Source organism: Pelodiscus sinensis, chromosome 4 (assembly GCF_052426305.1).
Source record: "Pelodiscus sinensis isolate ZL-2025 chromosome 4, ASM5242630v1, whole genome shotgun sequence".
Lineage (NCBI taxonomy): Eukaryota > Metazoa > Chordata > Testudines > Trionychidae > Pelodiscus > Pelodiscus sinensis.
Window position 1 is genome coordinate 40,034,351 of NC_143055.1, and position 72,089 is coordinate 40,106,439.

The following is a 72,089-nucleotide window of genomic DNA, read 5'->3' on the forward strand; positions in this document are numbered from 1 at the left end:
CACAGTTCTCAGATCCTTTGTTTGGCACCATACTGCTCCCGGATAACAAATCATTTATTTTAATAGTTGGCAAAGTGGAGAGAAGAAATTACTCCATAGCATTACATAAAATATCCTGTTTCTATAGATGGTGTGTGAGTGAGTGTGTGTGTGTGTGTGTGTGTGTGTGTTTGTTTCAACAAATGTATCAATAGAACGAATGCTCAGGAGAACACTAAATCCATTATATCTAATTAAGGCTGAGCTCTTCTAATATATTCTTGTAGTCAACTGTCCTCTTTTTTTATATGAACATTAAATAAAGTGAATACTTGAACAATGATAAAGAAAATACTCAGTTTAATTAATTATATATCTACAGCTTTTGAGAGGGAAGAAAAAACATGCCACAGAAAGAGGCAGTCAGAACAAAGAAAGGAAGAAAAAGAAAAAAGTAGATGTGCTATGGAAGGCTGGCTCTTCATCTGAAAGTTGCAAGAAAGCAGAACATTCTTTGAAAGACATATTTTTACATAACAGAAAAAATATATCCAGTGTTTGATTCAAAACTGAAAGACTGTGTAGCAGTGCTTGATGGTAGCTAAAAAAAATGCTACCAAATATATAAATTCATTCATTTAAAGTTTGAAAAGATTAATATTTTGTCACTTGGAAAAAAAGAGCTCCTTTTTAGTTTTTCCTGATTGCTTGCAAGTTTCTGAAAGAGACTTTTAAAAATGTGATTCATTCATATAAAACTGAAACACCAAATAATGTTTATAAAGACTAGATTTTCCCCTTCAAGCAGCCGGCATTACTGTAACATACAATAACTTTCTATTGAAGGTTTCGGAGACTTTCCCTTCTGATATAAAAACATGGGTTTTTTTATGCTATGCTTTCTTTCAATTTTTGTAACAAATAAATACACTCTTTTGACAGAGTCTCTCATCTGAGCAGCCTGCAAAAATTACTCAAATTATTGAACAAAGGAATAAGGAGTGGGGCTGTGCTTAAACTTCCCAACCCACTGTATTTTAAATATAACTTGAATTTCTGATGTTACCTGAATAATCTTTTTATCCTGATACAGAGAGAGAAAGAGGGAAAGAGACAGAGAGATGGATGGGGGGGGGGGGGGTGGAGAGGGCTAAAAATTATAATCTTAGTGTAAACTTAATTGAAGTCCATTGAAATCAGTTGAATTTTTCTGGATTTTTTTTTTTTGAAATCTGAATGTTTTTAAAAGATAAGAAGGCCATAGTAGACCAAAGTAGAGTAACCAGATAGCAAGCTGCAAGGAAGGCAGAGGGGGGGGGTGGGCAACACCACTCGAGGCAGCCTCCTTACAGCGGGGGACCCATAGATGCCAGAGAATGCAGGAGCAACTGCTCCAAGAACACATCTCTGTGCTCCAGGCCATGAGACACTTGACCAGAGGCTCCAGGAAGTCATGCAACTTCAAAGAGAGACCTGGAATGTGTTTTCTTCCCTCTCTGCAGGAGAGGATGGAAAGGGAGCAGTGAGGGAGGAAATGCAAAGAGGGGCAAGGCACTGGCCCCTAGTGGGGAAGCCCAGGGGAGAATGTCACTGGGGTTCTTGTGAGAAACTATTCCTCAGCGTCTCTCAGATGTGCACATTCCCTTGATGGGCCTGCTGGATGGTAGCTGTGCGTAGCTGCTCAAATGCCCCATTGACCCAGCCAGACTCTGCCTCCAACCCAGTGAGAAATGTTTCCCCCTTCCTCTCACAAATATTGTGAAGTACACAGCATGTGGCCTCTGCTTGTGGGATGGTCCACTCCCCAATGCTCATCTGGGTGAAGACGCATCAGAATCTTATTTTGAGATGCCCGAAGGTGCCCTTCATCACCATGTGGGTACTGCAGAGCCTGGCATTGAAGCGTTCTGTTGACCGGTCAAGGTGGCCAGTGCAGGGCTTCATGAGCCAGGGCAACAGAGGGTTGACCATATTCCCCACGATACAGAGTGACATGTCCCTGTCCCCAACCCTGATGGTGCAGTCATTGAAGAAAGTACTGAGTGTTAGCTTCTGGAAAACGCTGCAGTTTCAGTACATGCGGGCGTCATGCACCTTTCCCGACCACCCAATGTAGATGTTGGTGAACTGCTCACTGTGGTCAATGAGGGCCTGTCAAACCATGGAGAAGTCCCCCTTCTGGTTGATGTAGACAGATGCCTGGTGGTCAGGGGCCCAGATGAGGATGTAGGTGCCATCAATAGTCCCCCCCCAAAATTGGGGAAGCCCATGTCAGCAAAGCCAGTGATGATGGGGTCCATGTCGCTGAGGTTAGTGACCCTGCACAGCAGGATGGTGTCAATGGGCCTCACCACCTGTAGAAGGAGACAAACAAACAGAATCACAGGGGTGTCATAGCCCTTGGGAAATCTCCAACTCATCCCCCCTTCCACCACACATACCAGGAGCAAACCCCTATAGAGACCATCCCCTGGCAGGGCTGTATTAGGGTGGTACTTAAAAACAGCCCGGGGAAGGGAGCTTTCTCCACCAATATCAACACCCCCAACCTTCCCTTTCCATAGGGTACCCCATTCCAACTGTTCACACCTCTCCTGGGATTATAGCCTGAGAGTGCCATACCTGCATGACAAGGACCCCAACAGTCAACTTCCCCAGACCGAACTGGTTGAGAACTGGTTTCTCATACTGAACCAGTAGCTGTCTGGGGTGGCAAGCTTCCACACAGCGATGGCGACCCAAGGGGATGGCGGGTCGCATGGGTGTGTCCCATCATGTGAGGGCAGGGGTGAGCCAACACACAGCTCCAGAAAGGTCTCCTTCTGAATGTGGAAATTTTGGAGCCACTGCTGGTTGTTCCAGTGCTCCATGATGAGTTGGTCCCACCAGTCGGAAATGGTGTCCAGCTGCCAGAAGTGTCAGTGCACAGTGGGGTGCAGTTGGAAGAATTGTACTCCCAGGGTATGTCTACACTACAAAGTTAGTTCGAACTAACGGACGTTAGTTCGAAATAACTTTCATAGGTGCTACACTAGCGCTCTGTTAGTTCGAATTTAATTCGAACTAATGGAGCGCTTAGTTTGAACTAGGTAATCCTCATTCCACAAGGATTAAGCCTAGTTCGAACTAGCTAGTTCGAATTAAGGGGTGTGTAGCCCCTTAATTCAAACTAGTGGGAGGCTAGCCCTCCCCAGCTTGCCCTGGTGGCCACTCTGGCCAACACCAGGGAAACTCGTCTGCCCCCCTCCTAGCCCTGGACCCCTTAAAGGGGCACGGGCTGGCTACGGTGCCCGTGCCAGGTGCAAGCCTGCCAGCACCCAGCTAGCAGACCCTGCACCTGACACGGCTCGAGCCAGCCACCCGATGCCCCTCAGCCCTCCCCCTCTTCCCAGGACCAGGCTGGCGGCTCCCGGGAGCTTGCCCGGGACTGCAAGAGGTGGGCACCCATCTGGGTTAGTGCGGACATCGTGGACCTCGTCCACGACCTACGCACTAGGCACAGGAAAGTGGCCATCTAGGGCAGGAGAGCTGCCAGCCTGGCCACCCAGGAGCAGGTGTGCATAAAAATCAAGGTGGTCCACTGAGACCCCCAACCCTGAGCCCTGAGCTTACAATGGCCGTCCTGGGTCAGACCAAAGGTCCATCTAGCCCAGTAGCCTGTCTGCTGACAGCGGCCAACGCTAGGGACCCTGGAGTCTGCAAGGGCAACTACAGCAGTCCGAGCAAAGGCTTTGCTGTCCCTCAAAGAGGTAGGCAAAGGAGAAGAACCTGAAAAGGGCCTGCAGAACCAAGCGGGGGTGGGGCCTTTAAGCATGAGCCTCAGCTAGCCTCAGGCAGAAGCTCTTGGAAGTAACTGCTGTCCTGATATCTTACCTGAGTGGTTCCGGGTGGTCTTAAATGTGATTCAGCATCCAATCAGTGTGGACACTCTATTTTGAAATAGCTAAGCCCTATCTCAATGAGCATTTTGTGTGTCTATTTCAAAATAAGCTATTTCTGAATATTTCTTCCAGAGTAGCGTATTCCAAAAAAACTGTGCAGTGTAGATATACCCTCTGTGTCCATGCATCTCTCTCTGTTCAAAAACTCCCCCAAAATGAAAAGAGCTAGAACCACCAAATTCAGTATGCAGCTTCCTCTTATGATTATTTAAATCAAGGGAGAGCATCTGTCTATGCCAGGAAACTGAGTTGTACCCAACATTGAATTACTTCTCATAAAACTGTATAGAAAAGAGACAGAATAACCAGGCAGATGAAAGGAGCTGGCTGGTGGCACTCATTTCCCATCTAGGACTGCCTGAACCCTGAGCTTTCCACACCTCAAATGCCCTTTAGCAATAACAGGTGTGCTGAAGCTCCCTCCTTTTATGGGAACATTGCTGGCTATTCCCCTTCATCAGGGAGTGTAGGGAAAGTGCACCATTTAGCTGCATTCCTCAATCTGGCTGGAGAGCAAAGGACATGTACCCTTTACTTGCATGAGCTGTACTTGCATGAGCTACAGTGGCCATGGAGAAGCACTTCTCATCTCACCTGGCCCCAAGCTGTCCTCTCTCCGTGGGACAGCCTGCATACTGGACCCCTCATCACCAGCCCCACTCTAGAGTAATGATTTAAATGAAGAAAAACAAAAAATGATCAACATTATGGGTTTGGGTTTGAATAAAGATATTTAGGGATGTCTACCCAGCCATTATTTTGAAATAACTTTCCTAGTGTCTACGCAAGCCAACTACTATTTTGAAATTAATTTGAAATAGCTGAGGGTTTATTCTACGAGGAACAGCACCAATTTGAAATTGCTATTTTGAATAAGTGTTGTGTAAATGCTTATTTCGAAATAGGGGGCCTCCAGCCCTTCCCAGGGTGCCCTGCTGGCTACCCTGGCAACAAGGTAATTTCTGACCTGATGCTCTGCTGGAACCAGTTCAGTATCCAATCAGTGAGTACGCGCTATTTTGAAATAGCAAAAAGCTATGTCGAAATGCATTTTGTGTGTAGACGCATTATTTCAAAATAACTATTTCGAAATTTGATATTTCAAAATAATGTTATAGTTTAGACATACCCTGATTAATGCACTATAAAGCAATTTCCCCCACCTTTGATATTTGCATTTACACATCGAAAGCTATGAATAGGACATATTGAGCCTGACTCAATTAGCTTAATTAACACTGGTCCTACAATTGACAAATAACTGCTTGTGCTGTTATATATACCCTGCATCTGTAATTTACACTCCAGCTCATTGAATGAAGTGGGTTTTACCCAGGAAAGCTCATGATATAATACATCAGTTAGTTTTTAAGGTGCCACAGAACTGCGTGTTGTTTTAAAAATTAATTGACTTAAGGACAGTGGGTAAATCTTCTAATATATATATATATGTACATATGGTAGAAGATAATAAACCAAGCCATAATTGATTTCATAGAGGAAATCCAAAGAAACGCTAATGATTTCAGTTAAATTTACTTGAGAATTGCTTTGATATACATGAGATCAAAATCTGATACCCTTTAGCTACAATAAAATCAGTAAGAACTTTTTTAGACATTACCATGGATATACATAGGTCTTTACTTTTATATTGTATGCAGTACATATCTACAGGTTACGGCCCTACTCAGCAAGAGACATGAATATATGCTAAAGTACTATACTAAGGGTATTAACTTAACAAAGTTAACATTTGAAGGAGTCTTTGTATAAGGCAGACCTACAACTGCCCCACCGTGTCGTAATCTTATGGACAGATTCACAAAGGAGACTTAGGGAATTTTAAGACAGCCCATGACAGTAAGCCTACCAACCCAGGCTAGTAACATTGTACACACTGAACCTATATACTCTGTACTTCCACACCTGGCAACATCTGGCATCTGTGGGTGCTCCCAAGCTAGAGCAATCACAGAAAAAAGCCAGGACCCCCATTCTCAGCAATTCCTTCCCCTCTTCCCAGAAATTCTGAGATATAACAAATAGCTTATTTGTGGCATTCAAGCTTAGTTTGGGAGGAAGGAGTAGAGCCCAGTGGCCAGAGGTTGAAAAAAATGCCCCTTCCTCTGAGTGTGTCCCCATTTCTTCTCCATCAAAGTTGGATCTTCTCTGCTCTCAGGGTAGAACTCATCAGCCAATAACAGCAGATGGGTCAGCAAATTTCCTGGTATAGCAAATTCCCTGGTTCAGCAGAGATCAGTCTCAAGCATGTCAAACTACAACTTGTGACCTGCATGCGTCTCTTTAACAGGTCTGCTGTGCCTTGCTATTCTCATAGCTTCAACCTGTGAGTGTAGGGACAACCTGGTATTCATAGCTCCAACCCCACAGGGGGCACTTTAGTCCATCTGGGGGCAAGCCATCGCTCATGGCTTCAGCATTGAGGGCACCAAGAATCAGGGTTTCAAAACCACCAGGGTGAGCTAGTGCTCACAATTTCAGATCCATGAGGGGTAAAGAAAGGAGGTTAAGGCTTTCACACTACTGCAAGAGGAAGAAGTCAGTTCCCAAACAACCTATGTCTTAAAGTGATCATGATATCTGGCAGTGGGAGGTGCATCCAACTTTGTTTTCTCTTGGGAGGTGTAGGGGTTCATTGTGGAAGAACTCTGTATGTGTGAAGTATAGGGTGGTGAGACATGCATTCCACCCTGCCTTCCTTCCCCTATATCTGATGAGCCAGAAGCAAACTTCTAGGAACACACGATCAGCAACTGTTTGCTTGGTTCACTGATGGGTCTGCCCGATACATGGGGGCTACGTCTACACTGGCCCCTCTTCCGGAAGGGGCATGTAAATTTCACGAGTCGTCGTAGGGAAATCCGCGGGGGATTTAAATATCCCCCGCGGCATTTAAATAAAAATGTCCGCCGCTTTTTTCCGTCTTTTAAAAAAGCCGGAAAAGAGCGTCTAGACTGGCCCCGATCCTCCGGAAAAAGTGCCCTTTTCCGGAGGGTCTTCTTCCTACCTTGACATTTTTATTTAAATCCCCCGCGGATTTCCCTACGACGACTCGTGAAATTTACATGCCCCTTCCGGAAGAGGGGCCAGTGTAGACGTAGCCAGGGGGTGCTCAGAAGTGGTGAGCTGCTGCCCTACAGCAAACTCGGAACATATATATATATATACACATAAAAAAAGAAGGCACAAGAGGGTGCAGTCAGCTGGTGGAACTGGTGGCCATACACCTGACATGCAAGCAGACAATAGAGTTGGGGGACGAAACATGCCTCCTTTACACAGATTTCTGGGCAGTGGCTAATGGTTTAGCAGTTTGGTCAGGACACTGGGCTCAGAACAATTTGCAAATCCATGGAAGGCTGGTTTGGGGTGTCACTATTGGGCAGGAATTGTTGTTATCTGAGGGCAAACTCATCAATGCATCCATTTCCCAATGCCTCCCACAATGTGACTTTCCACTACCAAGTTGTTGTATAACCTAACATCATGAGGAAGCCCTTGCTAATGAAAAAACATCTAGTCTCCACATAATACACAAGAAGAGGAAACTCCTTAAACTAACAGCAGAGCTAGAGTCAGTGTCAGGGCATCACTGGTATGATATTTTTCTGGGATATAGCCCCTCCTGGACTGGCGTATTTAATTTAATCCTCCATCCCATTATTCTAGTATTTTTAGGTTTTATAGTACTTTGCATTATAATTAGCATGTTGGCATGTTATGTGCATCATCTGGCCCACTGCACTGCACTACTGGCTCAACAGATGGAACACCAAGCCATCCTCAAATGACAGGCACCCTAATTAAAGAGCATACCGGGGTGAGGTGCGGTGCCAAACCACCCAGGGGTGGAATATAGGAGTTAATTGCAGAAGAACTCTGTATGTGTGAAGTATGGAGTGGTGAGGCATGCATTTCCCTGCCCCCCCATATCTGATGAGCCAGAAGCAAGCCTCTAGGAACACAAGCCATTTAAGATAAGCGGTGATGCCATTGTAGCAAGAACAAGTTATAGATAAGAGCAGGAACATATGACAATCTTGTTTACCCAGATGTACTGATCATGTAAACAAGGTCAAAGGACAAGTAGCAGGAATGTGGCAGCTGCGGCAGCCCCAGTAGAGGGGCCAGGGCTGCCGGGCTCACAGCAGTCCGTGTAGTAGGGCCAGGGCAGGGGACAGGGCTGAGGCCACAGCAGCATGCCAGCAAGAGAGGTGAGTTGTGGCAGCCTGATGAAGGGACAGCTGGGGCTGGCAGTGGGGAAGAGTGGTGGACTGGAGGACAGCAAATTCCCTCGTTCTGGACTGGTCAGGTCCCGAGGCTAATGGACCACAGAGGTCCAACCTATAGTAGTTTTGATGGGTTGTCCTGTATCTGCTACTGCTGATTGGAGTGAAGAAGGAGAAAATAAAAAATTGCAGGGCCTACACAGAGCCCCTTAAACTTTCTTCATTCTGTAGCAACTGTTTTTACCAGTTCTTTCCTACTCATAGTCCAGAATAAGTAAAACTTTATTATTTGTACACATACAATACCATAGTGACAATTTTTAGACCTGCATAGGTAGCAATTACCCACAGTGAGGAATTAAACAAAATAGATGGCAAGTGAATGTCATGTGATTTTTTTTAAATCACTGCTATGTATTTTTATCTGAAAAGATTTGTCCATATTTGTAATATGACACTAAGTATGACTAAAATATTTTTGATTATTTGGGGAAGGAGAGTGAGGTAATTTTATCCAACTCACTATTCCAGAAACTTTAAATTATTACTTTTTTATAATTTTTTTTAAAATATTTGATAAAATGTGTTAAATTAGCATCAATAATTGTTATATTGTTGAAATAATCTTCAATGGAAATGCATTTTTGTAGTGTATCTTCTCTCTTATTTACTATGAATACCCATAATAGTGATCACAAATAACCAAAACTTACCACCCTTTTTAATTTTTATATGCTCAATATTAAACTCTAACTTTTCCATTTCAAAAATAGGTTCCTTTCTCTGACTCATGTTTTCCTTGTACAATAATTAGGGGAAAATATGATTATCTGATAAACTTTTAAGTAGTATTATTCATCATTATTATTGAAACTTAATTAAGAATTTGAATGAGTTGGTAAAGTTACAGGTGAATTGATGGCAGAATATTTCAGTATCCATTTTGTAATAAGATAATCATGCGCATGATTTCTAAGAGCACAAAAATTAAAATGTACTGGAAAATTGTTTTATTTCTTATTGTTATTGCTTCCTTCCATTTATGGTAATTGCATAACCATTATATCGTGTAAAGCAGTTACTGGCAATCATTACAACATGAGTAGCAATAACTGTTTTACTCATTAATTAAATGGTTATTTAAGGCACTTTATCTCAAGTGTTACAAATATTTACTAATTCCCTACTATCAAAACCATGTTTATAACTTAGGAGAACAACCAAGCATTTGTCTCTCAAGGATAAGCAAAGAGCTGGAAATAATACTTTATTTGCAAAAGTTAAATAAGCTAGGGAAAACATTTCATGTAAAAATTGTTAATTAAGATATGGTATGACACACAACTTTTTTATAGTAATTTAAAACAACCTTTAGCTACCCAATCATCATTCTGGTGCATATTCGAACTGCATGCTAATTAAATTATTTTAAAGATGGTTTTCATATGTATGCAACAACATTTATATCAGTATAATTTGTAAATCCAAGTGCTGTTTTCAGAACTCCAGCAGTATTTATTAAATTTGCTAAGTAATTATATTTACTCATGATAATTTCAATTCAACAGTGCAAATCAGCAGCACAGGTGTGACTAGCAGTTATATTTCTTCATTCTCTCATTCCCTGCAGTGTATCAAGCTTCCACTATTAATTTCTTTTAATTCTGGTAATTGTCTGAGCCTCTCTTTTCACCTAATTTGCTGGTTTCAGATACTATTCACATTGAAGCTAAAAGTCTGAAGAGAGGCCACTTATAATTGCATGAATTGAAATATATCCATATTTTCAAGTAATGTAAATTAACATTAGGTCTTTTGTGTGTCTAATGAATTCTATAGATACCTAAGAAAAAGAGAAAATTAAAGAAAGCATTTTACTGATCTACAGTGGATGAACTAAGGCTAAAATTCTCTGACTTTGCTGTCTAAGGTTAGATTACTCACTTTGGTCTGGATAGCATCTGTTGTGTTTCGAATTCATGCTAAGATTATTTGGCTAAATCCACTTGGATTTTTTTCTCCACAAATACGTTTGAAAACAATATATAGATATATAGATAGATAGATAGATATATATCTATATATATATATATAGAGATATTTGTCAACATTGAAATGAAAAACGAAATGTGAATAATTTCAACCTGCTCTTTTTGAAACCAGTTAAAGTCTTCTTTTTAATAAAACAAAGAACTTTGAAATACATGTTTGTAGTCAGGAAATACATATTTGCTCTCATCCATTTCAATGATAAAATATATTATTACTGGATTCAACCAAGTCAATGGATGATCCATAGATTTACCATGCAAAAATAATTTCTGACTAAAATTTCACTGGCAGGTTGTCATTGAGTTAGTCAAGGTTTGACCTTTGGGACTACCACTTTTCTACAAGAAAAGAGCTCATTCACCTTTCTCAGTTTATTTCCACCAGAGTTGGTACAAGCAGACTACACAATTGCATAGGTCTCATGCAGTTCAAGGAGGCTACCTTTGACTTTTTTTCACATATAATTTGGAAGGGGAAGAATGGGAAAAATATTCCTGCTTAGGGCTTCCAATGGATTAGCACTGCCTCTGATTTTCACTATCCAATCAATTCTGAATATGTGCACAGGATTGGTGACTCCAAAAGTATCATTGGAGCACAACGGGGCAGAGAGCTAACTATAGCTAAACTCTCCCCATTCACTAATCGATGGATGAGGAGATTTAGTTATACCATATCTACCACCTTCCCTCCTATCCAAAGGGCTTGCTAGCCTATCAAAGAAAGCTGTCAGATTGGTTTGAATTGATTTGTTCTTCACAAATCCATGCTGTTACTTATCACCTTATTATATTCTAGATATTTATAGTTGGATTTCTTAATTATTTGGTTCATTATCTTACCTGGCACAGAAGTAAAGCTGATCAGTCTGTAGTTTTCAAGGTTGTCCTTATTTCCCTTTTTATAAATGGGCACTATATTTGCCCTTTTCCAGTCTTCTGGAATCTCACCCATCTTCTGTGTCTTTTCAAAGATGATAGCTAATGGCTCAGATATCTCCTCAATCAGTTCTTTGAGTATTCTAGAATGCATTTAATCAAGTTCTGGTGACTTAAAGACATTTAACTTTAACTTACTGCCTACTAATACTTTCTCACTGACTGTCCTATCTATTCACTGTTAATGGTGCCCTTTTCTTTTTGTGCCTGACCTTAATTTTATGACTGCTCAATTCCAACAGCACAAAATTTATGGAAATTTTCTGCTAATATTCAATACATCTTATTAAAGGAATTAAATTCAAGAAATGTGAAACCCATTTCTCTACCATTTTTAGCCACTTTTAATCACTCTCGTGATTTCAAGGATTCAGAAACTGGCCAGTTTTAATGAAATGAGAAGTTTCCTGCCACTGTGTATGCTTGTTTCCTCTGGTATATATTTAGTAGCGTGGACACGTATGCTATCGCACTCATTCTGACAGTTTAGGGACTTGGCTAAAGAGAATCATGTGCCTTGGCTACTGCTGTGTTCCAGTTAATTCCAGCCTATAAGCAGACATTTGAGCTACAATAGTTTGGAAAGGAGTGAGCCCCTGTCCATCAGTAAGAGTTTGTGGTGAAAGGTTAGTAGTAGGGGAGTTGGCACCTCCCACTCCACAAGGTTCCCACCCAAGACTCTCTTGATCACTGTAAGAGGTATCATGGTTTGTAGCTATCCCTGGCAATCCAACATGTAGGCATCCACAAGCTAGGAAATCCCTGCTTTGGGCTGCAGTCCTCTTCCTGGAGATGTACCCTTCTGTGTTCCCTCTGTATTACTACAGGTTTGCCCCCTCTGCCGACTACTTTGCTATTCTGATGTGTCTCCATCTTAAACTTCCCTTCCAACTGGAGCATGCTCAACATACCTACCAGGATAGGGCTTTCCAGGCCCAGAGTTGTTCCTTTCATTTAGCCAGTATGAGGTTTATCTAGTCCATCACAGCTGCTATAAATTAACCTTTGTTAAGCAGAGAACCAACATGAAAATCAGGGACAAATATTCTGCTCCTCTTACCCCTCAACGTACCTAGAGAAACTATATGCAGAAAATAATCTTGGGCTGTGTCTACACTGGCATGAATTTCTGGAAATGCTTAAAACGGAACAGTTTTCCATTATAAGAATTTCTGGAAAAAGAGCGTCTACACTGGCAGGCTGCTTTTTCGGAAAAGCCCTTTTTCCAGAAAAGCGTCTGTGGCCAATGTAGATGTGCTTTTCCGGAAAAAAGCCCCGATCATCATTTTCGCGATCGGGGCTTTTTTCCGGAAAAGACTACTGTGCTGTCTACACTGGCCCTTTTCCGGAACAGTTTTCCGGAAAAAGGACTTTTGCCCGTGTGGGAACAGCATAGTTTTTCCGGAAAAGCAGCGGATTTCTTACAGTAAATCGTCATTGCTTTTCTGGAAATTCAAGGGGCCAGTGTAGACAGCTCGCAGCTTATTCCGGAAAAGCGGCTGCTTTTCCGGAATAAGTGGCCCAGTGTAGACACAGCCTTGGTGTTTGTTTAAATGGGAAAAATCCTTCCCTCTGTTTTTCTACAATATTCTGAAAAGAGAAAGCACCATTATTTAGTTATGAAAGAATAAGCTGCCATTTTACCACCAGTTGCATTGAAGGTGCCACATTCAACTCTCCAGAGGAAAGTTGGGCAAAATCTACCTGTCTGGCATACTGTACACCAGATTTATATATATGCTGCATTCCTTGTAGTGGGATACATGCCATGGGGAAATAGGATTACTGGAAGAGCATACATATTTATGTTAACTGGATGCAGTATGTGTGTATGTACCTCTGATAGAAACTTTTCTTCTAAGACTGCTTGAAAATGGTCACACTGGTGCCTGATCTGGTTCTTTTGAAGCCTCCATTTGGGGGTGATCTTAATTTTCATTGTGGATCAAATGAGTCCAGCAGTCATCAGCACTTGTCCTTGCTCTTGTGAGAAGAACATCACTGTGCTCTTGAGCACAAACTATGACATAGTTGAGAAGATGCTAGTGCTTTGAATGTGGGTGTCTCCGAGATGTTTTGAACTTATCCTTTTGTCAAAAAAGAGTGTTCATAATGATAAGTTCATGTTCAACACACTTAGTCAGGAGCAGGGTTTAATTTGAGTTGTTTTTGCCAACTCCTTCTTTCCTGGCTGTTTCTTTCCGTAGGTCCGAGTCTCATCCAACACGTGCATTGAAATCCCCCAGCAGAATGACCTTATCTTCTTTAGGAGTCTCTGATAAAATGGTTTCCATATCAGAGTAGGAATCTTCCTTTATATCCTCATCGGTGTCCACTGTTGGTGCATAGGTGCTCACAATAATTACCTGTTGGTTTTTGGTGAATCACAAGCAGCGTGTCATAAATTGCTCATTAATGCCAACTGACAGCTCAGAGAGGCACCTTACAAACGTATTCTTAATAGTGAAGCCTACTCCATGCCATCAAGGTTCATCTAAAGATTTTCCCTTCAAAAGGTAGGTGTATTCTCCTTTCTCCACCCTCATCTGTTCATCATCAGCTCTTCTAGCTTCAGATAAGCCAGCAATGTCCATTTTAAACTGATTGAATTCACAAGCAATGATAGCTGTATGTCACTCTGGTCGGTCGCTGAGTTGTCCGTCAGAGTACATACGTTCCAGATTCCAAAGCTGGAAAAGTTTCCTATATTTTCAACTGCTGGGGTGGTGATCCTGCTGGATGTGGCTATGCAGCAAGGAGGAAAAGAGGCAAGACTATTTTTAGGGCACTTTTTCTAGTCCCCTCCCCATGTGGGGAGAGCAGAGTGGGTTCTAAAGAGGTCTGCTCAGTCATGGTTTCAGCAGCTGAGATGCTTGACCTGCCTCAGTCCTCAAGCAAAATGACTGAATCACATGCTCACTGCCTATGTGTCGATCTGTGATTAGGAACTTCCAGATCTCATTGTCTTGTTCCTGTTACCACTCGTCGATCACCACCAAACTTTCAACTTGTTCAGGTGCTGTTTTCCCAAAAACTGGAAGATGCCTGTGCAGGACTTCCCTTAAAGTGCAGAGACTGGTGTACAACAGTTACTGCACTGACCTCGACAACTAGAGCGCTTGAAACCAATGGCATGAACACCACAACTGGAGGACCTCTATGTGCTGCAGCCTTCACCCGCCTTCACAGTCGCTGTCACATTACATAGCAGTTTCAACTTCATTGTGCAGTTATCCATCTGCTCTGCTGTTGAAGACTTCTTGGATCACACTTTGTCTGGAACCTCGCTCTTGACTGTTCTGCCATGGATGACTCTAAGGAAGTACATGACTCCAGGAAGCATCACTCTCAGGGGTTATTGGAACACGCAAGCATCTCCACCACTATCCATGGAGAGGATACTATAAATATGACTAGATGAAATGCATATCTCTGAAACATACCTGATGTGTAAGGTGATCAGGCTGTGAGAATTTACTTTCCAAAAGAAAGGAAGAGCACTTTTTTGTGTTGTATTGTACCGCTTTGTCTTTAGACAATAAATTTGGCTAAATTTAGTTATTCATTTTCTTGAACATTTTTAAGAATTAACTGTTTAAACAATAGGAAGCTTGTGGAAGTGGCCCTATGTACTTCATGACTGCATAGACTGTCCACCTACAGGTTGGTGTAGTCCATTTCATGTTTCTCACTGGGTTTGCTGTGGGAAAGGGGTCATGGTTGGGTAGGTACAGAGCGGGTAGCGTAGTGATCCTTCTGTCCCTTGTGGGCATTGCCCTGTCTCTTCAACAAATGTCCAAGAAAGCTAGTCACTATCTGACCCATCATAATCAAATTAATATTTGTATGTATAAAGTGATAATGTAAAAATAACCCTTGCTTGCTGTGAGTTTTGATGGAAACGGTGGCTTTAAAGGAGAAAAATTAAAGTAAACCCTCTGACAGATGTTCATGTGTGAACTAGCCACAAAAAATGCATAATATATGATATAATATAGGGTGTAAATGAATCAAAGAGGTATTTCATAGCAAACATTTCTTAGATTTTAATGACTTCTGCTGAGACAGCTGCTGCATTAAGTGATAAAAACATAGCCAGAGTGTAATGATGTATCACTTGTGTAAAGGTCTTTAGTACATATATTGTACATGCATATCCTTCCCCACTCAATTAACCAAAGACTTGCTTTCCAGAAATCTATGGGTACAGTGTGTTCCAGTGCAAAATGTTGCCCCGAAACGCTAGAAGGAAATATAGGAGTGTCACTGGAAACTGTTACAGAAGAAATCTTAAAGAGATTTCTTTTACTCTCCTTTTATCTCAAGCCATTCTTTTTTCTTTTTGCCTAATTTTCCAGACAAAGTTCGGATTTAAACCAATATATTCTCACAGACTATGCCTCCAACAAATAGACAATTATACAGTATTAATAAATTATAATGAAGAAGCTTCAAATCAGTCACAGATGGATGATTTTGCCAGTGAGTACCAGGGGAGCAGGGTCAGGCCTTGAGTCAACAATCAAATTGCTTTGGCATATGCTGACTGAAAAGCATCCATATTGTTCTGAAAGTGTCTTTTTCTTCGCTCATATAGATCCACCTACAGGCAGATTGTTGATGTTAGCAACTCCTATTGATTGCTCTTGCATACATCATTCACTGAAAGAAAACAAAAGGTTGCATCTGAAGTCTGTGAATTCAAGAGACTTATTATTTTACTATAAGTTTCATAAGAAGTCAGCATTCTTAAGTGTTTATATGATCAGTGAATGAACTTTGAGGGCTGGAGCACAGAGGACATTCAGAGAGTATATGTTACTGAGGAAGGTAGACATTAGCATATAGTCTATTTTTTGAAATACTTGTTCAGGGGAAAAAAGAGAGAGAGTGTTTTGAAATAAGGATGTTTTATAACAGGTAGAATATCTAAGCATCAAGCGGGGATAAAAGAAAATCAGAGTCAGACATCATTAAACCTATGCCCGTAGCATTAAGTCTGGCAAAGCAAAAGGAAATGTAAGATATAATGAAAATGCAAAAGATAAGGAAGTGATATGAAGAGACTAAAAAATAAAAAATAGAAAGCAAATAAAAAATAAATAGATACCTGATTGAGCAATCCTTGCTCATGATGGTGAGCACTTACACAACTAGAACAAGAGGAGCACTGTCTGGCCCTGTGTATTTAAACAGAAAACAATATTTCTACTTCACGTGACTCGTGGGAAGAAAACACTGAAACTGATAAATTTTCAGGTTATGTAACATTAACAAACCTCACCAGTGGTATAGAAGTGGACTATGCTTATATTTTAAGCATTTTTACAAGGAAATAGTGCAAAACAAATCTGAAGATTTTAATATGATCAGCCTATTCAGGACTTCTGTACTCCATCGAGTGTCTCTCTCTTCATTTTTCATGGGTTAAAAAATAAAAAATGAGAGTTAAAAAAAGAGCTACAGCAATAAATAGCATAGCACCACCCAAACCTATCTACAGGATTACATCTAACTAAATCAAGAATACATCTATTTGGCCCTTCCTATTAACCAAATTGTAACAGATGCTGTGCTCCTTATGAACTCCAGTTAATTCCAACAAGTCAGTGTGTTTTTTGGATACAACCTTGCAAGTGCTACTTATCTGAGCTACTGGCTGTACTGAGATCCAATTGACGCCATTCACTTGGGGTGCTTTTTACCTCACGGGAGATTCTCACCCCCTACTGGGCTGGAACCAAATAAATGGAAAATGTTTGGAGGAGGTCCAAAGTCTATCAAATTCTGCTCCAAGTCTGTTGATAGAGAAATCTCTTCTGCAACCAGAGGAAGCATTTTAAATGCCAAATGGTCCATTGTGAAAGTAGCATTGCCCATGATCAATTAGGAACAATCTCTCATTTTCTACATATCCATGCATCACAGCTCATAACAGAGCAAGTGTTAATTTTCATCAAATGCTCAGCTATAATTCATATTTTAGTATCATTCTCAAATTGTTAATTGAAATCTTTAACCTTGCAGCAGGTTGCTCTCATAATTCTATGAAAGTGATGAGGTAGTCACAGATGGAAAGCTGACTACAATTTTACCAGGATGCAATTTTCACTAAAATGGTTAAGAGTCTTGATCAAAGAGAACTTGATTAGCTTATAAGATTGTTTCTGAAGGAATGCTTATCACCTGAGTCATTTAAAAACTGGACTGAATCTAGTACTTGAAAATATACTTTAGGACGTAGGAATGTATTGTTAATATGATGGTAATAAGGGCTGTCCCCCGAGGGGCACAAGGCCTGGGTCAACTGACCCTCCTCCGCCCTGTACCGCGAGTGCAGGGCCCAGGGCAACCCCCCACCAGAGGCCTTGCTCCACCTATGTTCCATCCTGTTCCATCCCCATCCACCTCTTCTCCAAGCACCATCCCTGCTCTGACTCTTCCCTGAATTCTTTCCCCTTCCCCCAAGCAACATGATACAGAAATTACCAGTGGCCTCTGGGCTGGCTATGGATCCATTGTTTTGGGGCCACAGAGATTCGTAATGGATCCAGGAGTGGCTGACAGGAGTCAATTGAGAGAACAAATGGCTGTGGTTGGAGCTCAGAAATGGGGCTGGAACAGGGGTAGAACAGGCAAAGTCTTGAGTGAAGATGCCAAATGCAAATAAGGCCATGGACAGAGTAGGAGTGGAGCACTCACCAAGAAAAACAAGTCAGTGCCTGGGCCATTCATCTTTTAAAATTGAAACCAAACCCAAAGTATAACAAAATGACCATTATTCCTTCGTACTACCCCAATGGCTTCCCTTTGTCTAGGGGTAAGGTGGGCTAGACTAGCTTTCTGTCTCTCTGCCTTCTATGCAAGGGAGAGTGTGGCCATTGCACCATAGTAAATTCTAGCCTCTGGAAAATCATCCACCACAGAAGCCATCTCTTAACATTTATGCCTGTGCAAAGTAGCCAAAATCAGTCCAGAAGCTGAAGAATATTCTGGCTTGTATTGATCTTATAGATTTTTATCAAATTTAGATGAAGACATAAAAGGCCAGATCCACAGTTTGTGTAGATCAACACCATTCTATCCATGTTTATTTATAAAAGCAAAAGTTCTGCCTCCCCTCACCCCAAATCCACATTTGGACAATAACAGCATATTTACATTAATTGTCTTCTGTCTTTAGAGAAACTATATCCAATTTCTCTATAGTCCATAGTCAAGGAAAACATTTTCACATCAAGCATTTACTCATCAAAGAACTTTTCTCTATGCATTTTAGTAGGTTACATTTGATCCCATCTTTCTACAACAAAGCATACCTTTTAGTTTTCTTTTTAATAAGTTGTGGAAAAAATCTGACACATCAGTATTCCATCTTTTATTCAGGTACTGAACCAATGCAACATTTGAAACTATTTATATGTCTGTAAACACTAGCTCTGAAACATAAAACTAGACATATATAATTAGTCACAGCCCACAAACAATGCTGCATTGCTTTTACCGATTGTGGAAATACTATTCTGTTTCCATGAATAAAAGGCAATGTTTGAACTGATGTAAATGGGCTCTGGTACAAAATTCTGAACAGAAAATATTATGATAAGGATGATTAAATTTTCAGTACTGCATGTAGAGTGAAGAGCTGAACTACAATATTGGGAACTGCAATCCAGATCCTCAGGTTTGTAAGTCACTTTGCTCCACTGCTGTCCTGCAGATGCTCTGGCTGATGCCAGAGTATCCAGTCTGTCTCCAGTAGTCTCCTGGTTCAGAGAGCTAGTTAACTTTGCCCTTCTTCCTCTCCAGATGCATGACAACTGCTTTGAGATACCTGTAGCCCTGCATTTGTTACATAAAATACACTCATTCACTGTTTTTAAAATTTGATTAAGGTAAAAACTGATGAAATTAAGTGAGCTTCACATACTCCTAGTAAATTCTCATGTGAGTCTTTACAAACTCCAGAAAACTCTTTTATATGTCAGTCTTTTTTCTTTGTACAGTCTTCACAATTGCTGGCCACCTCCATCACCTGTCCCAGAAGCTATAAATCATACATGCTAATTACAACATCTTGATTTCTAAAGAGAAATTAATACAAATAGTACTTAAATGTAATAGTAATAACAATAATAATAATCTAAAAATTACATTCCTTACAGATACCAAAATTCCTAAATTAATCAAAGAATATCATAGAATCTCTATGGATAGAAATGCCATGCCTGAATAATAAGAGTATATCACCAACCACCTGAAAAGAACACTGATGATGTTTGTGAAACAGAAGACCCAATAATAATGGGAGATTTCAATTATCCCCATATTAACTCTATAAACATCACATCAGAATGGGATAAAGACAATTTCTGGACACTATTAGTGACTCCTTCTTGTGGCAGTTAGTTTTGGAACAACAAGGGGTGAGCCAATTCTTGATTTAATCAGATACTGAGAGCACAAGATCTGGTCCAAGAGAAAATATAACTATACCATTTGGTAACAGAAAGAATAGTGTAATTACATTTATTCTTATAGAGAGAAAACACAAAAGAAACTCAGCATAGCATCTTTTAACTTTATAAGTGGAAACTATAAAAATAAGTAGGCTAATTAAATAGAAATTAGAAGTTACAGTCAAAAGAGTGAAATGCATCCAAGTTGCATGAAAATTATTTAAAAACTGCTATAACAGAGCCTAAACTAAAAGTATATATCAAAGCATAAAATAAAGAAGTATGAGGACCAATAAAATGCTGCCATAGCTAAACAGAGAAAAAAAGGCAGACAGAGCCAACAATACATCTTTCAAAAATTGGAAGTCAAATCCTACTGAGGAAAATAGAAAGGAATATAAACATTGGCAAGTGGATTGTAAAAAGTATAATTAGTCAGGCCAAAAGAAGAGAGAAGAATTTGAAGAGCAACTAACAAAAGACATAAAAATTAACAGCCAAAAAATTAAGTACATATATGATGGGGGCCTTCATGCTTTCCTAGAATTTCTCCTTCTTCTGGTCACTGTGAGGAATAGCTTCCCAGGACAATGCCCCTTTCTGCAGTTCCACAACATCACTCCATCTCTGTATACTAGCCTTCAGCACCTCTCTGGCTTTACGAGTTGCTGCTGCTGCTGCTGCTGCCAATGCTGCCACTTCATGCCCTCCAGCCAGGTCACTTCTAGGGCATCAATGTCTTTCTCCCTGGCAGTCTAAGGCAGTCTTTCCTTTAAGTGCCACTGGCTTGGGGACACTCTAGTTAGCAGTCATGATCTATTTCCTTTTAGATATTACTTCCTTTCTCTGAACTCTTCCTTATCATCTCGCATTCTCCCCTCAGCCCCCATCTGAGATTGCCAGACACTTTCCAAGGCAGTATCTGTGGGCTTCCTGGCACTGTATTCCCAAATACTCTTCCCTTCTTCCACAGACTCACTGCTGACTTTCCTAGCAGCCCCCTTCTTAACCTGCTTTAATCATTTCAGTACAAGTGTGAGGTGACCTCCTCATCACATCATCAGCAGGAAGCCTGCCAAACAATCACTAGTGCCACTGTGGTTCTAAAGGAACACTCAAGGAAGTCTCGTGGACTGTTCATGACCAAGAATGCCAAATTCAGGGACAACTGATAAAAGCAGGACAGTTAACTGAACACATATCCATGTGGTATGTTCTGTAATTAGATTTCACAAACCCAGTAATAAATGTAAATACCTGGATCACATTAATAGTCTTTTATAGAGTCCAAGATGGTCCCCTGAGGCTATACAATCAATCTTTCCACCCAGGCAAGCAGGACTTAGTGTGTGTGTCTACACAGCAAAGTTATTTTGGAATGGTGGCCATTATTCCGAAATAACCATGAGAGTGTCTACACAGCAATTCCGTTATTTTGAAATAATTTCATAATAATGGATGGCTTATTTCAACTTCCGTAAACCTAATTCTATAAAGAATAATGCCTATTCCAAAATAGCTATTTTGAAATAAGGCGTGTGTAGATGCTCCACTTCTGCTATTTCAAAATAGCCTCTCACCAGGGCCATTCTAAGTTATTCCTCCTGGGACTCTAAATCGAGGTAGCATGTCTACATTAGGGAAATCTGCTTTGGACTAATTTTGAGGGTTCCCTGTAGTGTAAACTAACTATGGATTTATTAATAAGAAAAAGAAGTGGGAGAGTCATTTACATGTTAAAACAGGAAACCTAGGTACTCCAAAGATTTCAGTCTATGATTCCAAAAGGTGACAAAGATAGTGTAACAGGATATATATGGTTCTTCAGGATTAGCCCCTGGCAGGCATGGTGGTTTTCAGCAACCATTGGCCACAGATCCCCTTTCCTAGCCAATGGGAACAGTAGGTAATGGTGTACTGGTACACATCACTTCCCATAGATCCCAATGACCAGGAACAATGATCTATTGCCAATAAGTGATATGAGCTTCCATAGCTGTTGACAGACAGGTAAATAAAGCACATGGTGACCCACCAGGGGCTAATACTGGAGAACCATGTCTGGACCACAGATCACTTATAACCCACCCATGCCTTAGCACCCTTGTCTTACATACTTATTTGCAGATATCAGGAAAAATATCCTAACTATCAGAATAGAAGGACAGTGGAACAGACTACCTTGGAACATTGTGGAAACTACTTCACTGGAAGTTTTCAAAAGGAGACTGGATAGCCATCTTTCTTGGATGGTTTAGATACAACAAATCCTGCAGGATTAGAGGAGATGACCTTTGTGATTCATTCTAATCCTATGATTCTATGATTATTATAAGACCTAAAAGCATCTTTCCATTTAAAAATAGAGAGAGAAGAACGTTTGTGTGCAAAATGCATAATGTAGTTTATCAAGATTCAAAGATTCTGAACATAAAAGGCAGATGACCACTGCCTGTTCCTCTGACTAAGAGCTTTTCTGCCTTAAGGTAGAACAAAAGCCTTCCAGTTGCTCAATATGGATTCTGTCACATTTTTTCTTGAGTGTACATGTTCAATTAGTATCAAATAGTAAAGCATGCCTGTACTAGTTCTATCATTTTATGACAATGGACAATATTTCATTCCCTAAGTAAAACAGACTTAATTGCTAAACAAGATTTCAAGGAACTGAACTTCGTTTTATTCACAAACAAGCTGCAAGGCAATTTTCAATTACAGCAAGCTTTTTATTTTTATCCAGCTGTGTACCCCTGCTGATTCCTAAAATTACATGTAAATTGTCCCAGATTTTGAAGTGGTGCACCTAGTGAGATTTTTCTTTTGTCAGCTGATGAAGTATCTGTGATTAGAAACTAACTGAATTGGTATTTATAAGATGGATTACCTTACCCTGTATAATTTTGGACTAGATGATTGTATATGAAGAAGGTCTTGGTTGTTCTCAACAATAATATTCTTCCTAATTAGGCTGTTGGTGGTGCAAACCACTCACCTATTCTGCAGCAACATCAAAAGGTAATGCAGGAATGAAGCTTTAGAAAAGAGTCCTTTCTGTATTGAGGAATAAGGTCAATCACTTGCTTTAAAAACCTTTTCAATAAATTCTCTCCAAAAGACTTTGCAGAACAATACCAACTTTAATAATTGTACCACATAATTAATATGTAGTAAACATATAATCTGCATTGATAATAAATAATAAGCCATAATTAATTATTCTATATTAATTATTCATAATTATGGTTACAAGTCCAAATCTTAGTTTATAATATTTCTATATGATCTTTACCTGACTTTTTCTCATGTGTAACTATGAATAGACTGCTTATTTTAACTTGTGATTCTCCTGCTTAATCACATTACCTATTCCCATACAACATCTAATATGTTTCATAGCCAAATAGAAGGATCTTTTTTTTTTTTAATATTGACAATGAATCTGTATAACTATTCAATGCTCTATTGGTGTGTTTCTCAGGTAAGGCACCTAGTAAATGAATCCTCAGCCCAGCAATTAGGGCACTCATCTGGATGCTGAAGACCCAAAGAGTTCAGAATAGGGATGTGAAGTGGGTATTCTACATCCCTAGTGAGTGCTATTATCACTGAGTATTGTCTAGACTGGGGTGGGTTTCTTTTTAGAAGATTCCAGTGGTGGATGGTGAAATGCTCATAGTGTTCCTGGAACACCAAGTATACCCCTTACTCCCATGGCTCATTAAGATTAACAGGGAAAACCTTAAAAAAACAACAAATGGTCTAGTATCACTTTATAGACTAACAAAACATGTAGATGGTATCATGAGCTTCCGTGGGCACAACTCACTTCTTCAGATGACCGGAGTTATCATCTAAACATCTGAAGAAATGGGCTATGCCCACAAAAGCTCATGATACCATCTATATGTTTTGTTAGTCTATAAAGTGATACTGGACCATTTGTTGTTTTTTTAAGACTTTCCATGTAAGGCTTAATGAGGCCGTATTGATAGCACATATATTGTGTGTGTGGTAAATAGGTTGAGAATCACTGCTATACAATAACAATTATGACAATTGTTTTGGAAGAAGATAGTTATCGAGTGGTTAAAATGATTTATTTATTACTTGAGGCCAAAGCTTTCAAAAGATTGTTACTAAAGTCATGTTCCTATGTCCATAAAGGAAGGTTTTGGAACTTAACTTTAAGCACAATGGCTTTATTAAATGATCTGATTAATAGTTAAATAACCAATCCTAACAATAAAATCCACAATACTCATGTAGTACATGGAAAATCTGCATTTATATGTGAGCGAACATACATTACTTCTTTTTTAAATTCAAGGACATGTTAACTAGAATGTAATTTCTTGATTTTCAAGAAGGTCTCACAATAAATTACTGATCAAAATCAACATTTTAATTTAGCTCAAAATATATCCATTGCAGGTGGGTTTCTCCAATATTGTATGAATAATTAATAATTGCATAGAAATTGCTATCATGTTAAAGATAGGAGTGTTTTTGTTTGCTTTTTTTTTTTGAAACTTCCTGCTTTCTCAGCTGAGGAGCTGGCCCTATGCGCTCTCTCACACAAATACATACACACACATACATATAAACACACACATATATTTTTCTTTTCTAACTTATGTTAGTGTATCATAACATTGCTAATATATATCAGAAACTGACTGAGCTGGACTTCAGAAAGTCTCAAAGATATAACTTGTGGCAATTTACAGTCATGTTTACAATAAGAATTGCATTCTCCCTTGTGATTATTTATTATCATAGTCCCTTTCTCTGCTAATATCCATTAGGATTTCACTATTCACATATAAAGATTTAAGATTTTAGAATTAACTAGGTCAGAAACAAACCTCAACTTTAATTAAAAAACCACAATTTTATATCAACTGGCTTATGATACATGCTCCCTTTTACTTTAAACAAACGAGCACTGATGCATCTTTTGAAATAAGTTAACTATATTGGAATCACACCCTGAGGAATACAAATGTGGTAAAATTAGAAATGAAGACTAATGTATTCACAGATTTTTTTCCCTCGCTATCTTTTTCAGTTCTTAACTGGATCAGTGCCAGGCTGCTGCTCTTAGCATTCTCCAAATGCTCTTAGCATTAATGAAATGTGCAGTGCCATTAATATCTTCCTGCCATGAAGGACTGTGATGCTTGATAGTGTGCATGAAATAATGGATGCCTTTGCAGCTCTGAGATTCCCTAATTGCAAAGGGGCAATAGAAAGAACTCTTGTTCCAATTTTGGTCCTGGAATATCTCACAATGGATAACATCAATAGAAAAGTGTACTTCTCTTTGATAATACAGGCATTTGTGTATCACCATAGGCCTTGCACTGACATCAGTGTGAGGTAGTCCATGAAGGTGCATGATTCACTCATCCTCAGGAACACTGGGCTACAGAAAAGTTCCAAGCAGGAACTTGCTTTCTAGACCAGAAGATTCCTGTGGTGAATGCTAAAATGGAACACCCAGCATACACTTTTCTCTCACTGTTCATTAAGCCTAATATGAGAAATTTGGACTACAGCAAGGAATACTTCAGTAATAGTCCGAGCCCGAGAAAAATGATCATGCAATGTACCTTTGGTAGATTAAAAGCATGCTGGTGCTGCCTTTATGACATTTGAGACCTAAGTGAGGAAAACATCCCCATGGCCATAGTAGTTTATTGAGCGCTCCATAAAATATGTGAGGCTAAGGGTGAAAAAATGTCTCAATGGTGGAATATGGAGGTGGATCACCACCTGGCTGATGATTTGAGCAGCCAGGTAACAAGGCTATTGGAGGAGTACAGTATTGGAGGAGGTAAATCAAGGAATCCTTGAGACAATATTTTGATAATGACTTCAAGTAACATGTCTTTTTATACAACACCTGACATGTTTTTTTAACTTTTCACCTTATATGAAAATTGTGATGTTTCCTGACTGGGATGTGTAGTCTACAATTAGATTGCCACTGTGTATTTCTAACTATAGCGACCATGATATGTATGGGTACATCTAAACTACATGGCTCCGTCGACGGAGCCATGTAGATTTGTTTGTTTGGCAAAGTCAAATGAAGCCGCGATTTAAATGATCGTGGCTTCATTTAAATTTACATGGCTGCCACGCTGAGCCGACAAACAGCTGATCAGCTGTTTGTCCGCTCAGCGCGCTAGTCTGGACGCTCCCCTGTCGACATCAAAGCCCTTTGTCAGCAGCTCCGGTAAACCTCATCCCACGAGGAATAACGGGGCTGCTGACAAAGGGCTTTGATGTTGGCAGGGGAGTGTCCAGACTATCACGCTGAGCCGACAAACAGCGGATCAGCTGTTTGTCGGTTCAGCGCAGCAGCCATGTAAATTTAAATGAAGCCGCGATCATTTAAATCTCAGTTTCATTTGACTTTGCCTATGTGTCTAATCTACATGCCTCTGCCAACAGAGGCATGTAGTCTAGACACAGCCTATGAGACAAATAAGGATTTGTTATCTTTCTGAGAGATTGTTTTTTTAAAATTCCAATTAGCATCAAACAAATAAAGGCTTGATGGGAAGGCAGATAACCGTCTAGGGCTCTCATAGCTATGTGTAAATTTACCTATAATTTTGGCAGCTGTCTGAAAGGTTGGAGTGAATGGGGTTTTCTGGAAGTTGCAAGGAATGTGTAGGAGGAGTTTGGGGAGGGCATGGAAATCAGTTCTATGTTGGCTGCCAGGAGGAGAGGAGTATGCATGTGTTTTTCCTCGAACATGATTATATATTTCAACATCTCTTCTCTGTTCCTCCATCACTTTATCTTCTTCTGGCCCTTTACAATGTGGTCCTATCTCTTTTTTCTGTTCAGCCTTTCTATTTTTTTCCCTTCAGGATCTCCACTCACTGTAGTCTCTTTTTTGCTCTCTAAGGATCAAAGTACTTCCTAGAACATGCCCTCCTTGTGCCATCTTGGTTGCTTCGTCTCTAACGGAGGTCCTCCATGAATGTGTAGAGCATTCCCCTGTAGAACACCTCTGCAAAAGTGCAAGAAACATTGCAGAGAAGTCTGCTCATGTGTTCATGCACAGCATTGAATCATTATAGTAATATGCATCTCTTAACATATCAATGACCTGGCCCCTATACTGCCTTTATCTTTGCATGAATGATTGTTGAGTCGTGTAATAAAGTTTCCAATTATGGGGGAAGGAACAAATCAGCTCTGCTCAGGAACCTTTGGCAGAAATTGGTGAATATCTCCAGGAAAGTTTCCTAGAGAGCTTTCCAAATCAGTCCCATTAAATCTCTGTGAGAGTAATGGGACTGTTTGCTTCTTACTAAAACTCATTGGGGCTTTTAAGTTGGCTAGCCCTAATACTAAAAGAAAGGGGATGCGAAATAAGGAGTCTGAGACTGAGTGAAACTTCCTAGGAACAATGGGAAGAGGCCAATGCTCCATGTCAGCCTAATTGATAGGGTGGGCAGATTAATGGCAGATTATCTTCTAAACTGGAGCAGGTCACATGCCCAAGTGACCCCATCCCTGTGTCCCATGTCAGCAGCCATGATATTAGCTGGTTTGCAGGTTCCAGATGCAGTCCTCAGGTGTGTACTGGGCACCTTGAGAGCCATTGTTCCTGGAACCTCACTAATTAGCACAGTCTGTGGGTATATTTAGACATTTGTCAACCTCCCCGGTAAACCTCATCCCATGAGGCATACCAGGGAGGTCGACAAATACCTTTGATGTCGACCGCAGAGCATACAGACTACAGCACTGATCGGCACAGCGCAGCAGCCATTTTAATTTCAATGAAGCGGTGATTATTTAAATCGCCGCTTCACTTAGTTATGTCTAGTAAACTAATCTACATAGCTCTGGTGACAGAGCCATGTAGTCTAGACTTACCTATAGACTGGACATTCCTTCCTTATAGCATGCAGTTCAGGCCCACTGCTCTGTCTTAGGCAGGAACACTCACAGTATCAGCACAGAGTCCACATTAATAACTCCATATATAGATATCACACAGGTACATGAATAGCATATATAGAATCACTAGAACATAAGCTTGCATTTGACACCTCATACGGCCCCCTTTGTATAGATTTTGGGGCAATCACCCCCCTGGGGCACAGTAGTGATCTGGCTGCTCCCCTTAAAATCCAGTAACGTGACACCAGTATACAGTATTATGAAAAGGAAAAGAGATGAGGAGATAAGCAGAGAGGACGGATGAGGAAGATGGGAAGGGAGAAAGAAAACGGTGGCAAAAAAAGAGGATAGATGAGGTGGTAATGATGGAACAAGGGAAAATAAGTAGGAGGGAGAATGAATAATAATGACAGCAAAGAGAAAAACAAAATATGTGATATATTAAATTAGAAAGGTATCAGGGAACTCTGAATAAAATCACTGATGATAAAATATGCAGACTGTATTTCAATACTGATAAACATCTCTGATACCAATTGTTCAGGGACTACAGGGCTTCATAGTTTAGAAAGAAAGATATAATCTGTGTCACACAGGGAATGTGAGAGGAAGCAACCATATAAAGAAGAGAAGTTGTGCACATAGGATTTAACCCAAAGCCAATCAAAGACCCGCATTGATTTCTGTGGCTTTTGAATTAGGCCTGCAGCAAATGTCACATTTAGATATAAAAGTTCTATGTCTGGACTGGAACACAGAAAAATATGGACCTGATTCCAGTACCTTTCCTCAAAACAAAGACCATTTTATTCCTCCGGATAACCAATGAAGCCTCAACTTTGGCTGCTGTAAATCATCAGAATTCACTGACTTAAATGGAGCTGTGTTGATTTACACCTTTGAGTTCAATGGGATTTCTTTTTAGGGTATTCATATATGGCTGAATGTGTGTGAGTGTTTGGAGAAATAAATCACTGATTGTAGGGTTATCATATTTGAACTTTCAAAAAAAAAAAAAAGAACACTCCTGAAAGGGAGTATATCTGTATCAGTATCTACCAACTCACGTATTACACGTTAATACAATTGTATTACACTTTAATACAATGTGAGTTGGTAGATACTAATACAGATACACTCCCTCTCAGGAGTGTCCTCTTTTTTGAAAGTTCAACTATGATAACCCTAACTGATAGATATTTGGTAGGCTGGAGTGATCTGTTGAAATACCATTTCAGCATCCAAGGTTCTTTAAAGATATTTAAGTTTTCCTGACAGCATGTGCACTGAGTTCTGGAAAAGTGGCAAGCAAACACTGCACTGCTAAAGGAGACTTTTAAATATTTATATTGTGCCACCAGAGAAGGTCAGCCTCTTTTATAAACAGCATATTCAGTGTGCCCTTTGACTGATATACAAAAAAAGTTTTATAGAGTTACCACAAAGCACCAAGCATTATCTTCAATCAGCAATTTACTTTTCATACAATATTTAAATGCCAGATCAAAACAGAGAGTTTTGTATTCGTATTATTATTCAGAAGTTTAAAACTGTTATCAAAGAACTCAGTAGCCTGTTTTATTTAAGAAAGACAATTACCATGACAGAAGAAATTCTTTAAAAATTTCTGTAGTCATGCATTTTCTTTCCATCGATTCATGCTTTTCCTTTTTTGTACATACCCTTATCATGTATATAAAATATAGTGATTTGATATCAGTTTGCTTCCCCAGTTTCTGAATATTCCATTTAAATTTACTCATTGTACATTTATTCTTGTTTATTAATTTCAAAGGGCCATTACTGAGCGTATAGGGTAGCATTAAAAAAAAACAACCTTTCAGCATTGGCCTAATTGTGCACCCACTGAAGTCAGTAGCAATGGGGTCAGTATTCGGTCAACGCTGAGTGTTTTTTAAAATACCATTCATAGGATTAAATTGTTGAGAGCATATTAAAAGTATCTTTTATTAATAAATGTGACTCTGAAAAGAGATTTCAGGGTCACTAGTGATTGCAGACCTTTTTTTACTGTGCACCTAACCCTGATCTAAGTTCAATTGAAGTCAATGGTAGGTTTTCCACTAAGTTCAACTGATGTTGCCTAGAGATTTACTGATAAGCACAATAAGAAAACAAAATGCATTTAAAAACAACATCTGTACATTGAGTAATTCACCCACTGCTTGAAAACATCTATGTTTCAGACAGCATAAAGTTTTGAAAGTCTAGAAAAGGCCAATTTCACAAAAGAATACTCATTTTCTATTTGTATATTTATTATTTTCCTTTTCTACTGTAAATTGTTTTACAGTTTTGTGCCTTACTCTTTGGATAATCAATTTGTCGTGATGAGTGGACTTGTGCATTCCAATGAACCCAAGAGCAATGCCATAGGGAGTCTTGTACTTCCAGTAAGTCACTCATGGTGGAAAGGTCAAAGGGGAGGAACCAGATGAAGAATGATCCTAAAAGTTCTCAGTAGCAGATCAGGAAAAGGATAGCAAGGTTAATGCTACAATGGCAGTGAAGGCAGATGAAGGCTGCAGCGAACAGGAGATTCCCAGCTGTCATGGATTCCATGCCATTGGACCCTGGCCTTCTATCCATCAAGGATTGTGTGGTGGCTGCAGTGCAACAGTCTCTTCCACATTAAAAAAAGTCATGCTCAATTATCTTCCTATGTGCACTACTCACCTAAGGTTAAGCTCTACGGCAATTGGCAAATGGCCATAAGAGCAAGATTGTGAAATCCAGAAGCTTTTAGTCATAGACCAGTATGTACATGGTGGATGTGTGTATCATTCATTTTGTTTTAAAGACCAAGGTGGAAGAATGCTCTGGCAGCTGCATCCATGACTGAGCAGCCTTATTTAGGATCCACTCTGCTCACTCCATATGGGGAGGGTGCTAGAAAATGTGCCCTAAAAATAGTCCCCCTGACTGGATAACCACATTTAGTGGGTTCACCTCTATGCAGTCAAAATTGAAGGTTAAATTTTGGAACATTGAATATTTGGACATTAATGCACAATCTAGACAGTGGATGACCTGAAAGATATACAGTCACTATCACCCACGAACTCCACTGATTTCATATTGACATAGCTGCACTGGCAGAAATACATAGACCAGAAGAAGGACAGCTAGGAGAAGAAGGCTGAGGATACACTTTTTTCTGGAAAGGAACCCCAAAGGAAGAAAAACAAATTCATGGAGTAAGAGTTGCCATCCAGAACCAACTGACAAAGGTCCTATCAGGAATCCCCGTTAGCATCAATGAGTGTCTCATGACTTTCTACTTGAAGCTTACCAAAAACCAACAGGCAGATGTTGTTAGTGCTCACCAACTTTAGACACTGAAGACAATGTAAAGGAGAAATTTTACACTCAATTGAACACAGTCTTCAAAGACATCCCCAAAAAATCAAGATTATTTTTTTGGGAGATTTCAATGTCAGAGTTGGAAGAGACGCAGTCCTCTGGCAGACCACCATTGGAAAAGAAGGAGTCGGCAATAGCAACTCCAGTGGAGTGCTCCTCCTCACAAAATGTGCAGAACATGAGGTTGTCATCATGAACACCCTCTTCTGCCAAAAGAATAAATTTAAGATCTCATGGCAACATCCTTGATTGAAGCACTGGCACCTTATAGATTATATTATCATCTACTCTCAGGATCGGCGTGATGTCCTTCTCATGCATGCAGTGACTAGTACTGATGACTTATGGACCGATCACCACTTCATCTGATCCACAATGGTGATTAGGACTGTCACCAAACAAAGGATTCAGAAGAAACTGATCCAATGAAAAATCAACATACAAGGCTTGAAGGACCCCACTCGATGAAGTCACTTTCAGATAGTGCTCCAAAAGAAGCTGCCAATAGTAAACCTTGAAGATATTGAAAAAACACTGGCTTCAGTTGAAAAATGCCATCATTGGAACTTGTGGAGAAACCATTGGCTACCAATCCAGGAAGCTTCAGAACTGATTTCACGAGAATGATGTGGAAATTGAACATCTGATTGAAGTAAAAAAGAAAGCCTTCAGGGCCCAGAAAAGTGACATTAACTACATAATGAAGAAAGAAGCACATGTCAAGGCCAAGGAAGAAGTCCAGCACAAAACAAGGACTCTGAAAAATCAATGGTGGTCTAAGAAGGCACGAGAACTCTGGTATTTCACAGATATCAATGATACAAGAGATTTCTTCAATGCCATCAAAGCTGTTTATGGACCGAAAAACCATGGAATTAATCCCCTAAAATCAAAGGATGGGACCTAACTCTTGAAAGACAAAGAAGCCATTGCTTCTCACTGGAGGGAGCCCTTTTATGAGCTCCTGAACTGCCTCTCCACTGTAGTCCCAGAATCCCTTGATCGAATCCCTCAGCAACCACCTAGGGACAATCTTGTAATACTTCCTACCCTTAATGAGGTCCAAGCTGCCATCAAAGTGATGAAGAGCAACAAGGCACCTGGACTAGACGGAATCATCGCTGAGGTCTTCAAAGAAGACGAGCCAGAGCTCCACAAACAACTCCATTTCCTGATTCTCAAGATCTAGAATAGTGAGCAGATATTGGAAGAGTTCAGAGACACACTGACCATCAGTCTCTTCAAGAAGGATGACAAATCAGACTGTGGAAACCATCACGGCATCTCCCTCCTGACAAAGGCAGGGAAAATTTTATCTCAAATCTTTGCCAATAGACTCCTGACACTCTCAGAAAAAATTCTTCCAGAGAAAGAAAATTCTTCTAAAGCCCAGTTTGGCTTTTGACCATTCCAAGGAACAGTGGACATGATCTTCACTGCTCGGCAATTGCAAGAAAAATATTGTGAACAAAATCGAACCTTATACATGAGTTTCATCAACATTACCAAGGCATTCAATTCCATTAATCATAGCGCTGGGTGGACCAATCTCTCAAAGATCAGTTGCACCAAAAAATTCATCAGGATCCTGAGGCTGCTTCATGACAATATGACTGCAACAGTGCTGAGCAACAACGGATCCCAAAGCAAGCCCTTTGAGGTCAAAATGGGAGCCAAACAAGGCTGCATCATTGCCTCAGTGCTGATCTGCATCTTCATCACCATGACCTTCTATCTCATTGATGGCATACTTCCAGATGGTGTGAAGATTGTCAGAGAAAGAACTTAAAGTTTTTCAACCTCAGGAGACTGAAAGCCAATAGCAAGACCTCCACGACTTTGAACATGAAGCTCCTTTACATGGATGACAATATGGTTGCTGCTCTTTCCCCCCATGGCTCTTCAGACTATCTTAAGCACCTTCACTGAAGCGTATGAGAATCTCAGCCTCACACTGAACATCAAAAAGACCAAGGTGTTCCATCAAACCTCACCGATGGGGCAATTTCATGTCCCATCTGTTAATGTAGAACTGATGGAAAATGTGGAGCATATCCAGTACCTTGAAAGTTATCTCTCTGCCAATGTCGACACTGATGTGGAAATCCAGCATTGCTTGAGCTCTGCAAGCTCTGCTTTTGCCTGCCTGAGATGAAGCATCTTTGAGAACTGGGATATCAGTGCCAAGAAAAAGCTCCTTGTGTATGCAGAGATTGTTCCAATACTGCGGTACACACGTGAAACCTGGACAACATATAAACATCACCTGGAGACACTTGAACAGTATCATCAATGATGCCTCAGGAGAATCCTAAATATCTCTTGGGAAGAAGGCATATGAACACTGGTGTCCTGGAAGAATCAAACATGACCAGAATTGAAGCTATCATCATCTACCAACAACTTTGCTGAACTGGTCACATGGTCTGGATGCCTGATCAGCATCTCCCAAACCAGATTCTGTCTTCCGAGCTGAAGGAAGGATGGAGGAGCACTTGGGGCCAGAGGAAGCAATTTAAGGACATGTTGAAGACAAACATGAAAAAGTGCAGCATCAGTGTCGACACTTGGAAGAACCTTGCCCAAGACTGTCCCCAGTGGAGAGTGGTAAACTGTGAGTGGATGGTGCAATTTGAGAGGTCCTGCTGCAGCACAGATGAGAAGACCTGTGGCTCCAGAATTGGTCAGTCATCAATGGATCCACAATTAGAAGGGTGACAGGAAGACATCCTACTCATTATCGAGAGACCGCTGAGAGAGAAGGAGGTTGAAGGTGCCACATGAACTGGAAAGAATGTCATTGTTGTACCAACAAAAGAAAAGGAAACTTTGCTGAATACTGATTGAGGGAGTTTAAAAAACACACGCACTCACACAGAGAAAGAAAAGGACTGACAATCAAGTATTACACTATTGTTTCATGTGTTAATTCCTTTTTCACTTGACCACAGTATTAAATTGTGTGGACTACTCATAAAGGGTATGTGCATGCTAGCACAGGCACACACATACACACACACTCTTCCTATAATATTAGAGGATTACATAATTGAGCTGGCTGGTATCAGGGTTTTTTAACTGAAGTTTCTTTTGACCTTTATCTGAAAGGATTTTAATAGCAAAAAATGATTAGTATTAATGCTCAGGAGAGTGATCTTAATGTTATACAAAGAGAAATAGCTACTGAACATAATAGAAGGGTTTTTTTTTCAAGTGCACATGCACAGAGGAGAAGATAAAATGGAAGAAGAAAATTTCAGTAGGCAAGTTAACACTGCTATACACATACATTTGGGGTCAACCCTCTCTGAAGTATAGGGAACACATTTAGATGACAAGGCACAGTTAGACAACTGTACTGACAACTTGTGCTACGTCTAAATTGCAAGCCTTTTTCGAAAGTATCTTTCAAAAAAGCCACTTTTAAAAAAGAGCATTTAGACCAGTGGTCCCCAACGCAGTGCCCGCAGGCACCATGGCGCCTGCTGGGCCATTTCTGTGCGCCCGCTCAGTGATCGGAGCCGACCCCATCCCCGGGCACGTGGCACATGGGCGGTGCCAGCCCCTGGGCGCGTGGGTGGTGCTGGCCCCAGGTGTGCAGTACATGGTCGGTGTCGTCCCTGAGCACGCAATGGTTAGGCGGCCCCACCCCTGGGTGCATAGCACGAGTTCTGTGTTGGCCCCGGGCATGCAGTATAGGGGCGGTGCCGGCCCCGGGCACTCAGCACATGGGCAGCCCCACCACCGTGGCATGACGCATGGGCGCTACCGGCTCTTGGGTGCATGGCACAGGCACCGGCTCCGGGCATGCAGCGCATGGGCGGTGGTGGCCCCGCCCCTGGGTGCACGGAGCAAGGGCTGTTCCAGCCCTGGGTGCGCGGCGTATGTGCGGCCCCATCCCTGGTGCAAGCCCCAGGAGTGTGGCTCATGGGTGGCGCCAGCTCTGGGCATGCAGCGTATCGGTGGCGTGTGCGCGGCCCCGCCCCCGGTCCCAGGCGTGTGCGCGGCCCCGCCCCTGGATGCCTGGCAGGCCCAAAAGGTTGAGGACCACTGATCTAGACCACAACCAGTACTTTTGGAAAAAAAACAGTTTGCATTACATAGTGCCTTTTTTTGAAATAGCACTTTAGAAAAAAGGTGTTATTCCTCATAAAACAAGATTTCCCACGGTCGAAAAAACTGCCACATTCTTTCAATTTACTTTCGAAAGAACGTGGCAGCAGTCTGGATGCAGGGGAAGTTTTTTTTTCAAAAAAAGGCCACTTAAAAAAAAACAACCCTATAGTCTAGACACACTCAAAGGCTGTGTCTACACTGGCATGAATTTCCGGAAATGCTTAAAACAGAATAGTTTTCGTTATAAGTATTTCCGGAAAAGGAGCGTCTGCTTTTCCAGAAAAGCCCTTTTTCCGGAAAAGCATCTGTGGCCAATGTAGATGCGCTTTTCCAGAAAAGAGCCCCTATCGTCATTTTCGCGATCAGGGCTTTTTTCCGGAAAAGACTACTGGGCTGTCTACACTGGCCCTTTTCTGGAACAGTGTTCCGGAATAAGGACTTATGCCCGAGCGGGAGCAGAATAGTTTTTCCGGAATAGCGGCTGATTTTGTACAGTAGAGCATCATTGCTTTTCCGGAAATTCAAGGGCCAGTGTAGACAGCTCGCAGCTTATTCCGGAAAAGCGGCTGATTTTCCGGAATAAGTGGCCCAATGTAGACACAGCCAAAGTGTCCCAAAGGACAAAGAAACCTCCAATCAACAAGTTAAACCTGTTATGCCTGATGGGAGGGTAGAACTTGAAGCACATTGAAGAACTTTAAAGAGGTCTCACTCTTTAGGAGAAGAAAGCAAAAGGGGCACTCTGCTGGAAATACAGGTACAGCTCCTCCTGGGAAAATGCCTTTTTGCAAGCAGAAGAAAATTCCTAGAAGGAGGGGCAGAGGGACAATAGCTTTTGCTGAACCCAGTAAGCTAGCAAGCATATTCATTTCAAATCAAATGAGGCAATTCCAATGCCTAATTTTAGGTAGTTAATATTATTGACTTGGATAGTATGGGTTATGGCTTACCAATTCATCGAATCAAAAGATACTAAGGATCTTCAGTTCAGCATTAGGCTACAGAACCTTTGCAAGGACCTTTTGGGTGTGACAGGACACTCAAATAGCAATCCAATGGTAAAATAATCAGTGTTACAAATTCAATTATATCATTCTAGAGATATATGTGATATATATTGGATGGTTTTGGTTAATATAGTAACATCCTTTGTTGATGACCAGTGATAAGAGAGAAAGGAATCAGCCTCAGGTCCAGGCATCTCAAGTCTTGAATAGAAGGTGCAGAGCGTAGGAGAAGCTTAAGAAATATTGAAGCTAACTTAGAGTTTTACTTAATTAACTGACTCAAAACTTGCAATTAAAAATAACAGACTAATAAACAAAAAAAACCCAACCCTTGAAACTTGAAGCTTAGAAAAAGTTAGAAACTTTGTAACACAGAAGCTGGAAGCGTATCTCTCCTTTTATAGAGCTTTAGTACTCCTTCTAAATCTAAACTTGGTTTCATTACAAAATATTAGGGTTCACTTACTCCACAGGGTACACTCACTGCACATCTTTGTACATATGGATGACATATATATGCATTTTAATGACATTAGCTCAATCTTATATCTGTTAATTTTGATTTATCCACTTATTTTGGATATTTCTTTATTTATTTGTGAACTGCTTACATTTAAGGGTATGATTTTAGGAAACCCCTTATGTCAACCTCCTTCAGTTCATCCTTTGTCAATTCATCTATATATGGCCCTTATACTTTAACTTACTATTATCTATCTAGGTGAAATATCCAAAGCATATGCATGCTACGTTTGTCTTAACTCAACATACATCCTTTGCATTATAGCCAAAATATTTTAATACTATCTATTCTAATTTGATAAAATAAAGCAAATAATCAAACCCATTAGAAAATAAGAAATCCACAAGAAAAAGATATACAGGCAAGCAAACAGGCTAGCCTTGTAGGTTACACAATGAAAGAGTGAATCAAAATTACTGTGTATTAGAGACCAAATACATAAAAAGGAGGGCAGTCAAAACATTATTTAAAAAACAGGTGTTTAAGCATTAAAACATACAGTGCAATATTTTTTTTTTCATCTCATTGAGAAATGGGAATATTTACCTTATGAGTCTTTATCTTGCAGAAAAGGGAAGGAGGATGCTGGGTGAACAGATCATGTTAATTTGGTCACAGGTTTATCACTGGCCCAGAAAGTAGATTCAGACTCTTTGGCAGGCTTGTGACTCATACCTGTTGTTAGCACTGCCATATCAGACATAAGGATGCTATATTGTTCAGGTTGTCATTATTTGGTACAGATGCAACTGCTTGGTGACAGTGCAGAATGGCTGTGTCTACACTGGGCCACTTATTCCGGAAAATCAGCCGCTTTACCGGAATAAGCTGCGAGCTGTCTATATTGGCCCTTGAATTTCCGGAAAAGCAACGACGCTCTACTGTACAAAATCAGCTGCTATTCCGGAAAAACTATTCTGCTCCCGCTCGGGCATAAGTCCTTATTCCGGAACACTGTTCCGGAAAAGGGCCAGTGTAGACAGCCCAGTAGTCTTTTCCGGAAAAAAGCCCCGATCGCGAAAATGGCGATCGGGGCTCTTTTCCAGAAAAGCGCGTCTACATTGGCCACAGACGCTTTTCCGGAAAAGGGGCTTTTCTGGAAAAGCAGCCTACCAATGTAGATGCTCCTTTTCCGGAAAAACTGAAAACGGAATAGTATTCCGTTTTAAGCATTTCCGGAAATTCATGCCAGTGTAGACACAGCCCACTGTGTAGACAGTGTAGACACAGCCCAATACTATTCCGTTTTCAGTTTTTCCGGAAAAGGAGCATCTACATTGGCAGGCTGCTTTTCCAGAAAAGCCCCTTTTCCGGAAAAGCGTCTGTGGCTATTTTCGTGATCGGGGCTTTTTTCCGGAAAAGACTACTGGGCTGTCTACACTGGTCCTTTTCTGGAACAGTGTTCCGGAATAAGGACTTATGCCCGAGCGGGAGCAGAATAGTTTTTCCAGAATAGCGGCTGATTTTGTACAGTAGAGCGTCGTTGCTTTTCCGGAAATTCAAGGGCCAGTGTAGACAGCTCGCAGCTTATTCCGGAAAAGCGGCTGATTTTCCGGAATAAGTGGCCCAGTGTAGACACAGCCCATGAGTTTAAGAAGCTAATGGTACTTTTCTCAAGCAATGGATAACCCCAGCTGGCAGACGCAGGCCCTTAAACTGCTTCTCCTTACACCTTTTCTGTGCATGATTATTTCCCAACCTTTGTAACAGTACATCTTGTGGGTGTTTCTGTGTCTGTACCTTTTCTGAACAAATATCCAAAGTGATGTATTCTCCTGCAAACCTTCTTTCACTGCCTCTAATTAGTCATTGGGCAGGTTATTTCAGTTCCTCAGAACTGTCTGTGAGAAATCCCCAAGCAGTCTTACACACTATGAATACTAAAGAAATAGTAATTGTATCCTGGCCAGCATTTCTATGTGTAATAAATACAAATTAATGGGCAAGACTGTGGGTGAGCTATTAATGAATGCTTAATGGCAGGACCTGATTGAAATAGCCTACTATTTTGTCACCATTTGCACTGACCAGGGACAAGATTTCTTTTGCTTCAGGCATTAAATGAATTAATATCTATGGTGGGTGAATGGACAACATATTTTCAAATAGGATTTGACTAATGTTGGCCAAATGTTTATTCACAGACATCAGGGCAGATGAATCATCTTCACAGAATGAAATAAGGAATGTCGGTAAGCTGGACAACCCCACTGTCATCCAGAAACCCCTAGAGCTATTGGCGGAGGCTTCTTTATGCTAGCCACCTCAAGTGGAATTTTTGTGATTTCCCAATAGCTTCAGGCATGAAAACAATCTCAGCTAATTAAGTATGTTACCTGAATGATGCAACCAGCCAAAGATAATTCTGAATAGAGCTGGTCAGCCAATCAAGGATTTGTGAATATAACAACTAAATCTGCTGACTTATATTGTTTTAATCAAGAACATGTGGTTGATTGCTGCATTTCAGAAATGTTCACAAAACTGGGAAGCTTTATGAACTGTAGCAGGAATGATAGTCCCATTGAAATTTGTTTTCTAGACATTTATTTATTAGTCTCCTGTTTAAAAACTATCTTTTGGGCGATGAGATTGTAGCTAGACAGGAACCCTTTTGTAACATCCATTTTTGCTTGCCTGGAGCATACAGGGCACACAGAGCAGAAGGCCCAGGCTGTGTGACCGTGAATGGCTGTAAACAGAGATACGCCAATTGCTGACCAAGAGGCTGCCAAGGAGTGCCCTTGACTGAAACCCATATTGATACGAACACACATTCATCCGCGGGGGGAGGAATCTCTCGCCCAGTAAAAAAATGTCTAGTGCTCACAATTTAGTTATCTCTCTTGCAAGTGTAAATTAACTTGAAACTTGCTTGTAAGAACTGGCGCCACAAAACGGACCAGTAGAATTCGGCATCTTAGATAAGAAAGAGAATACGGGCCCCCAGGGGTATAAAGATAGGTCCAGCAGCGCATTTTCTCTGAGTGTCAATCTACCATCTATCTGCTGGTCGGGTTAGGTGTTTGATCTCCCGAGGTTCCAAGGGGACGCCCACCTCGTATTCGTCTTTCCTAGGAATTGAGAGACCGGCCCTGGCCTGACACGCTGGAGTCGAGAGGCACAGAAAGGGGTAAAAATTGTACCTGGATGTGGTCCTTTGTTTAAGTATATATATACATAGACTTAGAGCTCTTTAAAGATTAAGCTGTCACTTGGTACCATTATTTCTATTTTCTATCTTTATTTTCTTTGTAACCATTTTTAAAATCTGTATTTGTTAGCATTTAAGAAATAGAGCAATAGCCATTGTAACCATATGCTTTTATAAGTCTTTTAATAAACCTGTAACTGTTTAAGTTTTAACCTGACTCCTTCAGTTGCTGTAACAGAACCAAGCACAATTTAAAAGAACTTCAGCCGGTCATAAAGGGACAGACATAGGGAGAGCTTGGGCGTTTGGATCTGTGTCACTCCCAGGTGACAAGATCCGTTGGGGCACCTTTCCAGCCTTTCCCAGGCTGCCCGCTGCAAAGGAACTTTGTGTTCTAGCAGTTAAAATCTAAGGTGTAATAAGCTCTTCCTATATAACGGGGCGTCTGTTGGCCTGCTGGCCACCCTCTGCGACGGGACCCCGGTCCTAGCAGTAAAGACACAGACGTTAAACCTTTTCTCGGAAGCATACACACACACACTGCCCTGACCGTCGGCTGACAGAGATTCTATACCATGTGGTACTATGTGGTATCAACCATGTGACTAATTCTGGTCCCCCACAGGGTGTTTTGGTAACAAGTATCAAAATAGTCAATAGTCAAAGAGAACAGTTTGCAAACACCATATGTGCTCAAAAAAGGTCATTCAAACAGTCATCCTTTTCCTTGTGAGTGGGGAAGAAGAGTTACAGAGCATCCACAACAAACACTGCTTTGTACCAAATATTTCAATCAGCTCTACTCCAAAAGCTTGAAACTGTTTAATCAATAAATTGGTTATAAGGTAACTACTTGTGATGGAGGAAAGAGTGTGAGCATATGCCTGCCAGGCAAACATATAAAAAGGAAATATTGATGTAATTAAAACACAAAAAGTGAGAAAGGAATGGTAATGGTATGTTCAAGCATTAACAAAATCAGGCAGGATATTTTCCAGTGTGAACGACCCTAATAGAGACAACATAGCTTTAAGCAATTCTGTTTTGTTTACTCCATGATGGTGTTAGCTTGCACCTTATAACTCCAGAAAAGCCATAAGGCCATATACAGAAGAGGTGACAGGTGCTTGTTGTGTCAACTATTCTGAATTACAGTTGTTTATATTTAAGAATGCAATGTATGGGAAACTGCATTCTGCACTTTCCCAGAGTATTAACTAAGCCTATCTAATATTGATTAACCGGTGTGCAGAATTAAGTATGGAGAGTGAGTTGTATAAGGGTTTGTTTTAAAAGGTAATTTTGATTTAGAAAAAAAGATAGAATATTGCAAACACAATGATCCAAACATGAAGGTGGAAAAGGAAACCCCTAATAATTCACCCGCTTCCTGCAGTGAGGCTTCCATTGAGTAGGGGAATTATCACCTATGCCAGGCCCCTGAACATGGTGGGGGTGGCTGGCTGTGCTTTCCCAGAAAGGGCGGGGCCTTGATGGAAGGGGATCTCTAGGCCTTCCAGCCTTCTGTCCCACCAAGAGCTCATCATGCTGCCCCTCCACCTCTTCAGCAACTCCCAAAGCACACAGCATGATGATCAGTGATGATTTAAAGGGCCTGAGACTCTGGGTGCTACTGCTGCCACAGTAGCAGCAGAAGCAGTTATGAACCCTTACGAATCACTGGGCACTGGGGCTCTTATGAATCACTGGGCATCACCCTCCCCTCCCCCATCAGTAGTTCAGCCATTGAGACAGTGTTGGGGGGCTGTACCCAAGTCCACTGGTATTTCCCTGCTGTGAGTCAGTGAGGCTAATGATAGTGGAATCTCAACCCTCTCTTGTACACCTGATTCCAAGTCAGAGCACTGTGACTAGCCTGTGAGATGTATGGCAGTGGGTGTAGTGGTCTCAGGCTGTGGGCAACTTCGCTGCCTCCCCACAACCGTCGCAGGGCCAGGACAGTGCAAACAGACAAACAGTCGCAGTTTATAAGCCCAGGGCCTGATATCAGGGCAGGGTGAGCAAACAAACAGTAAGTAATCCCAAAGGGTCCAAGGGCACAGGCCTGTCTGCAGGCTGAGCCAGAGGTTGGGCTCCTTGCTGGCAGACAGCAGACAAGTGCAGGTGGTTTCTCCCTTCAGGGGAACCTGCCACCCAAGGGAAAAGGGTGGAGCGGGGGACACAGGATCACCCACTTCACTATGTCCCAGCTCAGAGCCCTATCAGCAGCAGTGCTAGCTTCCTCTGGGTTGGTGGAGCTCTTGACCGCAACATGCCGCTCCAGTGACTGGGCTAGCGGGGGTCCAGGCCACAACACACAGCCCCTGGGGTCCTACCGTGTTCCAGCTCTGGTCGGCAGGCTTTGTGGGGGGTCAAAGGAGTTGGCAGGGTGTCCATAGGTTGCTCTTGAGTTGGTTCAAGTAGAGGTCCAGGGGACTCAGCCAATTCTTCTGGGCCTGGTCTGTGTCCTAGGGGTCCAGGATAGGCCTCAAGCCTTAGAGGGGTCTCTGCAGGCTCCCGTGGTCACTGTGCTCTCTCAGTGGTTACAGAAGCCTAGAGCAGTCCTCAGGGTATGGCAGTGGTCCTGGAAGCCCAACCCAGTCGTCCCACTGGGGTTGGTGGGGCAAGGTTCTCCTTTGCCTCTGGAGCTGTGGACAAGACTCCTTTTGGCTTGGCTGCTGGGCTTTAACTGAGCTGGGAGCTCCCTCTCTTATATTTCCAGTCCCGCCCTTCTGGGTCATCAGGAGGCCATGCTACCTCACTACAGGGGAAAAGACAGCATTAGACTTCTCCCTTTCTGTATCCACCCTGACTGAACTGGGATGCTACCTTTTCAGTTCTACCTCCATTGTGAGCATACCCAGCAGGAGGTAAAGCTGTCCGAGGCCATCTAAGCACAGAACTGCTCATTAACCCTTGATTCATTGGGCTGGGTCCAAATGGCTCTCACATTTGGACTAGGACCCAGAGGCTGGTCTTCTTACATACACTTGGCTCCATTTTGAGAAAAGAAATCAATATTGTTTTGTGTCTTTCTGAGGCAATGGAGTACCTGGAAGTCAGAGGGCTGCAGAGAATGGTGCTATGTCATGATCTTGGTGTTGGCATCTGTTATATCATGTGAAGTTCCACAGTTTAGGAAGAAATCACTGGAAACACAGAGAGCTTGAGTAGTTGCAAGTGTCCAGTTTATTTCATAACACAGAACTAACTAGAACCAGACCAAACTGTCTGGGCTGACCCCTAGTGACCTAACTCAGTTGCTATAACAAAAAGATCTATATCTACAACCCAGTATACAACATATTCTTCCCCCCTTAATAAGAACGTCCCTTTAATAAAACAAACACTAACTATGGAATGAGGATAGACTGCCTCAAGTTCCCATCTAACCCAGTGGATTATTTTGACCCATCTGTGAGTTAACCTTAACGAAAGGTCCAGCTGTTGAGGAGGCCTTCTTTCTCTAGGTGGATTACAGCAGACAGCTGGTATTCTTGCACCCGAAGGTGTTATGAGTGCAGGCCTGACAAGGAGTTGGGAACTGGAAGTGCAAACAGGTGAGGCTGTCGGATCAGCCTGCAGAGGGAGGGAGTTTATGTTCGCCACAGGTGGTGATGGAGGAGGAGTCAGAAACAGGTGATTCTTGATGCGGTAGCTCACCAACAGTGGAGAGGACGGTCAACTCAACTGGAGATGTGTCTTGGAGGCAGGCATAACCTGTCAATAATTGATCTACATACCACCACCAGATGAGAGCCTATGCAGTTTTGACAGTATAAGAAACAGGTCTTGTTTGAGCAATAATAGTGGCAGGGACCCATTTAGTTCCAGGAGCATAGTTCCAAGCTAAAACCAGCTCTCCAGGACTAAAGGTTCGGTTTTTGGCTCTGGATGCATGCCTGATGACTTGACCTTGCTGTTGATGTTGCACAATTTGTCACGGTTCAGAAGGTTTCAGTAAATCAAAGCAAGTGCACAGCTGAGGTTCCATCATTAGAAAAGCCGAAGACATTTTGGTTGTAGCATGAGGTGTATTTCTGCAGGATAGTAAGAAGGTGTCCAGACGCTTTTGCATTAGTGAATATCTTCTAGCCAATTTCAATGCTTTTTTCATTGTCTGCACAAACCGTTCAGCCAATCAATTGGTGGATGTAGTGACATGATGGATCCCGTTTGCTTTCATACAATTTCTAAACTCCTTAAAGACAAACTGTGGATTGTTGTCATGCAGAAGTTGTTTTGGAAGACCAAAACAACAAAACATTCCTCATAGTTTTTGGATAGTACTCTCAGCAGTAGTGGAAGGCATTGTAGAGGCTTCTGGCCATTTGGAATGGGCATCTGTCACATTACTGGATTTTAAGGGGAGCGGCCAGGTCACTGCTGCACCCATGGGGAGGTGGTTAACCCAGCGTCGGTACATTGGGGGCCATGTGAGGTGTCTAATGAAAGCTTACTTTCTACTGATTCTGTGTATACTATTCATGTACTTGTGTGATATCTGTTTGTGAATATAGACTCCGTGCTGATACTGTGAGTATTCTCTTCCTGAGACAGAGCAGAGGGCCTGAACTGCCTGCTATGAGGAAGGAATGTCCAGTCAATGACTATGCTAATTAGTGAGGCTCCAGGAACAACGGCTCTCAAGATGCCCAGTACAAACCTGAGGACTGCATCTGGAACCTGCAAACCAGCCAATATCATGGCTGCTGACATGGGATACAGATATGGGTCACTTGGCCATGTGACCTGCTCCAGCTTGGAAGATACTGGGATTGATATAAAATGCCATGAGGCAAACTCCGTCTTGCCTTCAATTCTGCTACTGATTCCAGAAGCAGCCTTGCGAGGAACAGCAAGCCGGAAAGAATCATTGGCCCATCCTGATATAGGATGTACACCATAGACTTTTAAGATAGCAGTTTATAACATCTCTGCTAAGAGCCTGCATCAAGAACTTGGTGATTCGATGCATGTAATGTATTCTCCTTAACAACCTTAGGCTGTGTCCAGACTCAGGGGTTTTTTCGAAAAAACTTCACCTGTGTCTAGACTGCAGCCGCGTTCTTTCAAAATTAAATCGAAAGAACATGGCTTTTGTTTCGACGGCGGTAAACCTCATTTCACAAGGAAGAACGCCTTTTTTCGAAAGTGCTCTTTTGAAAAAAGGCGTTCTTGAATGCCAACAGGGCTTTTTAGAAAGAGAGCATCCAGACTCACTCGCTGCTTTCTTTCGAAAAAGCGGTTTGCTTTTTCGAAAGTACTGCTTGCAGTCTAGATGCTCTTTTTCGAAAGAGGCTTTTTCGAAAGATACTTTCGAAAAAGCCTCTTTCGAAAGAGGCTTGCAGTCTAGACATAGCCTTACTCTCATGATTTTCTTTCTTTTATTAATAAACCTTTAGATTTTAGATTCTAAAGGATTGGCCCAGCATGCTCTTGTGGGTAAGATCCAAAGTGTAAATTGACCAGGGATTTGTGGCTGGTTCTTTGGGACTGGAAAGACCTGGTTGGGGTAGGTGAGATTGGGTTCTATAACCCCTCACCTGTGTGCAGGCCTGGGGTTCATTGTGGCACAGAGAGCTGGGGTGTCAGAGGGATTTTGCTCGTGAGGCTTCTTGCTGGCTGGATTGGGAACTGAAGCACTTGGTGTGACTGGTTTGTGGCCTATTTGGGAATGGTCTCCAGTCAGGCACTGTAAGGAGCCCTGAGTTTGAGCAATTTGTCCTGAGCGGACACCTTCAGCAGTGCCCAGATCCAGCCCGGTCTGTCACAGGATCTACCACCACTAAGAACATGCTACCTTCAAATGGGCCAGCAAAATCAACATGAATACATTGCCACAGTTTTTCAGGACAGTCCCATGGGTGTAGAGGTGCCAACTGAGGTGCATTATTCATACGCTAGTATGAAATACAAGCTCTTGCCTTCGCTTCAATGGCACCATCCAAGCCAGGCCACCAAAAATAGCTTTATGAAATTTCTTTCATGCGCACCATTCCACAGTAATCTGAATGCAGCTGTTCTAATATCTGTTGTCTCAGTATCTTTGGAATAATGACATGCATTCCTCACAACATGCACCCAGAATGGACTGATAACTCTTTTCTACTGGACATGTAGGGAACAAGGTTGGATGAGACTTGAGAGTCCCGTAGAGATGTTCCCCTTGTAGATAAGTTCTAAGTACTGACAGGTTGACCACTACCATCAACTAAGAAGCAGGTATGATGCTTCCTGTGCTTGGCTGGCTAATATACATAATTTGAACTTTATGGGAGACTAGGTGTTGGCTATCAATAAGTGTATGTTTGAAATTAGATGAAGGTTTCTAACTACCGGAGGAGTGAATTTCTGGTGAATTTCAGGAACCATCATCCAAAGGGAGCAAAAAATCTGACTTCCAGGCTGAAATTGATAAGTTTATGGGGGGGATGGTATGATGATATTGCTATCATTGCAAGTAACAAATAACTCCAAAGGCTGGTGATGGAACACTAAATGAGGAGGGCTCTGAGTTAATTGTGGATGACACTAAGCTAGGGGGGAGAAGTAGATATGTTGGAGAGCAGGGATAGGGTCCAGAGTGATCCAGACAAATTGGAGAATTGGGCCAAAAGAAATCTGATGAGGTTCATTGTTGGTGCAGAGCAGAGATTGACTGGGGCTTTTGAAGACTTCTTTAATATGTGTTTCAGGTCATTCAGTAAAGAAGTTACAGGATGGACTGACATTGCTTTTCTGAGATCCATAATGGCAGTTGATTTATGTTATTGCCAGATAAGTACCTGATGGCTGGGAGAATATACTATCACACAGCCTTGGATGAAAAGTAATAGTTAATGAATTATTCCAAGTGAAATTACAGGCATGGGGGAGATCATTAGCTATAAATAATACAGATATTATTATCTGACACTTTTTACCAGCAATAATCACAAATAACTTACAGACTTTACATTTGTGGCTTTAGGTGAGTGCTGTGAGTGGTGGGGGAAGACAAAAAGGGCCAGGAGTAAGGCAAGAACTGTTCTAGTAAGAAACTAACATGACTAACTCAAATAAGATCCTATAATGCTCTCATTCCTTTCCATGATCATTGCTAAATTATTATCTATAAGACCATGCAGTGAGTTATTACATAAGAGACACACAAAAATAAAAAAGAAAGTAATGATGTATGCAATATGTAACAGCTGTTTTGGAAATGCAACAAAAAATATAGGTCAGTGGCATGAGAATTCATCACATACACACGCACAGACACACACACACACACACACACACACACAAACACACACACACACAATAAAATGTATTAGTGGACTGCAAAAAACAATACATAAAGTTCTTAAAGTAAGGTGCATTCAGCAGCAAATCCTGCTCTATGTTCTACCAAAACAAATTGTTTCTCCTCTGTTTGTACCTCATATTATGTAAAACTATGTGCACTGTTAGGGCATGTCTACATTGTATGCTTATTTTGGAATAAGCTATTTGGGAAGAAAAATTCATTGGATGCTGAATCGCATTTAAAGCCACCCAGAAGCACTTCAGGCATGGCATTAGGATAGCAGTAACTTCCCATAGCTGCTGCCTGAGGCTATCTAAGGCTTAGTGCTTAAAGGGATCCCCCTCTTCTGTCCCCCTCCCATACAGTCGTGTTTCAGGCTCTTCACCTTTGCCTACCTCCTTGAGGGACAGCAAATCCTTTTCTCTGCCGGCTGTGGTTGCCCTTTTGGACACCATAGTACTCCTGCCATGGAGCTGGCTCTGCCTCCTAACAGTCAATGGCTCTTATATCTCATGCTGGACCTCCTGATGCAATTTCCGCAGGCTCCCCTTGTGACTGCAGGAACAGGACCCACATTTAATTGCAGGACACCTCCTCTCCTCTCTCCAGGCATGGCTCATGAAGCTCGACAACACTCGCCATCCCCTACACTGCTGTTTCTAGCATCTGGACACCAGTTCCAAATGGTGGGACTGTCCTGGAGTGGTGGGATAACCAGCGGTGGCTCCAGAATTTCCACATGCGGAAGGATACCTTCCAGTAGCTGTATGAGTGTCTTGCCCCTGCCCTCAGGTGACGGGACACTCACGAGACCTGCCATCTCCCTCCAGAAGTGAGTAGCCATCACCATCTGGAAGCTTGCCATGCCAGATAGCTACCAATCCATCGAGAACTGGTTTGGCGTAGGGTGATCAACCATTGGGGCCGTGATCATGCAGGTATGGTGCTCTTATTCTATTGTCCCAGGAGAGTGGTGAACTGTTGCAATGTGTGGTAGTGGAAGCCCCTCCTTAGGAGGTTTTTCAGTCCCACCTTCACAAAGCCCTGCTGGAAGATGGGGCAAGTTTGGGTTGCTCCTGGTATATGGGGTGAAGGGGAGGGTTGGGCTCAGGGAACTCCTGAGGGCCCTGGCAAGCCTGTGATTCTCTGTGTATCTCCTTCTACAGGTGGTGCAGGCCATCAACACCATTCTGCTGCATAAGATCATTAATCTGGGTGACGTGGACCCCATCATTGCTGGCTTTGCCACCATGGGCTTCCCCAACTGTGTGGGGGTGGGGCTATTGATGGCACCCATATCCCCATCCAGGCCCCCTACCATCAGGCATCTGAATACATCAACTCCAATGGGTACTTTTCAATGGACCTTCAGGCCCTCATTGACCACCATGGCTGGTTCATGGACATCTACGTTGAGTGGTCAGGGAAGGTACACAACACCTGCATCTTCCGAAACCCCAGCCTCTTCCAGAAGTTGCACGCTGACATTTTTCCCCAACTGCACCATCAAGGTCAGAGGTGTGGACACACCAATATGCATTACCTATCCTCTGCTCCCTGTCTGATGAAGCCCAAACTAAACACCATGACCCCTCCAAAGAATGCTTTATTGCCAGCCTAACTCCAGGCTCAGCTTGGCCTGCATTGTGGCAGAGGAAGCCTTTGGGAATCTAAAGGGGAGGTTCTGTTGCCTCCTCAACCGGCTAGACCTCAGCAAGAAGAATGTCACTAAAATGGTGGTTGTGTGCTGTGTCCTTACAACCTTTGTGAACGTAAGGGGAAGATTTCTTGCCAGGTTGGGAATCAGAGGACAAGCAGCTCAGCAGGGCCTTAGAGCAGTCAGGCATGGCTGCCATCAGGGGGATGTGTTCATCTGGGAGGCTCTGAGTGAAAGTTTCAGCCAGGGCCAGCTGTGAGATTCTCCTCTGGGTCTCCCCTCAAGGTGCCTCCGCAGTGGCCCAGTGTGCCTTTCCTCCACAACCCTCCTCCCTTGCCCTGCCATCTCTTTCCACCTTCCCTTCTCTTCACTCCCACTTCTCTTTATTGTGAAGACTCAACAAATCACACGTTTGTTTTGAAAGAATAAATTGGTTTTCTTTAATTGGGGGTAAAGGTAACTGGGGAGGGACTAGGGAAAGAAGCTGGGAGGAGGGAGGAAGTGGAATGGGGAGGAAAAGGGGAGAGGAGAGGCTCAGGGATGAAACTAGGACTGGTGTCTGTCTTGGATGGTCCTACTGCCTCTTGTGCAGGGCCCTCATTGGCCACAGGAGAAGCTAAAGGGAGATGGCAGGAAGGCAAAAGCAGGAATGGGATTAGAATCAAGAGCAGGAGTGGGATTGGAAGTGGGATCAGGATCAGGGACAGCAGAAGGAGTGGACACCAGGCAGTTGAGGATGCTGTGAAAGCCGCGCACATGGTCCAGCCCTGCTGCAGCATCTCCTGCCAGGTGTTGTGACAAGTCCTCTCTCAGTCTCTGGTCCTGATGGTCCAGGGAGTACTGCAGGGCAGCAATGTGCCCTGTGCCTTCAGGTCATGTGGGGGTAGGAGAATCACATAGGAGCTGTAGAGTGTGCCCCTCTCAAAGCTAGTCCAGCTGTGTAGAACAAAGAGAAGGTCAATTACCCTGGAAGACATTGTGCATGAAGCCTAGCCCTCATCTCTGAGCTGAGACCGAAAGGTCTTGGGTCAGATGAAGGTAATGTGTTTTGAGCAAGGCCACCTCTGGCCTAGACAGAGATGTGGGAGCACAGATGTCCAAGGGGGGAATCTCATTACCCCCACGTCCCAGGGACAAGCAGGAATGGAAAGGTGCTAGCCATACCGGGAGCTCATGGGTGAGAGGAGGGCCACAGGGTGGCTGGGCTTCCCTTCATGCCGCACACACACCTGGTCTGGAAGAGGCGGTATCTCACAGGTAGAGGACTTGTATCCCTGCCCACTGAAAGAGTGGGGGGAGAGAACGTGTTGGGGGGAGATGTGTGTGAGCAGCAAATTCTCCTCCACCTTGCTGTCCCTGGGAGTGGATGTTGACTCAAGAGTGTGGGCATGCTCGTATGCAGCACTACTGTGTGTGTGTGTGTGTGTGTGTGTGTGTGTGTGTGTGTGTGTGTGTGTCCATGTCTCCAACCTCCTTCTAGTGGTGGCTTTTGATAGGAGAGTGTCCTATTCTGGTGTCAGGAGTAAAGCAGACCTTTCCAGTGACCCTGTGAACAAGAGCACAAGGGTCTTCTGCTGCAGCCTCCTAAGGTTGTATGTCGTGGACTAGTGCTCCACATTCACCCACGTGCACAGGTTGCTGCGTGATCTCCAGGCTGAGAAGGCCAAGCGAGGAGTTCGCAGCTGCCCCTTGTTGCCCGCCACCTTCCCCCGTGTGTGTCTAGAGAAAGTAATGGAAGTCACCTGATGGGTATTGATAGGCTGGGAGACATGCCTGGGAGACATCCGGGAGAGGGGGAGACATTACTGATTCCAGGGCCAGCATTACCTCCTGGTTGGTGGGTGTCCAAATGTTGTTAGCCTCATCCGGCTCCTCCTTCTCCTCCTCTTCTACAATAGCTCTGCCATCCAGGAGGGCATGAATGGGTGTCTCCAGCCCTTAGTCACCAATGGGGGAGGGGGAAAGTGAAGGGACCCTCTCCTTATGATGTGGTAGAGTTTGGCATAATGGCTATGTCTAGACTGCAGGCTTCTTTCGAAAGAGGCTCTTTCGAAAGATCGCGTCTAGACTGCAGGCGGATCTTTCGAAAGAGAAATCCGCTTTTTCGAAAGAGAGCACCCAGCGAGTCTGGATGCTCTCTTTCGAAAACGGCCTCTTTACATTGAAGAACGCCTTCTTTCAAAAGAGGAACTTTCGAAAGAAGGCGTTCTTCCTCGTAAATTGAGGTTTACCGCTATCGAAAGAAAAGCCGCGTTCTTTCGAAATAATTTCGAAAGAACGCGGCTTGAGTCTGGACGCAGGGGAAGTTTTTTCGGGAAAAGGCTACTTTTCCTGAAAAAACCCCTGAGTCTGGACACGGCCAATATGGTGAGGCCTGCGGTGCTGCCCTGAAGGGGGAGCTGTGCTCCCTGGCCTTGGCATAGGCCTGCCTTAGTTCTTTAACTTTCATGTGCACTTGCTCCTGAGTGTGCATGTAGCCCTTGTTGCCCAGGTTGTCAGCAATCCATATGTAAACATCTGCATTTCTACACCTGGCGCAGAGATCCTGGAGCTTTGACTTCTCTCCCCAGACATTAATTAGGTCCAGGATCTCCAGACCAGACCAGGAAGGGTACGCCTCTTTTGTCCCCATGCAGGGTCCTAGGAGCTGTCTTCTGGCTCCCTTGCAGCTGTGGAGAGCTCAGTGGGAACAATGGTGTCACTCACAGTGGCTGCCAATGCTGTGCAGGCTGATGCTTTGTGGCTCACAGCTGTCAGGGCTTGCAGTGTGCCACAAGCCCTTTACCCTGTGGCTGCACCTTTGAAATCTGTAGGGGAAGGAGGTTTATAGAGTTCGGATGAGTGTGGGCAGAGTGGCCAGCAAGGCACCTGTGGGATGTCCTGGAGGCCTCTTATTTCTAAATAACTCCACCTGTCCTGTCTTCACATGCCCTATTCTGAAATAGATATTTCAGAATAGGTATTTTTCCTGGTAAAGTGATGGTTACAGAATCCAGAATAAGACACCTGTTATTTTGATGTTATTTTGATATTATTTTGAAATAACAGGCTTACTGTGTAGATGCTCACATTGTTATTTTGGAATAACGTCCATTATTCTGAACTGACACTGCTGTGCAGAGGTGCCCTTGTGTAGTAAATTCTATGCCATAAGATCAGCTCCTTTGAATGAAATTGTGCCTGGTTCCTACACTTGTGAGAATAAAGGATCTTGATGAAATACAATATTTTTTAAGTATTGCAATGCAGATAATTTCTTTGACACTCTTTCCTCTGTGACAGAACAATTGTACTTGGTCTAGGTATGATGCTTCCCATTTCTCTCTCAAAAATGAATTGTCTACCAGTGATGGATTGAAAAAAATTAAGTACTTTTCTAAATGATCTTACAGGCTTGTTTCTTCCAGGTTGCAGGCACTCAATGTAAACCAACATCTTTTAAAGTGGAAGAAACTTTTCAAGTGTGAAACCACTGTATGCCTTGGGATTCCCTGTGGTATATTTTGGAAATAATGAATGCTTAGCAATTTACAGCCTGACTACAGAACATTGCTGGGGTTGGCTAAGAAGAGGAATGGTACTGATTTTAATAAATTATTTATCTGAGTGTGTGCCTGCAATTTATAAAGGGCCATCCCTTAGAAGAATGAAGCATATTTTTCATTCTACATAACATATGGAGTTTTTGTGCAATGGTCCTATTTCTTCCCCTTCACTCTAATATTATCAATACTATGGCTATGTCTAGACTGCAGAGATTTTGGTATCCCAGAAAAGCTATGTTGTGTCCAAGGAATGCGTCCTTTTATTTTAACCATTTCCGAAAAAGTGGATGCGTTTTTTCACCATCCTTGTAACCCTCATTCTATGAGGAAGAAGGGATGTGCTAAAACTGCAGGTTTTTCTGAAATGTGGTGCCATGTAGGTCGGCCAAATTTGGGAAAAGCCTCTTTTGAAAGAAAAGCAGAAAAAGATACACAAATTGCTGCTTGCAATTTGTGTATCTTTTTCTGACTTTTCTCTGCAGTATAAACCTAGCCTAAGACAAGCACTTAAAGAGGCAATCAGACATAATGAATTGCATTCGTTTGTGTGTCATGTAGCAGCCCTCATATATTTATTCCTGGGAGAATTCTGCGCCTCTCCAGAAATGTAGAATTTATGTCCCCAGAATATTTTTCCTCCCTCTCCCCATAGAAAATACATTCAGCTGAAGAGGCTCTAAAATTACACTTTGCACACCAGGAATTGCTGTGACACCACAAGAGAGAATAGCCAGCTCAGGCCTAAAGTAGCCAATTGTGAAGAGGGACAGGAAAACAGAGCCTCGCCTGCAGGGCACAGGATATGGGACAGAAAGACAGAACAGGGAACATGGAATTACTGTGGGGGGGGTCACAGACTGGAGTTCAAAAGGGCTAGTGGGGCAACAGACTGGAGTGAGGATGCACGAGCTAGTGGGGTGATAGCATTGTGTCAGTGGCTGAATAAGGGTACGTCTAGACTACATGCCTCTGTCACCAGAGGCATGTAGATTAGGCTACCGGACATAGTAAATGAAGCGGCGATTTAAATAATCGCCACTTCATTTAAATTTACATGGCTGTCGCGCTGAGCCGACAAACAGCTGATCAGCTGTTTGTCGGCTCAGCGCGATAGTCTGGACGCGCGGGTGTCGAGATCAAAGGTATTTGTCGACCACCCAGGTAAGCCTCCTGGGATGAGTTTTACCTGGGTGGTCGACAAATACATTTGATGTCGCCACCCGCATGTCCAGACTATCGCGCTGAGCCGACAAACAGCTAATCAGCTGTTTGTCAGCTCAGCGCGGCAGCCATGTAAATTTAAATGAAGCGGCGATTATTTAAATCGCCGCTTCATTTTACTATGTCTGGTAGCCTAATCTACATGCCTCTGGTGACAGAGGAATGTAGTCTAGACGTACCCTAAGAGTGAGAATGCAGAGACACAGGGCAGGAGGTTCCGGGACACATGTACAAGGGTGGATATAGGGCAGGGCGCGCGGCGCGGCCGCCCCGGGCCCCACGCTTCAAGAAGCCCTGCGCATGCGCCGTGTCAAAGGGGGGACCCCATGAAATTGTGCTGCCCTGGGCCCCGCAAAATCGTCATCTGCCCCTACACATGTGGACAGAGGAGAAGGAGTGGCTGAATGGGAGACAGGGATAGATGTGTCACACTGAATGGGATAAGTTAGGAGTCAGCCAGCTCTCCAACTAACCAACAATCTTTCCCACTCCTCTTCCATCCTACCAACAAAACCTATTCTATAATTCTTCTACACTCACTCAAACAGTCCTTCAAGTTCATTCTTAGGCTCCTTCCCAGAAATTACTTCCGCTTCCTCAGCTCCAGTGTGATTTGACTCGCCCCAGTCTTGAACTGCTTCTGAGAGGTGTGGGAAATAATTTACTGTTTTGTAGTTTAAAATAATTATTATTCAAAGCTCTTTGTTGATATGCTTAGTAAGGAATCTGTCTGTCAAAAAATATTTCTGAATCTTTTTTTGTTGTCTGTATTGTTACAGACATGCTTGCTGACAAACATTTTGAAATAAATTACCAAAATAATTGCATGTGGTTATATTGTGCTATTTAAAATAAAATATGAAGAATTTTGCAGAATTTTAAAGTAGTGCGGCACAGATATATATATTTTTAATTTTTGGTGCGGCGTTCCCCCAGAAGGAACATACTTCAGAAAGTAACAGAACCTTGAGTTTATATGTAGCTAGGCTTTGCATGCTGTACATTACTAGAGAACACAGCATAGAAGTCACATAAAAGCTTCACCAACAATTCCCACGTGGCTAGATTAACCAATTTTTTGACGGTTTTGCTAGCATCAAATTACAGTAAAGTGATGAAAAACAACACTTTAGCATGTGTGTCTCTCTCTTAGGGCTCATCTTTCCTTCAGTTTACACTTCTAAAAAGCAAAATAAAACAAAAATTAAATTAGCTTCTAGTGTCCTGACTTTACTTTCTACTGAAAATCAAAAAATATATTCAATATGGTCTGCTCTCTGTCAATTATCTGTCCTGTCCACAAATAAAAAACAGAAAAGGACAATCTATTTTCAGAAACTTGTAGGCCCAGTTATATAATGCTGACAAAGGTAGGCAGAAATTCTGCCTTCATTAGACATCTTATCACCATGCAATCTTTTAGAGGTTGGGCCATTTAATGGAGTTTTCCCCTGGACAATTAGTTCAAACTGAGCCAGGGCTCAGTGCAAGATCTGCCAGCTGGAGATACGGAGGATTGTAACTAAATCAATGTAATCCCCTAATCTGAACTACTTTTTAAGTTGTGTTGATCATTTTCTGCCTCACCATATACATTAGTTTGTAGTCACTTTTATTTCCACAATTTGGGCTCAGGATTTCCAGGTGCCAGAGCTTGAACCAACACACAAACTAACTCTGTATCAAGAGCTTCAGGGGGTAGCCGAGTCAGTCTGTTACAGAAAAAAAACAGCAAGCAAATGGTCTGGTAGCACTTTATAGACTAACAAAACATGAGCTTTCGTGGACACAGCCCACTTCTGAAGTGGGACCACGAAAGCTTATGATACCATCTACATGTTTTGTTAGTCTATAAAGTGCTACCAGACCATCTGCTCGCTGTTTTTAAACCCTGTATCAGTTATACTGACTTGAAAATAAATTTCCTTTGTGCAACACATGAACAAAATTGCATTTTTTAAAGGTTTTCTACTAGACATATTCATACCTGCAAAAGGAAAATAAAACAATGCAATTATGTGATGCTACTGAAAGCAAAATCCATTGTTCCTGTGGTAGGTATAAATTAGGTTTGTTTTTCCAGGTGAAATTCACACATAGCCTTGCCTTAAGAACTCTTTGCTCTAAAAAAAGAAAATGTAATGTATCCTCAGGAATAACCATGTTGTGTGTCTAATATAAATGGAATATTATGAGCAGTTTACCAAGAAAAATCTAAATTTAATTCTCTTACAAGCTGTTTCTTTATATTCCTCTTTGATAATCATATGCTTTCACTATTTTACCTGTACAACTACTTCTAATATCAATGCATTACATGTTTTAAATAGTATACATTGTGTGTGTTGCAGTAACCCTGTGGGTATCTCTGTAGATGTACATGTAAACCAGAACTCTGAGATCAAGCATTGTCTCCAGCAAGAAAATCAGAGATCCCGATGTTAGGAGTGTATGCAGGACCACAGTGATGCCACCGGTGTCATAGCTGAGGGAGATACAGACCTCACGTGCAGTAACTGCCAGATAGTGTTACTTGCCAGAATTGGCCTAATTTCTCATCTACATACTCATCAGTTTTAGGTTTCCTAGGGGAAAATCTTACTCCAGTCAAGGGATCAGAGAGAGAGAGAGAGAGAGAGAGAGAGAAACCAGATATGGATGCAGACAAATCAAAATATTAATTTTGTGTTATAAAGCTGTGTGCATGGCTCAAGACTGAATGCTTTGATTATAATTCAGTCTCAAACTCTTCTGCTATTTATAAACTATCTGTGATATTATAGTTTGTATCACAGTGGTGCCTAACATGGTGCCCGCTGGGACCATGGTGCCTGCTGGGCCATTTCTGTGTGCCCACCGAGTGATCGGGGCCGGCGTATGGGCGGTGCCAACCCCTGGGCGCATGGGCAGCGCTGACCCTGGGTGCATAGCACATGGTCAGTGCCAGCCCTGGGCACTCAGCGGTTAGGTGGCCCCACCCCTGGGTGCATGGCGCGAGGTCTGTGCCGGCCCCGGGCATGCAGCATAGGGGCGGCGCCGGCCACGGGCACGCAGCACATGGGCAGCCCCGCCACCGGGAGCACGGCGCATGGGCACTGCCAGCTCCTAGGTGCATGGCACAGGCGCCGGCTCCGGGCACGCAGCGCATGGACAATGGCGGCCCTGCCCCCAGGTGCATGGGACATGGGCTGTTCCAGCCCCGGGCACGCAGCGTATGGGCGGCCACACCCTTGGGCATGCTGCACAGTTGCAGTGGCAGCCCCGGGAGTGCGGCTCATGGGTGGCACCAGCTCTGGGCACACAGCGTATGGGTGGCCCCGCCCCCAGGCGTATGTGTGACCCCACCCCCAGGTTCCCGGCCTGTGAGCAGCCCCGCCCCCGGGTGCCCGGCAGCCCCAAAAGGTTAGGGACCACTGTTGTATCACTTTCAGAATGAGGTAATGGACTTACAAGTTTGGATTCAATATGGTACCTTGAAATATTTTAATATATATTCCTTCCACTGACAGAAGGCTACAGCAGTAAGTCAAAGAAGGAGGTATGATTTAACTGAAAACAGCTTATATCTGTTCTCTTAAGTAACATCAGAGACAGAGATACATTGCAGCCACCCTTAGCCAACATGTTTGGGGACAGTATTCTATATAGGGGAAATGATGCACAAAGATGGAATAGAAGATCATAGCCAAAGAGAAGCAAATAAGTAGCACATACTCATCTAAAAAAATCTATAATTTCTTTATGACTCACATTTGATTATAAAATGTGAAATAAATTAGTACATATGGGTATGTCTACACTACCACCCTAGTTCAAACTAGGGTGGTAATGTAGGCAACCGGAGTTGCAAATGAAGCCTGGGATTTGAATTTCCCGGGCTTCATTTGCATGAAGCCGGGCGCCGCCATTTTTAAATGTCCGCTAGTGCGGACTCCGTGCCGCGCGGCTACACGCGGCACGGAGTCCACACTAGTGGACATTTAAAAATGGCGGCGCCCGGCTTCATGCAAATGAAGCCCGGGAAATTCAAATTCCAGGCTTCATTTGCAACTCTGGTTGCCTACATTACCACCCTAGTTCGAACTAGGGTGGTAGTGTAGACATACCCTATAACAGAGAGGACTTACTCTGTTTCAGGTACAGGCAGTCCCCGGGTTACGTACAAGATAGGGACTATAGGTTTGTTCTTAAGTTGAATTTGTACGTAAGTCGGAACTGGCGTCCAGATTCAGCCGTTGCTGAAACTGACCAGCGGCTGACTACAGGAAGCGCGAGGCAGAGTTTCTCTGCCCCGGGCTTCCCGGAATCAGCCGCTGATCAGTTTCAACAGTGGCTGAATCTGGACGCCTGGAACAGAGCAGCTGGGGCACTGCCGGGTAGGTCCCCGCAGCGCTGCACCTCGGCGCTGCGGGGACCAACCCAGCAGCACCCCAGCTGCTCTACCCCAGGTGTCCCCAAGTCAGCTGCTGCTGAAACTGATCAGCGGCTGATTCCAGGAAGCCCAGGACAGAACAACTCTGCCTCGGGCTTCCTGTAGTCTGCCGCTGGTCGGCGCTACTGGGAGCGGTGCTACTAGGCCATTCCAGCAGCACCCCAGCTGCTCTGCCCCAGGCGTCCTGATTCAGCCGCTGCTGAAACTGACCAGCAGCAGCTGAATCAGGATGCCTGGGGCAGAGCAGCTGGGGTGCTGCTGGAATGGCCTAGTAGCACCGCTCCCAGTAGCGCCGGGTTGGTCCAGTAGCGCCGAGGAGCAGCGCTGAGGGACCAACCCGGCAGCGCCCCAGCTGCTCTACCACAGGCGTCCGCGAGAAAAGCCTGGTCTAGCTAGCTGAGTCCCGCCCCCCTCAGCAGACCAGGGAGATGCGGGTCCCGCTGCCTGCATCCTCTGCGGCTTTGCTCCGCGTCTCCCTGGTCTGCTGGGGGGGAGGGGGCCAGCAGACCAGGGAGATGCGGAGCTGCTTTTCTCACCCCGGAGGACGTGGGCGGCGGGACTGCGGCGCGTCTGGGCGGTCCCGCCGCCCGCGTCCTCCGGGGCGAGAAAAGCCCCGTTCGTAAGTACGGATCTGACATAAGTCAGATCCGCGTAACTCGGAGACTGCCTGTTCTGTAGAATGCTACGGTAAATATCCAAATAAATTTAAATTGATTAGTTTAGACACAAATTCATGTAATGGATAGTTTTCAAATATAAGAATATATTTCTGTATTATACATATTGAACCAAAATTAGTATAAGGGTTTCATTACAATATACACTGTACAAGTGCTAAGTAGTAAAATGTTTAAAATTATTGCTGTTACTTGAAACCTAGACACAATTCTCTGTCATTAAAGCTGACAGAGAAAAGGAAAAAAGATGAAAGGGAATGTTTTATACCAAAACATTCACTGCAATGTGTCATTTGTACGTAAGACACTATCAATCATGAGTACTTTCATGACCCTTAAAAACATACCAGGGTGAGGCATACTGCACTAGGACTGCATTTTCACTGACATTCTTTACACAACAAATTACTGAGGGAGCAGGGTATTAGTTTCACTTCTCAATCATCATTAGCTTGACCAACTCCATTTACTCCTTTAGTTTAATAATCTGCTGACTCTTTCCATCCCATTTATTTATGCCAACCACATAAGAAGAGCTCCCATAACTCAGGGAAGCAAAGCAATTATATTCAGTAGTAATGATGGAAACCTTATGCACTGAGGAATAGTATGTAGAATATACCTCAGAAATAAGAGGAGTAGAAAGAAAATATGATGAAAATGCCCACATTTTTCACATCTTCCACAACAGATACACTCAATGATCACACAGATGTCAAAGTGTTTGCAAAATGCAAAGCATTTGGATGCAAAATAGCTCACTCAGGCTTGAATTCAGGCAAAACAAGGCTAGAGTTGGTGAGGAAAAAACATTTCAAAAGACATAGTTAATCCATTGATATTATTCTCTAATGAGAGCATCTGTCTTCTCTTCAATAAAATAGGGAAACATCTTGATGGCTTAATGGACTCATAGCTCATCTTGTATGCTTTGATAACTGTGGCAAGCCATACGCATTCCTCTCTGATGATGACCAAGACATTGTGACCCCTGAATATTAAGTTACTAGATAGAACTTACCTTGATTCACCCTATGTTAGGCTGAAGATGAAGACAATATGGAAACTTTTAGTCACCCAAATCTAAAACAATAAAATGTTCTCAGAATACATCATACTAGCCGTCCATTCACTTCTCATCCAATTGCAGATCCCATGCAATGTTATGGGTTTTACTAGACCTTATTAAGAAATGGAGAAGTTATTTTACAAACAAATTCAAACTTGTTTTCAGTTTCACAGGGTTCAAAATGGACCTATTTTCTAATGGAAATGTTGACAGGTTTGGGGATTTTTTTAAAGTAATTTTTCTGCCAAACTGCCACCCTCAACAAAGACTTTTTAAGTAGAATTTTCTATCCACTCTAGCCCTGACCTTAAACACAGCTAATGGCCTGGTGCTCTTAGAGACTTTTCTCCATTTGTGACCTAATGAGAGAGCTGCAAGACATTCAGCATTTTGTGTTCTAAAGACAACTTTGGGGGGGTGTCCTTAATGGAGAAGGTGAGAATGAGCACTAATATTACTGTTTTGTGAATGTGATTAAAAAGGATCTTTCCTCAGAGACTTTCTGTACTAACAGCTGCTGAGAAACAAGCAAATAGAAATATAATAAAACAACTAAGTCATCACCACATGTACACACACCCACATACACGGTTGGACATCCATGGTCTGGCACCCTCAGGACCTGACTGATGCTGGATGAGGGATTTTGTCAAACCAGGGGTGGTCATTTCTGCCCTCTCTCCCTCCCAGCTGCCAGCCATCTCCAGCCCTGACCCGACTGCTGCCCTCCCAGCTGGCTTCCCCCTTTCGCTGGCCCTGCGGCCCTGTGAACCTTGTTGCCTCTGCTTGCTGGGCTCCCACTGCCATGCCATGAAGCCCCACTGCCTGTGTGCTCACCAGGCTCCTGCTCCAGCACCCAGCAGCCCCGCTGCCACTGCAAGCTGGGTTCCCGCTACAGAGCCTGGCTCCTGCTGCCGCCTCCGGACAGCCCCACAGTCTCTGTGCCAGGCTCCCGCTGCTGCATGAGGGGCTATCACAGCCCTGCTGGGAAACCCAGCTGCAATCCATGGGGCTCCTGCTGCCCTGCCAATCAGCAGGGCTCCTGGGTGCTAGCATTCCACTGGGACCCTCTGGTCCTGGAAGATCCTTGGTCCTTTGCCATACCAGAGAGTCCCACTTAAGAGAGTTTCAACCTGTAGCACACTCTAGGAGTAGCAAAGGGTATGGGACATTACACAAAATTTCATACATTGGTTAATATTATGTTTTGTCACCTATATATTACAGAATTGGACATATTAGAATAATCAAAGATAAATAAGAACATAAAATGGCTAATAGATGCTCATACATCAAATAATAATATTTTTCTCCTAGTGGTTATGAAGTTAAATGTGTCTCAGGAAATACAGGCTAGGAATAAACTTCCACAAAAATCTCTTTCTCTCATCACATAATGAAAATACAGCAAGTGATTAAAACAGGGTCATTCTATAAAACTGAAGGATTAACATTCATAGACTTGGATTTGTTGTCTAAAGGCAGCCTTTGTTCAAGTTGGTATGCCATAAATGTCAAAAGCAGAGTCATTCAACATTTTTTCATTAGCAAAGCACAGTACAACTGAAATAACATCTGTAATAGCTGTTAACAATAGCTGGCCTTTTACGAACAGTACAAAAACAGAATAAAGGGAATGCTTGCCCAATATGTACCCTAGAGTCCTAGAAATAAACAAAAGCATAACATAAACAACAGGAACACATTAACTATTTTCTCAAATTGAAAATAAGGGTGCAAGCGAGGTCTTTACCATTGCAAAGGCACTTGACTATATGCCCTCCAGAAAGGCATTTTCCTATAGTGTATTAGGTCAAAAATGAATGTAAAAGAAAATGAAATAGATTTCAAAGACTTTTAGTAAAGCCAATGACAGTCTACAGCTCTATGCGCTTGCCTCAGGCTTGATGAGCTGACAAGAAAGTTTGCCATGCTTGCCTAGTTTAGCAAGCTCTTGGGACACACATGCTTTTAAGAGACTTAGTGAAAAAAATGTGTAAGATTTAAATTTCAAAACTCCCTTCAGATAAACATGAGAATATATATTAAAACAATTAAAATGAAGATAAAATTCATACTCTGCTCCCAATTGGTTCCTTGCGTATCATCAGATCTCACAGAATTTGTATTTGTGTGTGTGAGTGCACTTCAGATTTCATTAAGTAATTAAATAAGTTTGTTACTCAACTCACTGGCCTCATATCAGATTAAACTGCTTGATCTTGCCCATTTCCCATGGCAATCCTAACTTACACTGAGACCCTTCCACTTCACTTCATGTCTCTCCCAGTGACTATAAATCCAATTAGTCCCCCTTGATCCAGTGGGCCATTGTACTCCCCCTTTAATTTCCATCTCAATCACCAGCACCTGCGATTCCTATAATAATAATGCTCTCTTTTGTCAACTTTCTAGCTAACATAAGACCAGAAACTGATGACTTTAATGAGCTATGACAATTTAGATCAGCTGAGGATCTTACCCACAAAGGGTATCCTGCAAAATCAAGTAATACCTCCCCTCCTCATCTCCAAACCCTCCCTTCTAGCCTAATATGTTTTTACTTGCATCATATCCTAAGAAACCTCACCTGAGTAAGCAACTTCTGGGGAATTCTGGACCAAAGATTAAAATTTCTGCATCAAAATATTATAAATTCTGCAAAATTCTGCATATTTAATTTGTTAAAATAGTTCAATATAATCACCCTCATTTCAATTATTTTTATAATTTTATTTAAATTACAGTATGAAGAATGGAAGTGGGCAGCAATGGAAAAAATTTTCCAAAATCGCTCTAATAATAGTATAGATAATATTGATCCTTTACTTCTAGTTATTAGTCAGCTAATATATGCAGCCATATTCTCGCAGTTACATCATAGGCAATTTAAGAGCTAGCGAGCACTGGGGATGCAAACTCACCATTTATATTGACTATTGACCATCTCCAGAAAGGTCAATAGAATAGAGATCGTGGAGCACATTTTGAAAGGATTTTTTTTTAGTGCAAAAATTTAGATCAGATCTAATCACTAAAGCATCATAAGCATTTACAAGGTCACATTGTCTTTTACAAAAAGGCTCCTTTACACCACTCTGGCAATGCAAAGGAACTTTAAACTTTTCACATCTGTTTTATGCTCCTGGGAGAATTCACAGGAACAATAGGAACAATTCACAAAGTAAGCAAGCTTCTACATTCTACTCTGCCTGAGGGGACAGAACCTGCCCATGACTATCTCCCAAGAAACACCCCAAAGACCAGCCCCTCCATTCTAAACATGCCACAATAGCAAGCGAGAGGGACAGAGTCTCTCTCACACACACAGATGCATGAATGACTGTCTAGCCCTCCCACACCGTGGGTGATTTATGTCTCTACTAGCTGCTTCGGTTGCCAGATTGATCTATTTGCAATTCCAGGGAAGGGTGCATGACTATTCTCGCAGGTTCCTTTTGCTTCCCTTTCATTTTTCTATGGGGAAGCAAAGTAATGGAGGGAGGGAAGGAGGGAGGGAGGGAGGATGGGAGGATATGAATTCTATACATGTGCCCTGATGAAAAATTTCATCAGGAGTAAGTAAGCACTATAAGTCGGGTTTCAATATAAAAGAATTCCAAACATATTAAGCCATAGAAACGCATAGTGCAGCTCTAGTTCTGAACTGTAGCAACATCATGCAATAACCATATGATTTTAGTTACAGTGATTTTAGCATTTTGGTCACAGATTAGATTAAACTGATTTCAAAGATAAATTGTTCCCCCCTCTTCTCTCTCATTTTGACCATTCTATATTGCTTCATATAAAATACAAGTGTTTGAATCCCTGCTTCAAGTGCAAAAGTCAATTCAGCCTTAACAAGCTACACTTCTATAATATACTTCTTTATGGTAGAGATTGCCTTTGAGGGTGTGTGACGGGGTAGGCGGACCCCCCACCCTACCCCGCACTGAGAGAAGCCCCAAGGAGAGGGGCAGGGATCGGGAGGGGCAGTTGAGCGACGGGGGTTGCGCCGCCGAACGCCGGGTGGTAGCGTGGGGCACCAGCGCGACCGGCAATGGTCGGTCTGAGTCGGCGCCTGGGGATGACGTCAGCGGAGGCGCCGGCCAGGACGCGGAGCAGGGCGGGGGCCTGGATGCCTGGGTGACGTCAGACCAAAGCGCCGGGGAGCGGGAAATTCAAAAAGGCTCCAGCACAGGCCAAGGGGAGGAGAGTGCCCGGCGCAGAAAGGAACCTGCGGACCAGCGGAAGGACCCAGCCTCCGAGGAGCCCGGGCAACCAGGAGGCCTCCGAAGCAAAGGGCGGAGGGTAAGCCTCTCCCCCCGTTGGGGGAACCGATAGAGACCTCGACCGGGAAGAAGGGACCCAGGGCAGGGCTGCGAAACCCCGCGAGTAGAGGGTTTGGGGGAACTTGACCCCCTCCACTGACAGGGGACGCCCGTCCCCTTTCTCAGGGCCCTGGGTCGGGGCTCGAAGTGAGGGAGGGCCCGAGCCCCCTTCCCGGTCCGCCTTCCATTGAGGTCCATGTAGTTGCGACTCACGCCGGCGACACGGGCGCGACGCAGAGGCCAGAGGCTCAGGCGGGGGGCATAGCCCCCGCTTAAGACGGTGTTCCACCCGAACTCGCGGTGGCCTTTAAGAGGGCGGTTACAGGGTGGTACAATGTTTCCTATTTTTGTCAAACTCTGGTTGGAAGGTAGTGTTATCCATTTTTATTAGTATCATGGAGTGCTGAGAGGATATTGTAAAATGGATAAAGAAGAATAAATTAATACACCTTTCTGTTCCTACACCTATCAAAAGAATGTATCATGAGGTCTGTAAAGCCTTTCAACAATATAGTAATGCTTTGAACTCTTGGTAAATGGACTGGCCGACCATTGATTCCTCTTCTTCCTGTGTATAGATTTAACTGGTCTAAGAAGAAGCTACATTAAAGCCAACAATCCAAATGCACAATGTAAAAGTGATGAAAGAACTATAACATGTTACTATCTTCCACAGAATAATGAGACAGTATAAGCTTCACTTGAGGGTTGAACATGGAAAGAAAGTGAGGCCACATCTGCTTTCTTAATATAAATTAAATGAAAATTGCAACTGCAAGAAAACTCAGTGTTCTTAGTATAGTCCATAAATTGAAATTTCCTGGACTTCTTGTGTTAAATCATTTTGGCCAGATAACATTTTATTCAATACAATATTTAATTCCATATCCAGCAGCTTAACAAAAGGTAAAATACAGTGTTCTTCATAGATGAAGACTGAAAAGAGGAATATTAGTATCCTAACCTGGAACATATCAAGGGCAAGTGCACTGTATTGTGTTCTGGCTTTTTATTTGCTACACATCAACTTCCAGTTAGAGACAAATGTAGACAACCCGAAAGTTTTTATTACACTAAGGAAAATAGGCAGAGGAAGCTAGAAGGAAGCTTCTAATTGGAGCCGTGGGTTCATATCCTGGCACTTAGAAACATTCTGTGTGATCTCAGGCAAGTCACTTAGTCTCCCTGTCTCTCTGTTTTCCATATTGAAATGTTATTGATAATTGTAATTGATATTTATGTAACAGCACTTCCCTGTCATGCTGATATTGTGAGTGTAAACATATTAAATATTGTAAGGTGCTCAGACAGTGACTGGGAGCTGCTAAAGGAGCAGACATGTATACTTCATAAACAGTAAAGATCAGTAATATTGTAATCAGGTCTGTGCTTCTGATCCTGGCTGCCCACATTCCCAGGCAGGCTTTCTAGTTCAGCAGCACCAATGGTCCTGCAGAACAAAAGTTGTTACTGGACCAGAGAGCACTGGATTTTAGAGTTTCAACTTGTAGATTTTTTTCAGATTTTTATCTTCATTGACTTAGGCTATTTCTTTGTATTCTACAATAACCTGTTAAGCTCAGTGAGGTAATAGCTTGAGCTTGAGCAATTGAATACTAGGTATGGTGTGGTATGTTTCTTGCTAACAGTATGAATTCTTGGCTTCAGGACATTACTATATTAAGCCACATGTTCCAATCAAAATGGTACACACATGCAGTCATATTGAGATCTGTGTGTCTACACTCCCAGTTCCATGCAGACTTTAAATAGGTCAAAGTTAATTAACAGATTTGTTACCAAGAAAAGGTTATCTTTGAAGAACTATTTAAATAAAACTAAATCCAGGGCTGTCCTTACAACTGAGGTCCCCTCCCCTTCAGCTTCTGACGGGGTCTCGGCACTACCATCCTTTCTCCCTGCTTCCCCCCATCCGCAACCTGGCTCTTACCAGAGGCCTGATCCTTCTCTTTGTCTCCCCCCCTCCACACACACACACCCCTCCGTGGCTCCTGCTGGGTGCCTTGGGTTTCTATCCTCAGCCTTCCCCCTGCAGCTTACAGGGACTCAGGAGCTGGGGCAGAGCTGCCGAGGCTGGAGGCTTCACTCTGCCCCTACTCGGGCTGCAAGGAGCCCTCATTAGCCAGCTTCTGCTGGCTGTGAGTATGCTCCATAGGGACACCCAAAATTTTGGTGCCCCCTAATTTTCAGATGCCATATGCAGCTGTGTATTTCACGTATACTTGGAAATGTTCCTAGCTAAAGCCTCATCTCTGCTCTGCTTTGTACCAAGGGCACTGAATCACTATGTTCTGAGTAATAAATTGAAGTAGGAGTTGTATGAACTATGGAAATCTCCATGTAAACTGTAGGGCTGTGTCTACACTGGCATGAATTTCCGGAAATGCTTAAAACAGAATACTATTCCTTTTTCAGTTTTTCCGGAAAAGGAGCATCTACATTGGCAGGCTGCTTTTCCGGAAAAGCCCTTTTTCTGGAAAAGCGTCTGTGGCCAATGTAGACGCGCTTTTCTGGAAAAGAGCCCCGATCGCCATTTTCGCGATCGGGGCTTTTTTCCAGAAAAGACTACTAGGCTGTCTACATTGGCCCTTTTCCGGAACAGTGTTCCGGAATAAGGACTTATGCCCGAGCGGGAGCAGAATAGTTTTTCCGGAATAGCGGCTGATTTTGTACAGTAGAGCATCGTTGCTTTTCCGGAAATTCAAGGGCCAGTGTAGACAGCTCGCAGCTTATTCCGGAAAAGCGGCTGATTCTCCAGAATAAGTGTAGACACAGCCTAGGTGGATATGGTTTTCCCCTGCTGTCAGTCTCTAAGGGAGGCCACACCACTTTACTAGAGAGTTTCTTATGAAACTTACTAAGTAAGCAGAGAGGGGAATTAATAGTTTGGGTTGCTCAAGGGCATCCAGCTCCCCTCTGCTGCCAGGCTCTGATAGAATACAGTGTGACAGACCAGGCCAAGTCTGGGCATAGCTCAGGGTGTCCGCTCAGGACGAATTGCTCAAACTCAGGGCTCCTTATAGCCCCTGACCAGAGACCTTCCCAAACAGGTCAGAAACCAGTCACACCGAGCAACACTCCGGCTCTCCCTGTGCCCCAATCAGCCCCGGGTCTAACACACAGGTGAGGGATTATAAGAACCCAATCTCACCTATCCCGAATGGATCTTTCCAGTCCCAAAGAACCAGCCACAAATCCCAGGTCAACTTATACTTTGGATCTTTCCCACAAGATCATGCTGAACCAATCCTTTAGAATCTAAAATCTCAAGGTTTATTAATAAAAGAAAGAAAAGCATGAGAGCAGGTCACATGGCCCAGTGGCCTATCCTTGTGTCCCATGTCAGCAGTCATCAGATACTGGCTGATTTGCAGGTATCCAGATTTCCAGATGCATTCCTAAGGTGTGTATTGGACTCTCAAAGAGCCTTGTCCCTGAGGCCTTGCTAATTAGCATAGACACAGAGAGAACATTCCTGACACATTATTCTGTTGCAGACAGAGAATCTTCCAGCATAAGCACAGAGTACATATTCATAACTCCACATACAGATATCATACAAGTACATGAATAGCATATACAGAATCAGTAGAACATAAGCTTTCATCTGACACCTCACATAGCCCCCTTTGTACAGACTTTTGGGGCAAACATCCCCACTTTGGGTGCAGCAGTGATCTGGCTTCTCCCTTTAAAATCCAGTAATATGACACAGAGATCATGTCCCTTTGCTACAATCCACTTTAGTATAAAAGTTCATTGATACTTGTAACACCAATAAGTTCTTGGAGGCTAATGCCAGGTGAATCTGAGGAGTGTCTGTTTAGACAGGGAACTAAAACTTTGGATGTTTCCCTTGCACTCATCTAAATATCTTGCATCCAAAAAAGGAGATCTAGCATCTTACAAGATTAGGCTTTTGTGCCTGATTGATTGTAGTCAGTTTCACTGGGGATTAATACAACTTGACAGTTTTCCTTGCAATATTGTTGTTACGGCAGTCCCAGTAAACTTATTTGAGATGAGATGCGATGGCTACCATTTTGTTCACTATTGTGCCCATTAGAACTCCTCACCGCTTCATTAGAACATGGTAACCCTCATTTCATGAAGAGTAAGGAAAGTAAGGGAGGGTTCTTCCTTTGACTTCCTGCTGTGTAGATAGTGCCAAAAGCCTAGTTAAGCTATTTCAACTTAAGCTACGCAAATGATGTAGCTGAAGTTGCATAGCTTATTTTGACTTTAGTCCTGTATTGTGACCTGTATATCTGGTAAGATCTTGAGCCTGCGAACATTTTACTATTAACTAAATTAAGCAGTGGTGGTACTATGGTGAATGTACTACTATTATATTATGTGCATTTATACTGGATACAAATCAAATCTCCCACCAGGATTTGAATTCTGTTGTGTTTGGTGCTGAACAAAAATAGCAGTGGATATATTCCCTTCACCAAAGAGCTTACAATCTATTAATACCCAAGCCTAGGACACAGCGTAAACAATGAAAATTGTACAATAGGCTACAGTAACCAGCTTAAATATTTTTGAGAGAGAGTGGAGCTTTGCAGATATACACCAGCTAAAGGTCTGCTCCTGTGTGCAAATATACTCTGAATGTCTATCTTTAATAATTTTGAAATTGAAAATTGGTTTTCCCCAGCTGCACCACAGGATGGCTTGGAAATGTTGGATGATTTCTGCTAAGAATCTTGGCAACACAGAGAGATTTGGACAAGGTGGAGAGGGCAGTGGCTATACGGGTCAGTTCAGCAAGGGTGTGCCATGCATGTGTAAGAACTAAGGAGGGAAAATGACAAGTGGACATTTGATGCCGGTGTCATTGACAGAGTTGAAGGAGACGCAGGGATGAGACAAACCACAAAAAGAAATAAGAGTGGAGAACCTAGAGAAAGCCTTTCCTGGGTTTTGCCACTCTCTCTTGTTCTGAAAGTCAGTAAGATCCATTACCTTACATTTCAAAATTTACTTGACAACTGAAAAAAAATGTTTTGTGACAATCAGTGATAACCTGCAGCATATGTATTATGTGATGCAAGATGGCACAAGAACTACAGATGCCAACTGCTATCTACTCATGATAAATTATTCCATTACACATATAAAAACACCTCCAACTTTGTAAGAGAATACAAATGCACTTTTTTGCCTCAGGTTATGCATCAAACCAGCAGGACTCGAGTTGTGAGAGTTTGGCAACCTATTATCTCCCTGATCCCCAGATAAGGAAAAACCTCACTTAAAAAATGCAAGCTGCCATATTTAGGGAAAGATAATAAATGATAATGGAAAAGAGAAATATAAGAAAATAAATAGAGCACAAAATAATAGGGAAGAAAAAGGGCAGCAGAAAATAAAATCAAAGAAGATACATGGAGATGAATGCAGAGAAAAATCACATTTTTATTTGTGGTCTGTATGTTCTTCTCCAGTCTTAATTTTCTAAAATAAAACATGGACTGTTTTATAGGCAGAAGGTCTTGACGTACATGGACTTTTGATTGAATGTTGTATGTACTAAACTAGTTGGGTATAAAGAGAGTTCAGAAACAAAAAACTGACATTTCACAGAGAAAGATAGCCTTGTCCACTGGATGTAGTACACATTCACAGTGAAACAAATGCTAAATCACTCTGTATTATCTTTCATTGTCTCTGTTCCTTAAACTTTCCAGTTAATGATATTTTCTCTTCTCAAATAAATGGAAGATTCTATTGGCTGCAGAGTTTTGGGTGCAGAGGTATGGCTAGATGCTCAATGCATATAAACCTCTCAGTGGTTAAAAAAATTCAATTAGATCATAAGTTTTTTTAAATAGTTTTGTTTTTCTTCCTGTTTTTCCTTTGCTTCTTACAATGCCAAGTCATTATTAGGCAAATCTTTTTCTCCAGAGCCCACACAGAGTAAATGGGTAGGATGTGAGGTTTTCAGAAGTGAAGGGAAAGGAATCATTGGCTCTGACCTTTGGGCTTTTGCTGATGGTGCTTTCCATCATGCACATGCTCCTGACACCTCTTTTCTGGCTTTTCTCACACACTGAAAGGAATAAGGGTTAAACTTACAGTATGTCTACATTCAGACGGTATTTCAAAATAACAAAATTTGACTTAATTCCCAGTTTTACAAAGTCAAAATAGCATGTCCCCATTATGAGGAGGCCTCGAAATTAGTCCAAGGCAGGCTCTGTTAATGAGGATGCAGTACCTTGACTTAGAGCCACTGGAAGCACTGGGGAGTAATTAGTTCAAATTACTCTTGGGAGTAGTTATTTCAAAATAGCGGTACCAGAGTGTCCACACTAACACTATTTTGAAATAACTATTTCAAAATTAGCATTATTTCCCAAGAAAAGCAGGAATACAGATTTCAAAATAAGCAGTCAATTGGCAGTGTGTATGCTCTGTTTATAAATTTGACCTAAGGTGGTGTTATTTTGAAATAAAGCCGTAGTGTAGAACAGGGTTTAGGGCCCTACCAAATTCACAGCCATGAAAAATGGGTCGTTGACTGTGAAATGTGGTCTTTCCTCATGAACTCTGATCTTTTGTGAACTTTTACCCTATGCTCTACAGATTTCACGGGGGATATCAATATTTCTCAGATTGGGGGTTCTGACTAAAAGGGAGCTGAAGTGAGGGCTGCGAGTTTATTTTAAGGTGGTTGCAGTATTGCCACCCTTACTTTTGTACTGTCTTCAGAGTTGAGTGGCCAGAGAATGGTGATTGCTGGTTAGGCACCCAGCTCTGAAGGGGATACCTTGGCAGCAGCCGAACAGAAATGATGGCAGCATGGTACAGTATTGTCACCCTTACTTCTGCACTGCTGCCTCCAGAGTTGGGTAACCGAGAGTTGCAGCTGCTGACTAGGGACCCAGCTTTACAGATAGCAGCACAGAATTAAGCATGACAACACTACACTATGTCAACCTTACATCTGTACTGCTGCTGATGATGGAACAGTGTATACACAAGCCCCTTCCCTCTTCTCCCTTGCTGCAGGGACACACATGCCAGCACCCATGGGGAGCTTGCTGGTGGTGGAGCCCAGGGGCTTTTAAAATCACCCAGGGGCAGCAGGCAGGGCCACCGGACATGTAGGGAAGAGAACATGGGGCAGAAGGAGGCTGGAGGTAGTGCTTGGGGGCAGTAGAACCCGGAGATCCCTCACATCCTTATTCCTCCCACATCCTCTTGTGTACCCCACTCCCTCCAGAGCTTGCAACTTCTTCCCTACTCACCTTCCTATCTCCAAATTGTCTCCCAGACCCCTCTCATGACCCCCATCCTCTGCCTCAGGCCAGAGCTAGTACCCAGGCTTCCTCCCAGAGCCCTCACCCAGGCCACCCCCCCAACCTCTTCCAGAACTTCATTCTTTACCCCTCCTGCACCCAAACTACCTCCCAGAACCTGCTCTCCCTCCAGCCCACAGCCCCCTCCCACTCCTTGCTCAAATCCAGAATCTGCCTCCAACCCCCCAACTCCTTCCCACAGCCTGCACCCTTCCCCACCCAAATTCCCTTTCAGAGCCTTAGGCAGGAGGTGGTGAGGGAGAGCTTTAGTGGAGGTGGTCTCTGGACATTTTGGGAACAACCTTATTTTTTGCAAACCAGCCATCATTGCCCTCACCAGTGTGTCACTGCTTCTCCTTCACAACCTTTCATAGATGTTGACTCCATCTCCATAAGCAAGAGATACTCTGAACTCATCCTGCACTATCCCCTGAGTCTGTGTAGGGGAAATACTCAGATGCCAGCTTGCAGCTTCTTTAAGTCTACTTTTCATCCCCAAATCACTTAGGGACGGCTATTAAGCTCATAAACTGTCACAGCTCAAATTCACAGGAACACTGATTAACATCCACTCAGGGTCTTCCCACAAAAAAGCTAAAGAGATTGTATAATTAAGTGAACCCTAAGAGATGAAATAAGGATAAATTTTAAAATATAAACAAATCTTTTGTGAAACCATAACTTAATTAACCTGAAACTCATTTAAATAAGCTTAGACGAGCCACAGATTTTATTGGGAGTTTCCTAATTCCTTGGATTACCCAGAGATTCAGTGTAATTAATCTGTTACAACT